This window comes from Periophthalmus magnuspinnatus, chromosome 10 (assembly GCF_009829125.3).
Source record: "Periophthalmus magnuspinnatus isolate fPerMag1 chromosome 10, fPerMag1.2.pri, whole genome shotgun sequence".
NCBI lineage: Eukaryota > Metazoa > Chordata > Actinopteri > Gobiiformes > Gobiidae > Periophthalmus > Periophthalmus magnuspinnatus.
Genome location: NC_047135.1, coordinates 19132073 through 19204161, shown reverse-complemented (window position 1 = coordinate 19204161; position 72089 = coordinate 19132073). Strand labels below are relative to the sequence as shown.

Genomic DNA, 72089 nt, shown 5'->3' with positions numbered 1-72089 from the left:
AATCAATGACTGAAACACTAAATTAACGTGTTTTGCTACTAAACTGTATATGGTGTTTTAATAACATTAACGACTGTTGCTAGTCCTTTTTGGCAATTTTAGTGCAAACTATGTAAATTTGCAGCTTTGCATTGAAAAAGTTATGAAAATGTGTGTGTCCTGGCTCAAGTGGCCACTGCAATTTCAGGTAGTTGGTGACATCACACACCAGGTGTTTCTGATTCTGTTCGTTATACTTCCAGACCCCGCCCCTCCACCCACCTTACTCACACCCTTCAGGTACAGTTTAGCAGCTCTGTTTAAATGTTCTATTCTATTTTATGTTATTTTGGGTGATTTAGGTGTTCAGTCCCACTTTAATCTAAAGTGAGAGAAATATAATTTAGTTCAAGAGTTCCTTCGTTTCACATGTGTCACTCAGATAAACAAATCTGATTGCATGATTATGTTTGGTTCTAGTTTGAGACACGATGGAGGGAGTGGTGACCAGCCTGATATCCCTCTGTAATTTCTTAGAGCACTGTCGGGCTTCTCCAGGTTAGAATTGACAGTGCCACCATTCTGAGGTCAGGCCAGTAGGTGAACTGCAAGTGTAATAAGTCCTTTATAATTAGCTGTGTAGTGCTTTATGTTATGCATGACATGGTAAGTGTTGGTCAATGCCATTGATCTGAGAGCCTTACACAACTCAAGCCTCTCCATAATAAATGGTGTTGAATGAGTGCAAAGGCAGCTGTGACAGAGCAGACTATAGATTTGTTTGGTCGATGTGCTTCTGAGGCTAACGGCGGGCACGTGGAGCACACTGCGAGGATTGATGTGAGCGCCGTGGGGAAGGCTGCTATCCAATGCATCTGACACCGGACACACCAGAGCTGACAATACAGGACAAAATGGAATGGTCTGATTGTAGATTTGTAGTGAGTAGACCGATATTTGCATTGAGTAATGAGTATTTAGAGTACCTGCCTTCAGTCTTCAGCACAGACCAATATTATATATATATATATATAATAATATTTATTATTATTATTTTTTTTTTTTTTTTTTTGGCTGACCTGCTGTGTAAAGATTACACATACAGCTTTATTTTATCACTTGGGATGTGATGAGATAATTGTACAAAATGTGAATAAACAGCTCTCTTAAAGGTTTGTGGTCAAAAAAGTCTGTGGATGAGTCTGTAGTAAATTTAAATTACATAATGTGAGAAAAATTATAAAGCTGTCAGTTCCTCTATATTTTAAACAATCAATTTTTATTTAAGACCATCTGAAGTTCCAACAACAACCTTTCTCACCTTCTCACAGCAAAGAAAGTGTTAAAGTTGTGCTTATTAAACAAGACTGTTGTGCTTGTGTCTGCTATGTAGTTATACTCTTTGAAACCCATGGATTATAATGTAATAATTTAGACATTTTAAATCTAAATGCTGATCTAAAATGACTTCATAAAAGAAACAAGTCCACTGACTTCCATTTTAGAAAACTGCAGTGCCCAGTAGCAGCTCACATTGCTATAAACGTGATCACGTGCGAGCCTGATCACAGTAAGGACACATTTTCAGTTGCATCAAAAACAACATTTTATTTATATATATATATATATATATATATATATATATATAACTTTTATTTTAGTTACATACTGTGGTTTTCATTTCAGGTACTTTGAGATACTTACACTTACATGCGTACACATTCATTCTTACTGTGAATGGGTCATGCCTCCCCATCTGACCTGTAACTTTGCCTAGTGGCACTGCCTTCTTTGCTTGTTTATTTCTCTTTGTTGTAATGTCTGGGGAATCAAAGATATAGACTTGGGGTAAAAAGTTGACAGAGTTTAATTACAAACACGGACATGTAAATGTAGATTGATGGAGCAGATAGTAGAGAGCAGGATCGAGGCAGACATCTTCGATCCGGTCGTAGGCAGCAGGGTCAGAGGTTGGGATGTTTGTACTGGTCAAGGAGAGCTGGGTCAGAGGCAGTGGTGTTCGTACCGGTTGTGGGTAGCTGGGTCAGAGGTGGAAGTGCAAGGTACTTCCAAGGAGCAGGATCTGGCAAAAAACAAAAGAAACCAGCTGAGTACTGCGATCGTACTCACAAAAACTACTACTAGCTGCTGATAACGGGCTGGCTTCAGTCCTGGTCCTACTGGACCCCAGTGCAGCGTTTGACACCATTGATCACAACATTCTACTGCAGAGGTTAGAATGTGACATTGGAATCAGAGGGACTGCCCTCAGATGGTTTAAATCCTATCTATCAGATAGGTACCAGTTTGTTAGTATAAACCAGAGCACCTCTCCCTGTTCTAAAGTAGCCTGTGGTGTTCCACAAGGATCTGTGCTTGGTCCAATCCTATTTACTCTGTATATGTTGCCATTGGGTAACATTATCAGAAAACATGGCATTAATTTTCACTGCTATGCTGATGACACTCGGCTGTACTTATCAATGAAACCAAATCAGACTGATCAAATAGATAAACTCAGTGCCTGTGTGAAGGACATCAAAACCTGGATGACCTTGAATTACCTGCTCTTAAATCCTGAAAAAACAGGTCATTGTCGTTGGTCCCAAAGATCAAAGAGATTCTCTGTCGGACCAGATAATCTCACTCGACAATGTGAGTATAGCTTCTAGCCTTACTGTAAAAAATCTTGGAGTCCTATTTGATCAAAATCTCTCATTCACAGCCCATATAAACTTAGTTTGTAAAACCGCATACTTTCACCCGTGAAATATAACTAGAATTAGAAATATTTTACCTAAAAACGATGCTGAAAAACTCATCCATGCATTTGTTACTTCCAGACTTGATTACTATAATTCTCTGCTCGCTGCCTGCCCCAAAAGTACTATGAGGAGCCTCCAGTTGGTCCAAAATGTAGCAGCCAGAGTCCTAACAGGAACTAAAAGACGAGACCACATCAGTCCTATACTAAAATATCTGCACTGGCTTCCTGTCGAGCTTAGAATCAAATTCAAAGTCCTCCTCTTGACATACAAAACCCTAAACGGTATGGCCCCATCCTATCTGCAAGATGCTATTGTCCCATACCAGCCAAACAGAGCACTCAGGACTATTAGTGGTTCCTAGAGTGTCCAAAAGTACAGTGGGAGGGAGAGCATTCAGTTACCAAGCTCCTGTGCTATGGAATCAACTCCCTGCTGATGTTAAACAGGCCCCCACCCTGTATTTAAGACCAGGCTTAAAAACTTTCTCTTCGGTATAGCTTATGACCAGGTTACTAGTTTAATGTCACTCCGAACTAACTATGACCAGATTGGCTGAGAGTGACATTAAAACCCGAGATAAGATAGGCTGCAGTTGGAGATGGCAACATGAGCACTATCCTCTGCTTCCTCCTATTTTCTCATCAGCAATGCTATTCACATGTTGTCCCCTGTGGTGAGTAACTCTTTCAGATGCCCCGATGACAGCTGGAATATCTGCACTGGCTTCCTGTCGAGCTTAGAAACAAATTCAAAGTCCTCCTCCTGACATACAAAACCCTGAACGGTATGGCCCCATCCTATCTGCAAGATGTTATTGTCCCGTACCAGCCAAACAGAGCACTCCGCTCTCAGAATGCAGGACTATTAGTGGTTCCTAGAGTGTCCAAAAGTACAGTGGGAGGGAGAGCATTCAGCTACGGCTCCTGTGCTATGGAACCAACTCCCTGCTGATGTTAAACAGGCCCCCACAGTCTCTGTATTTAAGACCAGGCTTAAAACCTTCCTCTTCAGTATAGCTTATGACCAGGTTACTTAGTGAGGGAGTTGGACATTAAAACCCGGGATAAGATAGGCTTCAGTAGGAGATAACTAGCTGGGGGAAGTATGGCAACCTGAGCACTATCCTCTACTTTGTCCTATTTTCTCATCAGCAATGCTATTCACATGTTGTCCCCTGTCCCACTCCCCCTGTGGAGTGTAACTCTTTCAGATGCCCCGATGACAGCTGGACCCTCTCCTCCTCCCTGCCTGGCCCTCCTCCTCGCCTGGTTCTCATCCTCCTCGCCCGGCTCTCCTCCTCCTCGCCTGGTCTTCCTCCTCCTCGCCTGGCCGATTTTTCTTGTTTTGTCTGATTTTTCCTGTTGTTTTGTGTTTGTGTGTAGGCAGCACGGTGGCTGAGTGGCAACACTCATGCCTCACAGCAAGAGGGTTTGGTTCGATCCCCGGGTTGCCCAGGCCTTTCTGTGTGGAGTTTTGCATGTTTCTCCGCGTGTCTGTTGTTGTGATTTTGGGCGTTACAAAAATAAATTAATTGAAATTGAATTGGACCCTCTCCTCCTCCCTGCCTGGCCCTCTTCCACCCTCCTCCCTCTCCTCCTCGCCTGGCTCTCCTCCTCCTCGCCCGGCTCTCCTTCTCCTCGCCTGGTCTTCCTCCTCCTCGCCTGGCCCTCCTCCGCCCCCTCCCTCCTCCTCGCCTGGCCAATTTTTCTTGTTTTGTCTGACTTTTCCTGTTGTTTGATTTTCCTGTTTTGTTTTTGTGTGTAGGCAGCACGGTGGCTGAGTGGCAACACTCATGCCTCACAGCAAGAAGGTTTGGTTCGATCCCCGGGTCGCCCAGGCCTTTCTGTGTGGAGGGTGGGTTTCCTCCGGGTACTCCGGTTTCCCCCATCAACCAAAACATGAAAGCCCTTCGAGACAACTGTTGTTGTGATTTTGGGCGTTACTAAAATAAAATGAATTGAATTGAATTGAATTGAAAAACTAGACTGAGCCAAGCGGAACTGTACCACGGGGGATACAAGGACGATCTGGTTCTCATGTTCAGCCCTAAGAGACAACTGCTGTTATGATTTTGGGCTTTACAAAAATGAATTGGATTGAACTGAAATTGAATTGAAGAGGATGTTACCTTCAAGAGCCTCGCTCCTAACTGGCTTTTTGGTTGCTATGATACTTGCAGTTAGAATCCCGAATATGGCACTCAGCTCTAAATTGGCCTCTATAACTGCTAGCCTTGATGAGCTTCATTTGACTGGAGCTGAACACTATGACTGATGTCACACTCATTTTTTTGTACAGTGTGTGGTACATAGCCTTTGTTCAAAGTGAAAAGTTGATTTGTGACAGAGATAACACATGTACGTAGGGCCATTCCGGGGGAGTGGTTTGTCCACATGCAGCAGAGGGAGGCTGGCAGCTGTGTGTGGACAGAAACAGCAGGTCGGTTTGTTCTTCAGAGTACTGCTTATCAGTTAAACACAGCTGCAGCCTCCCCCAGTGCCAACAACCTCTGCTCAAAGGAAATGTATTACCCACAATATGAGGGGTTACAATAACTAGAATTATACAGGAGAATGATTTTTACACATATAGACAGCAAGTAGAACCAAGTCAGTCCACAGATGGTGGTTCACTGTAACTAGAATTACACACTGACACAGTGTTCTTGAGCAAAACACTAACCAACCTAGTATGAATATCTAGTGATTGTAATAGGTTAAATAGGTTTTATGGCTTGGTTTGGTGGGATTGTACCTGTCGTAAAAGGTACAAAAACATAAGAGGTAGTGGTTAGTTCTATAATGGAAGGCATTTTCTGATAGTTTAAACTTTCATTTAACAAAAATGTGTTGTCATTTATCTGGGTTAATCTAATCATAACTATTGTGTTTAGACACGTTTTGGTCCTTCTTAACATTATGATTGCTAGGTAACAGTTATGGAGTTACCTCTACATATGTCACATCTGCTGTGTCCAACCAGTAGGTAAATATGATGTTTCAGTGTAGTGAGTAGTCTAAGCTGTCATATGCACTTTAAGCTCTTGTGCACCTGGCAAGTGTGGTTAGTGATGTGATGTTTGTGAACGAGTCTTTCTTTCTAATGTGTAAGCATTTTTATACTGATTAACCCTCAAGCAACACAAGAATCAGCACAGACGGAGGGCAGGTAGCACAAGTGAGAGCACAGTGCAAAATTTAAAAAAAAAAAAAAAAAACTGAAAAAAGCATACTTGGCATTTTAATAAGTAGTGCAACATTTTATTAAGATTAGGCATAATTCCAAAGGTTAAACACACTCCCACTCTCAGTTTGAACCATTTTAAACACATTTGAGCCTCTGTTATTAGTTTTTAGATAAAATGAATTCTCACATTGGCTTGTGTCATGTCTATAAATAGTACAAGAAACTCTTTTGAACAACTCTTTGAAATGAATGGATCTAAAAGATTCAGATCCCATAAAAGAGCCTAAAGTCCCATCACTAGATACAATAGCTTGAATTATACAGCAGAATGCTTTTACTAACACATAGGCTATAGACAGCTTAGCTTGTGGATATCCAAAATGGGCATACAATAGATCTAAGAGAGCTAAAAAACAGGACAACATGGAATCTGAACCTAGAAGGATAGGCGTAACTATTCCTTACACAGCGGATGTGTCTGAAAAACTTCAGAGAATTTTCAGACAGTTTGAAATTCCGGTCTATTTCAAACCTACAAACACTTTAAGACAGTAACTGGTTCACCCAAAGGACAAAACCCTGAGCCATAAACAAAGTAATATAGTCTACTCCATTCAATGTAGTGATGACTGCAGTGAGCGTTATATTGGAGGAACTAAACAGCCACTCCATAAGAGAATGTATCAATACCGTCACAAGAGTTCCTCTGGACCCCAGTCCACCGTACATCTCCATCTCAAAGCCACTAACCACTTCTTTGAAGATAGTGATGTACAGATCTTAGCCAGAGAAAATAAATAGTTTGAGAGGGGAAGCTATTTTTGTTAGGAAAGGGAATCCTTCCGTAAACAGGAATGGGGGCCTGAGACATAATCTGTCCCTCATATATAATTCCATCCTCAGACCCAAAGCAAACAATATGGTGAGCCAATAGGACCATTAAAGAGTGAATGGAGGCCATTAAGACTGAAACTGCAGACAACAGCTGTTTACAGTTTCAGTGTAGGTAACCCCTGTCTTCAGATAGAAGGCAGTGTCCACAGCAATATGACCAGAACTGAAGAAGCGGCTTAGATGAGCAGTAAAATGTCTTCATTCCTACAACATTTTATCCAGTTGACAGATTTAATTTCAGCGTTTACTATAGACAGCGAAAAGAACCAACTCAGTCAGCAGAGGTATTTACTTAAGGATGGTTGTTCCTTGCAACTGGAATTACATACTAACATTGTGTTCTTGAGCTAAACACTTTTTTTGTTTTGTTTTCTAATTCTGACTTGTTTTGGTGAGATAGTACCTATGGTAAATGTTTATCATTGTTTTACATCAGTGATAGTTTGTGGGAAAATAAATAAATAAAAGTTGAGAAGAAAATCACAAAAATACAATAAGGAAAATTCTATCTGCGCAATGAAGGCATTTTTTTCTTTTTTTTTTTGGCAGTTTGTACCTTCATTCAACAAATTAAAAGTGTTGCCATTTTTTTGTATTCATCTAATCATAACATATTTAGACATATTTTGGTCCTTGTTAACAGTATGGTTGCTAGGTAACAGTTGAAATTATGTATGTCACCCATGTCCAGCCAGAAACTAACTATGTTTTAGAGAAATGGGTAGTCTAACCTCATGGTGGATGTTTCTTGCACAAATGAGGCTGAGACTATTCTGAAAGTAAAAAGCTTCAACCTGCAGCTTTTTCACTCACAGACACACATATACAACACATAAAAGGTACACTGTGTAACTTCTCTGCTGGACTGTAGTTGCTTGTTTCCATGATAATGCAGGGAATGTTACACAGTATGGCATTGCACTTGTATATATCTTGCATTTATTTAATTTTAAGGGTTTTCATTGTTTAAAAATACAGTGAAAAACCTGCATTTTTAAGCAGGGTCGCTTACAAGGGTCTTAACGGACCTGATCTGTAACCTGGTGGATAGGTAATAGAGATAAGTAGAGACAGATAAGTACATGGCCATACTACAGAACATTCTAGAGAAAGCAACAACATGTCCATGGAGAAATGCAGGTGGCGCACACTCCATCAAAAGCATAGTCCTAAGAGTTTGTGTAAATACTAGGGGTGGGACCAGAAACAATTTCCACAAGATGAGATGAGTCATGAGATTGGGTCTGTGAAAATGAGACAAACTGAGATTTTGACACAATGTCATCATTGTAGAGCAAATTTTTGGAACTAAAGCATCTCAAGACCTGTAACTCACCAGCACTTAACCTTTTTGGGCCTATCAAAATGCAAACACATTTTTTCAGATGTGTGCAATCCTAATTTTATCTCACTACAAGATTTTGTGGTGTGAAATCTTATCCCAGTCCTAGTTTTTAAATATAGGGATATTTTACGTGTAAGGACAGCATTTTTTGACAAATTAAACTAAATAGTGGTCATTTTTTGTATTAGTTTAATCGTAACCATTATCCAATGTACACAATGTTTGGATTTTGTTAAGATTATGGTTGCCAGGTAACAATCATGGAATTACATCTACATATGTCACATTTGTTGCACGTGTCCAACCAGTAAGTAAAATGATAAACTTAAGCAAAATAAAAATAAATAAATAAAAAAGAGAGAGAAAGTAAAATCTCATGATATTAACTATGTTTTAGTGAAATTAGTAGTCTAACCTTTCATATTCACATTAATATTGCCATTAATTGGCACATTCATAAGGATAAGCCATTTCAAAGTACAACAGTGAATATTTAACACAAATGAAAGCCACTTTCTCAGAGGACCATATGCTCTGTCCCTGTCCAATGTGCTGATCCCCATGTCTCCCTACCTGGTGCTGAAGTGTTAGATCTATATGTGGGAATTTCCTGTTTTGTCAAGTCATTTCTTAGTTTAATCATAATTATTGTACAATTTAGACAGGCTTTGGACCTTGTTACCATTGACATTGCTAGGTAACAGTTATGGAATTACATAGGTCACATCTGCTGCCCGTGTCCAACAAGAAATTTTATGAAGTTAACCATGTTTTACAGAAAATGTCACTGTAACTACATGCACTTCAAGCTTTTGTGCACCTGGCTAGTATTTGTGAGTGTTAGAAATCCATATTTTCAGAAGTAAAATCCTAAAATAATATTTCCACAGAGAGAAGGTGATACATCAGTCCTTCAAATTAAAAGAACACAGATGGAATTCAAGTCAGGGATGATAGGCTGAACCTATTCTAAAAGTAGAAAGCTCCAACTGCAGCTCTTTCACTCACAGACATAACTCAAATAGAATATTTTAAGGTATACTGTGTAACTTCTCTGGTGAAGGGTACTTGCTTGTTTCCATGACAATATCGGGAATGTATCACAGTACGATATTAAACTTATCTATCTTGTATTCATTTCATCAGAAGGGTTTTTATTGTTCAAAAATACCTTGGAAAACCTCCCCACGGATTGCATCTGTCTCATGGTAAATAAGTAATGGAGATGGTATTGGTCACATTTTTTATATATGTAGCAGTTTTCCACCTTAAATGCTTTACATGAAGGAACCACTCACCTATTCACACACACATTCATACACTAGTGTACGCAGACACTGGGGGTGAAGTGGGTTAAGTGTCTTGCCCAAGGACACAACAGCAGTAAACATCTGTGGGAAACGCACCGCCAACCTGTGGGCTAGTGGATCTGACCGTTCAACCAATGATATATTTATGTCGAGAGCAGGATTTGGACCGCCAACCTTTGGATGAGTGGACAAACTCTCTCCCAACAGAGTAACTGTTGCAACTAAGCGATAGGTACAGCTAGATAGAAGGCACATACTGAGGAACATTCTAGGGAAAATACCAACATCTCCATGGAGAAATGCAGGTGGCAGACACTCAAATTACTATATATTATATAGTTCACCTTTAAATGTTTGTGCAAATACTAGAGGTGGGACAATTCAATTCAATTTATTTTTTTAAAGCCAAAAATCACAACAACAGTTGCCTCTTAGGGCTGAATAAGACAGAATTTCCACAAGACAAGATGAGATGTGAGATTTGATCCATGAGAATGAGACAAGATTTTGATAAAAATTTTCAATAGATGCAATTGTGTGATACAGTTCACAATTATTATTTATTGGCATTGTCAAGCCGCTTTTTGGAACTGCAACTTTTGACAATGTAACTCACCACCAACTCCATGTTCCTAGTATTGTGCTTTTCTGGACTGAGATGTCTGATATTTTTCCTGGGATCTGCTGTAGCCACTCCTCCAGTTTGGGGTCACTACCCCAAGTGATCTGATGACCATGGGCACCACTGATGTCTTCATCTTCTCCGGCTCTTCTTTGAACCCCTGGCTTTTCTTTAGTTACTCATGTTCCTTTTTCCTGATTTACATCACTTGGTACTGCAGTGTCCACCACAACGGCTTTGCTCTGTTATTTATCCACCACCACAATGTCCGGTTGGTTCGCAATCACTATTCTATCGGTCTGTATCTGGATGAGTGCCTCTGTGCTGTTCTTCAGACCAGCTCTCTGAAGCCATTGGTAGGATCACACTCACTAGTCCTCACTTCCTTACAGTTCAGGGTGCTCAATTTGGGATGGAACCCTCCATGCATGGTCAGGAGCTTTCATGTCTTAACATCCATGGTCTGTATCTCCTCCTTTAGCTAGCTTGTGATTCCTGCTGGGTATCTGATTACTGGCAGGGTGTGACTGTTTATTTCCTGGGTTTTGTTCTTAGTTTGAAAAGTTAAGAAAACTTCCACACACTGTCTCACTCTTGATTCACTTTTATTCTCACAACGTTTCTGTCCCTCTGACCTTCCTCAGGTATATTTTCCTCCAATGCACCTGTCGCCTACTTAGGTGTGCAGAGTCTATGCAGAAACGAGTACTGGGTTTTGTTCTTGCCATTGAGCTGACTCCTTAGGACTTACATTACTCTTTGGAAGTATTTGGCCATGGCTGCTTTTCGTATTTCCTGTTCAAGGTGACCATTTCTTTGTGGGATAACAACAATGTCTGCTATTGTTCCTTCTGGGAGTGTGGACTTCCTTCGCTCTCTTTGTCACCTCTTTCCACGTTTCGTCACCTTTCATCTCTTTGTCACTTCTCAAGCCCGAATGACATTCCAATGTCTGTGCTGTAGATCCTGATGGTGTGGCTCACTAAGTCAATGCCTCGCTCATTCCGCTCATTCTTAGCGTACATGATGTCACCCATGTAGAGGAGGGCACGAACAGTGGCCCCATTCCAGTGTTGTTGATTGCTGAGGGGGTTCAAAGTGGGTGTTGATGTTATACAGCTCCAGGCATTAAGTGATCCACATGTGTGACATTGAGTGTGTATATGTATATGTGTATGTATGTATATATATATATATGTGTGTATGTGTGTGTGTGTGTGTGTGTAGTTGTTTAGTTTAGGATTTTGTTTTTGTTTTTTTCTGACAAATAAGCAAAATAGTGGTCATGACAACATTTTACCCTTGTTCACATTGTCATTCATGGAACCTCTACATATGTCACATCTGCTGCCTTTGTCCAACTAGGAAGCAAAATTATAAACTTCACCAAAATTGCAAAACTGAAATCACTAGAAAAAAAGGGTTTTAATAAAATCTCATAATGTAATCATAAGTATGCTTTAGTGAAATGAGAAGTCTAACCTGTCACATTCACATTAATATCACTTTTAATTAAGAATAAGTTCAAAAATTTAAAAAGTACAAAAATTAATATTTAGCACAAATGAAGGTGACTTTCCAAGATGTCTGTAGGCTGTGCCTGACCAAGGTGCTGATCCCCTCCATGGTGCTGATGTGTAAGATCTTTATATGGGCATTTCTTGTCATTGTAAATCAATCCTGCTTGGGACATTATGTATACCAGGCACCATTATGTTTTCTTCCATACTGTGGAATATTATAGCCAAAGGGACAAGATTTCTTTGCCAAGAAAGTGGTTTTAATATTTAAATTGGAGATGTGTATATGGATGCGAAAGCAAAAATAATCACTATGTAAATTTTATGGGGAGAGGTTCATCACCTACTTGTCTCCATAGTGAATTTATTGCTTTGCTTATTGCTAAACTTTTTACATACCATTTACAAACCAGACTTGTTGACTTTTATAAGAGATTCGATAAGATAAGATATACCTTTATTAGTCCAACAGTGGGGAAATTCCAGTATCGCCCCACACAGTTAAAGAACAGAAGGGAAATGGTACATGCAATAAAACAAGATAATAGATAATGTCGTAATGGCTTGTGCGGGTGCGGACCAAGGAGTGCAGACTCAGGGCAAGTTGACAGTGTTTATTTACAGAATAGTGAATTTTAGTCTTTAACAGTTCATTCAAACACACACGAGGAACCAGGGAGCGGGAGGCAGGCCAAGCGGGCGGAGTGCAGGTCAGGGACGGGAAAGCCAGGACCGGAGTGAAGGCAGGAGCGAGACGAGACCGGGACAGGCAGGGCCGGCGTAGTCCAGAGAGCCGGACCCAAGGCAGGAGGCAAACAGCAAGCCGGAGACCAAGACAGGACAGGTGGCAAGACGGAGGGATGACTGTACCGGAGCACAGAGGCAGGAGCAGGAACGAGCGAGGACAGGAATCTGGAAGGTGGCAAAAAATCCAATAAGAGCATGGTCGCTGGTCCGGACTGGTTTGATCTGGGAGATGTGGAAGGTTGGATGGATCCAGAGAGACGGGGGCAACTGGAGACGCACCTCGGACGGAATTATGACTTTTATAATTTTAAATGGCAGGAAGCGGGGGGACAACTTGCGGGAGTCAGTCTTCAGCGGGATGGTCTTGGAAGAGAGCCAAACCATTTGGCCAGGCTGGTATGTGGGCGCCGGGACGCGGTGGCGATCAGCCGCTGCCTTGGTGGGCGCCCCGTACAGAAGGAGGGCCACCCTGGTCTTGCTCCAGACCCAGCGGCAGCGCTGGAGGTGATGCTGGACTGATGGGACGGCAAGGTCCTTCTCCGTGGGGAAGAGCGGAGGCTGGTATCCCAGGGACGCTTGGAAAGGAGACATCCAGGTGGCCGAGCTCACAAGGGAATTATGAGCGTATTCTATCCAGGGCAGGTGAGACCTCCAGGTTGTGGGATTAGCGGAGACTGTGCATCGTAGTGCTGATTCTAGGTCCTGGTTGGCCCGCTCCGTCTGCCCATTTGACTGCGGGTGAAAGCCAGACGTGAGACTGACCGTGGCTCCCAAACTGTCGCAGAAGGCCCGCCACACCTGGGACGTGAATTGAGTTCCTCTGTCAGAAACGATATCCACCGGGATGCTGTGTAGGCGGAAGACATGGTTAGTGAGCTGGTCGGCGGTCTCCCTGGCAGTTGGGAGCTTGGGCAGGGCTATAAAGTGGGTGGCCTTGGAGAAGCGGTCCACCACTTTGAGGATTACCGTGTTCCCCTCGGAGAGAGGTAGTCCCGTCACAAAGTCCACTACGATATGGGACCAAGGCCGCCGAGGAACTGTGAGGGGATACAAGAGACCAGAAGGGGGTGAATGGGAGGCCTTGGTCCGAGCACATACCTGGCAGGCTGAGACAAAGGCCTGGGTGTCCGTGTCCATAGTGGGCCACCAGAAGAGAGAGCGACTCGCACTGGGATGGCAGGCGAACCTGGAGGCGTGGACCCACTGGAGCACCTGGGATCGAACAGAATCGGGGACAAACAACCAGGTGGGCCATTACCTGGGTCTGGATCGTTGGCCTGGGCCTCTTGGATGGTGTCCTCGATCTCCCAGTGGACCGCAGCGACAACACATGAGGGGGAAATGATCGTCTCTGCGGGGCCCGGGCTGTCCTCCAGTGAACTGATGGGAAAGGGCGTCCGGTTTGATGTTCCGAGATCCGGGACGGTAGGTCAGGAGGAAATTGAAGCGGCTGAAGAACAGGGACCAACGAGCCTGACGGGAGTTGAGTCACTTGGTGGACTGGATATATTCCAAGTTCTTATGGTCTGTCCAAACTACTAACGGCTGCTCCGCTCCCTCCAGCCAACGGCGCCACTCCTCTAGGGCGAGTTTGACGGCCAGGAGTTCCCGGTCCCCCACATCATAGTTGGCTTCAGCCGAGGACAACCAACGGGAGAAGAAGGCGCAGGGGCAGAGGCGATTGTGGGGTTCAAATCTCTGAGACAGCACGGCCCCCACTCCCGAGTCGGAGGCGTCTACTTCCACGACGAATTGGCGCAGGGGGTCGGGCTGGTGCAGGATGGGAGCGGAGGTGAACAACATCTTGAGTTTCTCAAAGGCTGATTGCGCCTCAGGGGACCAGGAAAACTGCAATGAAGGAGAGATAAGTTTAGTAAGGGGTGAGATAACCCTACTAAAATCCCGTATAAACCGTCTATAAAAATTGGCGAAGCTGATGAATTGCTGGAGCTGCTTGCGATTGGTCGGGACGGGCCAATCCATGACGGCCTGGATCTTCTCCGGATCGGTTTTCACTTGGCCCTGCCCCACAATGAAGCCCAAAAAACTGACCTCCTCTGCATGAAATTCGCCTTTCTCAGCTTTGACGAACAGCTTATTTTCTAGGAGGCGCTGAAGAACCTGGCGGACATGATGGCGATGCTCCTGAGGGGACTGAGAGAAAATCAAAATGTCATCCAGGTATACGAAGACAAAGCGGTTCAAAAAAATCACGGAACACATAATTTATTAGGGCTTGGAACACAGCAGGGGCATTGGTAAGGCCAAAGGGCATAACCAAATATTTGAAGTGGCCAAGGGGAGTCTTAAAAGCCGTCTTCCACTCGTCCCCCTCGCTTATGCACACTAGGTGGTATGCGTTTTGCAGATCCAATTTCGAAAAGATGGTGGCTCCGTGGAGGGACGTGAAGGCGGAGTCCAGAAGGGGAAGCGGGTATTTGTTCTTGACAGTGATATTGTTCAAGCCCCGGTAATCGATGCAGGGCCGCAGGGACTTATCCTTTTTGGCCACAAAGAAGAAGCCTGCCCCCACCGGGGAAGTAGAAGGACGGATAATCCCAGCGGCCAGGGAGCCACGGATATACTCCTCCATGGACTCTCGTTCAGGTCTCGACAGGTTATACAGTCGACTAGACGGTAATGGGGCACCCGGTAGGAGGTCTATTGCACAGTCATACGGGCAGTGCGGAGGTAAGGAAACTTTACTTTTGCTAAAAACTTCCCCGAGGTCGTGATACTCCGCCGGATCCGAAGACAGATTGGGAACGTCCTGGGACGGGCCGATGATGGTACCGGACCCCCCGGCCGGAGGTAGGGCAGACTGGAGACACTTGGCGTGGCACTCGGGACTCCACCCCGAAACTCCACCCCGGGCCCAATCAAAGATGGGGTTATGAGTTTGTAACCAGGGGTAGCCTAAAACTAGCGGGGAGGCGGAGGAAGACAGAACATGAAACCGCCGGGTGTCACGGTGGTTGCCGGACAAAACCACGGTGACGGGTTCCGTGACGTGCGTCACGCGGCCCAGAAAAAGTCCATTGAGTCCCTGGGCGTTAAGGGGGCGCTCGAGGGGTTCCAGTCGTACGCCGAGCTGCTCCGTGACTTGGGCGTCGATAAAGTCCTTCTCGGCCCCGGAATCGACAAGAGCTGAAACAGATAAAGTCTCTGAACATACATACAGGTTGGCACTGAGCCACAGTCTATTATTTGTATCCGGGATGTGAGACTCACCCACCAGTACTCCCAGCGCTACTGGTGGGCGCCCCCTTTTGGCCGAGCCGGACAAGTGGCTACAAAATGCCCGCACTCGCCACAGTAGAGGCAGGCTCCGGCCAGGCGCCGGGGCAGCAGCTTGTAGCTCCGGCGGGACCGGTGATCAGCGTCTCTCTCCGACGCGCCCGTAGCCGATCCGGTTAGTGATGGTGATGAGGGACCGTAGGTCGGAGGGTTCGTCACGAGACACCAGTTCATCTTTCAGATGCTCGTTCAAATCCCCTCCATCTTTCAGATGCTCGTTCAGACAGCCGTTTTCGGCCCACAGCGCGCTGTCCATCCAGTCCATCTCAGCCGCGTGCGTCCAGAAATCAATAGTATAATCCGCTACCGTCCTGGAGCCCTGGTTGAGAGTCAGTAGACGGGAAGCCGCATTGTCCTGTTAGTGCGGGTGGTCGAACACCAGCTTGAAGGTGGAGATGAACTCGTTAAAATCCAAATTGTCCGCAGGTGTGTTCATTGGCCGTGCCTCAGCCCACTGGAGAGCTCTTCCCCAAAGTAATCCACACATATAGCGAATCTTAGCAGCCCCAGAGTTAAAGCGAGTGGGACACTGCTGAAACATGAACTCGCACTGGAACAGGAATCCCCACAGAGGTGAGGCTGACCTGAATATGGCTCTGGGTCCGTGCCTCTCGGCTCCGGAGGACGTGGCGGAACCCCAACTGCAGCAGGCGGGGCAATGAGAAGCGCGGCCACTTGGTGGTTGAGCTGCGCCACTTGTTGAGATAACGTCTGGTTAAGATCCAACAGAGTCCGAATAGATTGTTCGTGTTGTCCTAACACCACTTCATGGTGGGAGCGTTTTTGCTGGAGCGCCTGGTCCGGGCCCGAGTCCACTTGGTCCATGCTGGCCAGACCGTTCTGTCGTAACGGCTTGTGTGGGTGCGGACCAAGGAGTGCAGACTCAGGGCAAGTTGACAGTGTTTATTTACAGAATAGTGAATTTTAGTCTTTAACAGTTCATTCAAACACACACGAGTAACCAGGGAGCGGGAGGCAGGCCAGGCGGGCGGAGTGCAGGTCGGGGACGGGAAAGCCAGGACCGGAGTGAAGACAGGAGCGAGACGAAACTGGGACAGGCAGGGCGGGCATAGTCCAGAGAGCGGGACCCAAGGCAGGAGGCAAGCAGCAAGCCGGAGACCAAGACAGGACAGGTGGCAAGACGGAGGGATGACTGTACCGGAGCCAGAGCGCAGAGGCAGGTGCAGGAACGAGCGAGGACAGGAATCTGGAAGGTGGCAAAAAATCCAATAAGAGCATGCAGACGGGCAACAAAGGTGCAAAACTGAGCTGGAGCATTCACGTTTCCGAGTGTATTCTGCCGAGCCCTCATATATTCGGCAGCAGATGACGGTAATTGCACTGATGCGCTCCAGGTGCGTGCGGGAGGAGTCAGGAACTCCGACCAGCTCTGGGCAGACAGGTAAGGGAGGGGGAGAGAGCACAGGAGGACAGGAAAAAACAGGCATCATGACAGATAAATAGTTTAAAATAATTTAAAAAATAGACTTAAAAATAAACTAAAAATAGACTCTAATATAACATCTTCGTAAAGTGACTTTAGTATTGCACATTGGTATGGATGAATGACACATGTTCAGTGTTAACAGTGTTCATTGTACAGTCTGACAGCAGCAGGAAGGAAAGACTTGCGAAACCTCTCCTTCACACAGCAAGGGTGAATCAGTCTGTCACTGAAGCTGCTCACCAGGGCAGACAGAGCGTCCTGCAGGGGGTGAGACTCATGGCCCAGCATAGAAATGACCTTAGCCAGGACCCTCCTGTTCCCCACCTCCTGCACTGAGTCCAGAGGACAGCCCAGGACGGAGCTGGACTTCTTGATGACCTTGTCCAGCTTCTTCCTCTCCCTCTCTGTGATGCAGCTGTTCCAGCAGACCACACCATACAGGATGGCTGATGTCACCACAGAGTCATAGAAGGTCTTCAGGAGTGGCCCTCTCACTCCAAAAGACCTGACTCTCCTCAGGAGATAGAGCCTGCTCTGGCCCTTCCTGTACAGTGCATCTGTGTTGTGAGTCCAGTCCAGTTTGTTGTTCAGATGAACACCCAGGTACTTGTATGAGTCCACTCTCTCAATGTCCCTTCCCTGAATGTTCACTGAGGGGACAGTAGAGTGGCGTCTGCGGAAGTCCACCACCATCTCCTTGGTCTTCTCTGCATTGATGATGAGGTGGTTCTGCTGACACCAGTCCACAAAGTCCTGTGTTAGTCCTCTGTACTCCACATCGTCATCATCCTTGATGAGGCCAATGATGGCAGAGTCATCAGAGAACTTCAGCAGGACGCAGCTGTCCGTGTTTTGTCTGAAGTCTGCAGTGTAAAGGGTGAAAAGAAAGAGCGCGAGGACAGTGCCCTGGGGCGCCCCCATACTACAGGTCATGAGATCAGACATGCAGTTCTTGGCTCTCACAAACTGGGGCCGGTTTGTGAGATAGTCCAGGATCCAGTCTGCCAGATTGATCAAATCTCAGGAAATGAGAATTGAGGTTGTTCACCCACAGCAGGTCCCCCTCCGTCTGGGCAGGAAGTGCTTTGAAGCCTGAGATAGTCTTTAGACTTCACACCCCCTGGATTTTCTTCTCCTGTAGCTGTCACTCTATCCTTCTCTTATGGCTGGCTTGGCTTAACACTCTTTATTTAGACAATAGAATGTGATTTTCAACATTAAATTGCAGTACATTCTTTTATATTCCCATGTGGCCTTATATTTGTGTAATCCCTCAGTCATCCAGGTAGGTTTCATACAGGTCCATGGGTGTATATTAGTCTATTTGGTCTCACAGCTCAAGATCATTCTAAAGCTGTTTTGATTCAGAATAGATTAGCTTGGTTCATTTTTGAATGTAACATTTTTAGTATAGACATTGGCTCAAATGAGTATCTTGTTTCAGTACTAGTTATAGTATTGTTTAGTATCTGATTTTCAACACTTTTGACACCCCTAGTGTACACTGAGTCAGGGGAGGCACGCGTTCAGACCCACATAATCAGGAAGCACCACGTCTGGCTCTGCGTGTGGTCTTCACTACAACGACTCCCCCCTTTGGTTCGCTTTTGCCCCGTTGTTTTCCGGGCTCGAGGAACATTCCGTGATTTCCGTGTGGTCCCCCCCTTGCATACGCACATCAGACACCCTGGACAGACTGCGGCTTAGAGGCGGGCTCATATCGCTCTCTCTCCTTTCTCCTTCTCTCTTCCACCACACGCACCTCCGCTCCTCCTCCTCCTCCTCCATATCCGTCGTCAGCGAGCACAAAACGCACCACAAGAAAACACCAAACACCCAATGAAGCGCACAAGCCGGAGATGCTAGGAGCGAGCAGTTAGAAGCACACTCTCTCCTCCCTCCAGAAGACGCCTAAAGAAAGCACCTTGGACTCCTGCTGCGGAGGTGAGTGCATCCACTGTACAGCGCATCCTCCCAGTGTTTCCACTACCGCATGCCTCGAGTATTAGCTCATGCACTGAATACGGTTTCTCCGCAGCTTTGACCAGCTTTGATCTCGCTGCGTCCGGTCGGTTCAAAGTTTTGCGGTATCGGTTAAGGGGCAACGCGCTCACACACGTACGAGCGTTCACATTGACGCGAGGTGAGCTGCCTGCTTGTGTCCTCACTTAGAGGTTATTACACGGTCACACTAAGCACACCGTGGAGCCTGGGGGTCCGACATGCAGAGGCGGGTCGTCGGAGGACTACCTGCGTGGCTCGTGTCTCGCTCTTACGTCCGTGACCTGAGTGTCCTTCATTTGGCGCATTGGAGAAACGTGCCTCAGCGACGATAAGGCGCCAGAGAGGAATTTCTTTTTGTCATGTCTGCTCACCGAAAACATGATTTAAAACATAAAAAATATATTTGTAGTTTTTTTTTCTCTTTTTGCATTTTACACATTTTGAAATTAGACTTTGGGAACAGATACGAGATTTTTACATGACAGAATGCGCAATGGATTTTGAGGAGGAAAAAACAAACAAACAAAAATTCCAGTCACGAATATTTGGGTCACAGTTGAAATCCCAGTGTTGCTGTCTAAAGTTAGCCTGTGCAGAAAGTAGAGCCTACGCTTATTATCATAGCATTACTGTAGAATCATTTTGTATTGACGTTGTAAAACCAATCTAGATTACTGGAGTGGTTTTGCGCCTGGTTGTAAGAGGCGGGAGCGCACATATCTTTCAGAATCGCAAATGACCTAATTTGCATGTTTATGGTTAATTTTATGGTCCATTCATGCTTTGTCCAAGACTTGAACGTTAATCAAGATCCAAGAACCAAGAACACCCCCAATGTATTAAAATATTGATTGAATTTTACTATGACTAAATACTTAATCCCTAAATACAGGACATATTTTTGTAAGGGATTGGGCAATAATTGTAATCTGAATGAGGTTAAAGGTTTTTGGATATCTAATTGTTTCTGACAAACACTGCAATTTTGATTAGATTTGCAGTTTATGTTTTAATAACTAAATTTTGTTCAGAATTCACATTTAAACATGTCCAGAAGAATTAGCATCAGACAGGATACTTTGTTGTTTGGAAAGGACTTAAATAATTGCACTCTTTTTATTCAAATTGCAATTTCAATTGGGTTGCGATTCAAATTCGATTAACCGCTCGGCACTATGCATGCCACATAGTTTCCTTTATTTCAGTACAGTGCAGATTCTGTGTGGTTTTGTTAACCTGACACCTCTCTTGCACCTTTCTTTTCAGCAGATCTGGATTTGAACCCTTTCCGGTACTAGTGAATGTAAGGATCGCTCGGATACAGAAGGCAGGGAATCAAAAGCCATCACCATGAATTTTGTTATGAAGCAAGCGCTGGGAGGTAAGTGTGCCTGGTAACGGCTCTAGAGACGCTACAAAGACCCACACAGAGAGGTACGGCAGGCAGACAGAGCTGGAGTCTACATGGAATTTTTTTTTTTTTAAATCAGTCAGGACTATTTTAAACTGTTATTTAAATTTCCTGGTGTAGGGTCAGCCACCTGAACTTACTGTTCACTGAAAAACATGCATTCTCTAATCAGGGTCACCTGTGTGAGCTGGTAGTGTCCAACCAAAATGTAACTTTGTGGATAATTCAAGGCATAACAGTAGCATCTCGCTGGAGACAAACAGGTAGCGTTCTCTCCACTAAAAAATTACATTGTGCATTTTTAACTTGCACAGTAAGAATAGACTCTTTAGTGATGTTTTAAAACCACTACAGTTAACACAAGAGGCTTTGCTCCAGACAGAGGGATAGAACAGGCTTATATCAGACAGTTTTCTGAAATGTGTTTTTGATTACATCACTTCTGTAACTGATTGGAGCAATAATTATACTCACAATTAAAACCTGCTGAATTACACGGCCCTACTGGAGATATAAAATCTTGAGCTGTGAATCTTGTTTTTTTTTTTTTTTTTTTACATTTCTTAGTTTTTCTGTAAGGATTGTGTACTCTGTGGGTACTCTATGGTTACTATTAATTTACATTTGATTGAAATAGTGATTCCTTACATTACATATTTACATCCCACATCTGGAGGTGGTAAGATACTACTGTAACCAAAGCTGCACTATCATGAGTCCCTCTGCAAGGTGTCTTGCCTTAAGACACAACAGCACTTTGCATTGTTCTGAGCGAGAATTGATCTTTGGGTTGGGGGAAGGTTCAGTACATTATAGGTGCTGTGTGGATGTTGTGTAGGTGCTATGTAGGTATTATGTGGGTGCTGTTAGGGTACTCTATGGATGCTGTATGGATACTCTGGGTGTTATGTGGGTACTCTGGTTGCTGTCTGGGTATTCTGTGGGTGAATGTGGGTTCTCTGGATACTGTGTGGGTACTCTGTGGGTGTCTGTGGGTACTCTGGGTGCTATATGAGTGCGTTGGGTGCTGTGTAGGTACTTTATGGGTGCTTTGTGGGTGCTTTTTGCGTGCTTCATGCAGGACCCAGTGTCGCAATCAACTGGCTGCCTGCAGGAGGAGGAGCTGTGTTGAAGATGATTTGGTGATGAAAATGCGTTTGATTGGATGGTGCATATGCAGATGTGGCAGTGGCCTCAGAGATTGGCACTGCTCCGGTGACTCTGAAGCCTTTGCTGTTGACTCCTGTCCCTGCTCTGAATGTCAACTAGCCCATACTAGTTTCACACACAATTTTACACCCTGATGGACCTAGATATATTTTTTTGCTAAATTAACCTATTGAAAACCACTTTATACCACTGGCAGTTTCCCCTTAAAGCACGATAATCCCAGTAAACTCTTATATCTTAAATAAAACTCTCATATCTTAAATAAAACATGAGCTGTGATACATAAATAGCTCTGTGTCCTTCAGCAACAGAAGTGTGGTAGTGTAATCAATGAGATGACTCAACCGTATAACGCTCATATGTAACTATAGGATACTACAAAAAGCCTCATTCCGTATTTAGTATGTTTTATACAGAGGGATATCAGTGTGTTCATTATAGCTTCCTCCATTGTGTCTCGAGCCAGAACCAGACGGAGCCATCTGATTAGATTTGTTTATTTCAGTGACGCATGTGAAACGAAGGAGCTCATTGGTCTCCTATCATTTACAATATAATGAGATTTCTCTCATCTCAGATTAACAGAGATTAGTGTTTTGCTCATTGATTCTGTAGAAATCCACTATATTTTTAGTCCACTGTCATTTTTTTTTCCTTTCTTTTTTTTCCTCGTAAGCTGTCATATTTGTTTTGATTTGGACATACCACGTGTGTCCCTGATTAGCCAATTCACCTGTCAATCACACACATCTGAACTCGTAAAGATGCATCAGTGACCAGACTCACATATTTGTTAAGTATTGGAGAAGTGTCTGTTCTGGATCCCAGTCAAGAAATCTGACCAATGCTATTTGATTGCACAATAGTGTTGTTATGATGCTAAAATTTCAAACTTGATTTTAATATCAATTCTGATATAATAATGACAATAAAAAAGCAATTTCTTTAGAGAAGAGAATAGAATGTGATTTTCAACATTAAATCGTAGAACTTTCTTTTATATTCCCATGTGGTCTTATATCTGTGTAATCCCTCAGTTGCCCAGGTAGTTTCCATAGTGACCCATGGGTGTATACAAGTCTATGTGATCTTGATATGATACATACCTCGATAAATAAACCATGATACGATATGTACTGTACCTTGATAGAGTGCACTTTCATTTTGACACAGTTCGATATATTTCAAATCAATTTGATACAGTTCTTACTTAATGATCCAGCTCATTTTATCTTTCACTTATTGACGACTAGTGAACATAACAAAATGCATTTCGTTTAACGCATGTTACTAAGTAGAAGATTACATAAAACTGTAGCATTGGTCATTTGCGATACTTTTGACAGTCCTGTTGCACAATAACAATACCACTACTCTGTGAATACTTCTCAGACAAGAATATCAAATAATTTTTTACCATTATAATCAAGGCCTAAAAATGCCTTAACAATGTTTTAAATTGGATATGTGCACCTACTAATATTTGATGTGAAACAGTTTCTTTAATTCATCAGGGGGCTCATTCAAAGTTCCTATTTCTGCTTGAACACTGCTGGACCAATGAAGCCACATCTAGCAGCCCCATTGTGATAACAGTTGAAAGGAACTTTATTTCACCAGAACAGTCTAATAATATTATAGTTGTTTCCTTCTCATTTACCCGCTCGAAGTTGCATTTGGAGTAATTTGTGCATGTGTGAGTAATCTTTGTAATTCTGTATCCAAGACATTATTGCTCCGATCTATCCCCATTTTCACCACCACGAGAACACACCCACTGCTCTATACTTTGTTCTCCAATTTTATTTTCTTAATCAATAATTCACATAGCATTCAGCAGCGATGTGTAGTCATTTTAGCACAAATAAAAAACAAATCAGCTGCTTGCTAGTGTCATCTGCAGCTATCCACAGGACCTGTAAAGGGGCAGGTGGGAATAGGGTTGTCAGAAGTAGCAAAAATCAGATACTAATCGATACTAAAAGTAGTATCAAAACTAGATCCTCATTTGAGCAGGTATCGATACTAGTCACATTCACAGGACAGAAATAAACCTTTTCCTTTAGCTTTTAGCTTTAGAATGATCTTGAGCTGTATCAGAACATGTATAGACCACATAGACTAGTATACACCCACTGACCACTGAGGGATTACAGAGATTATTATTATTATTTTTTTTGTTTTGTTTACTGTCTTTGTGGTATTGGAAATAAGATACGATATAAGATAAGATATGCCTTTATTAGTCCCACAGTGAGGAAATTCTAGTATTGCACCGCACAGTTAAAGAACAGAAGGAAAATGGTACATGCAATAAAACAAGATAATAGATAAATAGCTTAAAATAATTTAAAATATAGACTTAAAAATAAACTAAAAATAGACTCTAATGTAACATCTCCGTATTATTATGGTATTAAGTATCAAGTCTTAGGATCAAAATCAAGTTTGAAATTTTAGTATCACAACAACACTAGGCAGGAATTAGCTCCTAATACTTCCTTGGGCAACTCGATTTTCCAACCCAGAAGTCAGCGGACTTTTCTTTTATTGAGTTGTTTAAGATAAATATTGTGATTCAAGATGTCCAAATTATAACATAATGATCCACGGGTGTCAGAGATTAAAACTATATAGCAGACACAAGCAGAATATGCCTTCTTTAAGAAAGCTTGAAATGTCGTAATTAGCGACCTTTGCGCTGGCGTTCCTGTATCATGGCCGCACGTTTCTGGGGAAATGTTGGGAGAGTGAGAGAGTGAGTGGAGGATTAGCTCATACCATTATTCCGATGTTGTGAGTGTGCGCAGAGGTGAAAGCCGCACCACTCTTCTGTGCCATGGTCTTACAAAGAGCAGCTTTTCAAAAACACTGAAATACAGCTACGAGAGAAATCTCGTAGCTGTAAAATCTCGTCTTGTTAAATCTCGTAACAACACGCTAGCTGAATGAGTGACAGATTTTCCAATTGCGATTATCAAAAGGGTTGTCAAAACCAAAACCAGACACCAGTAAATACTAAAACTTCGGTCGAAACTAGATACTCATTTTTAGCAGGTATCAATATTAAAAAAGTGAAATGAACCTTAACTGAATGGCTTTAGAATGATCTTGAGCTGTATCAGAACAGGTATAAGATCGTGATCAAACTGAAATTGTGATCTGGCTCAAAGAAAACTGTGAAATTATTTTTTTGGCATATCATTTTTTGGCCCCTACTCTTCCGTGCATATCTGTCCCTCTCTGTCCCAATCCCATGCCAGAGACAGCAAATAGCATAGACTCCACAATTTTTTACTGCTGCCCAGTTGCCTTTACCCCAGTTTGCCCTCAGAGTGACCTTTTAAACATCAGCCACTTTATCTATATCCAAGATGCGTCCCACCATCGCAGAGTCATCTGCAAATCTCACAGTAGCGTTTGAACTGAACACGGTTGTGCAGTGCAGTGTGGAATGTGTGTGAGGAGATTAGAGCAGGGGCCTGAGGACTCACCCATGTGGGCATCAATGTCCAGAGTCCTGCTGCTAAGGACGTTCTGGACTAATAAGCACAGGGAGATCAGAACCAGAGCTGTCTGTTTAGGAGGCATAAAAGTGTTTAAAGGTCCTATATTACAAAAAAAATATTGTTGTGTCCTGCAAGCCATGTTATAATGTTGTTATCTCATCAAAAACATACCAGAGTTGTATTTTGTTTCATTCATACATGTTTTTAATGACGGAACAATGTTAAAACATGGTAGAAAGCTAAATATAAATAAATAAATACATACATTCGGAATAATACCCCCTCCTTAAAAACATAATTTCTTCATAGCTGAGGTACAAGTCTGCGAAATGGTTCACTCCCCGCTCAGTGTGTGGCTCGAGCTGTTGACACACTTATGAGGAGCTTTGATCTATCCTCCATATGCTCTGATGAATCTACAGCTGCTCTATTTATATGGTTTTGTAATGTTGCTCTTATTGTGGCTTTCTAAAAACACTGAGCTAATTTTGATGTTCTATAACAGATGGAAGGCGCTTGAAAATGTGTTTTCATATTGCATATATATATATATATATATATATATATATATATATATATATATATATATATACATACTTCAGCAGAATGTTTTTACTTTCTATTTCCATGGAATCATGCAGATGATGTGTCACCTCCAGAAAGATACATACTGTACAAATCTGCACAATGTAACTTCGCTGCTGTGAGGGGCTGGGTGTTCCAGTACCTGTTTTGTCCATTAGGGTAGTAAAACGTATTGAAAATCAGATACTAATCAATACTAAAACTTAGATTGAAACTAGATACTCATTTGAGCTCATCTGATCAATACTAAAAATGGCACATTTACAGGACAGAAATGAACCTTTCTTAAGTAGCTTTAGAATGATCTTGAGGTGTATCAGAACAAGTGTAAGACCACGTAAACTGGAACCTACCTGGACCACTGAGGGATTACACAGATATAAGGCCACATGGGAATATAAAAGAAAGTACTATCATTTAATGTAGAAAATCACATTTAGTTGTTTAAATAAAGAGTAGCGAAATTTGCATTGAGCATTGATCTAGTCAGAGTATCAAGTTTGAAATTTTTGTATCATGACAACATTAGTGTCCAGAGAGATGTTATTGCTTTGCGTGGAATGCAATGGAATACATACTATTGCATTAAGTCAGCTCTTTTGCATGAAGATGTTATGATTGCTGAAAAAATGCTCCATAAAACTACTGCACCCTCACTATGAACTGCTTGACTCCACGGAGATAGATATGTTTAATTCCATTCTGTGTAACATTTCAGGCAGTGCAATAACAAGCAGTAAAGTGCCCTATCCCTTCGCTCCTCTCTTCTGATCTGACATTTTATTCACGAAAAGTCAATCACATATTTCAGTGTTACCACATTGTTGTCAGTAGTATTTTTATAAATGCCTTCTCCTGCCCTTATCCTTCGTTTAAGATGTTTCCTCTACCCTGCTTCAGCTATAACCATAAATCTGCAGGGCCAAGCAAGGTCCCTGATCAGACAGATACGAGATAGGAGAGGAGGGAGAGAGAGGAGGAGAGAGAAAGGGAGAAGTAAGAGGAAGATAGATAGAGTAAGGAAGAAAGATATTGAAAAGAGGAGAGAGAGCGAGAAAGGAGATGGAGAGAGTAAGGGTGAAAGAGAGAGAGGCAGATAGGACAAAGAGGGACCGGAGACAGCAAGGGTCAGTGAGGGAGAGATAAGAGATAAGACAGAAACAGATTGGTTCATAGATGACAGGCTAGAGAAAGGAAAAAACTGGAGACTGTAAGGGGAGAGATAAGAGAAAAAGAGAGTTATATAGGAGAGAATAAGGAAGAGATAGATAGAAGAGGAGAGAGAGAAAAGAGGGAGAGACACAGATGAGAGTATAGGGGGAAAAGAAAGAGGGGGAGTGGGGTAAAGACAGCAGAGAGTAAGGGAGAAAGAGAGCAGAAAAAGGTAGAGAGTAACTGAAAATGAGAGAGAGAAAGAGGGCGAGAAACAAGGAAGAGAATAAGGGCGAAAGAAAGAGGAGAGAGAAGAGAGAGAAATGACAGCAAGCGAGAGAGAAAGGAGAGAGAAAAGAAGGACAGAGTAGAGGAAAAAGAGAGAGACAAAGGAGAGGAAGAAAAAAGAGAGTGATATATATATATATATATATATATATATATATATATATATATAGAGAGAGAGAGAGAAGACAGAGAGTAAGGGAAAAGAGAGAGAGAAAAGAGAGCGAGAGTAAGGGGAAAGGAGAGTGAGAGAGAGAGAGAGAGAAAAGAGACAGAGAGAGTAAGGGAAAAATAGAGAGAGGGAGAGTGGGAGAAAAACAAGGTTGAGACTAATGGCACAAATTATGTTTTTTTAATCATTTCTAGAGGTCGACGGTTTGCTGATATTTTGGGGCCGATATATAGGGCAGATTTTTATCATTTTCCTTTTTTATGGCAACCTTTAAGAGAGCTGTATAGTCAGGTTTTCTTCCGTTATCTCTTTGCACTAGTATGTTCAAATAAAGGTCTAATTTTGTTAAATCAATGCTTGGCAATTGATCACAGTTGAATAGAGGTGGAGACTCAGTCATGTCTAATCGGCAGAGATCAGCTTGGGTCTTTTTAATGGAAAGGTCTACAGCCACTTCTCTATCAGTAAAAGCATGTGGACTGGAGCAGATGCAAGACTTGTGGAAGAAATTTAACTGTTTTGGGGGTTTAAACAGCAATGATTTGAAAAATGTATTTGAGGAAATCAATACTGAAATATATTTTTCTTTTGTTTTTGAAAAGCAAAAATTAAATCAAATCAAAAGTCGCCCAGCCCTATGACAATGTGTAGTCCAGGTTATTCAGAGGCTATGACTTTTAGGCCATGGGAGGCATGGGTGATCTAAATAGCAGTTAGCAGTTAATACATCATAGACGTAAAATATACCCTCTTCAAGGAACCAAGACATCTCTCTCAAATGCGGAAAGCTTCTCTTAAACATATAATGCTTCGCTATATAATAATGCTTGATTCTGTATAAATCTGCCCTGTTTCTCAGTTGTGTTATATTGCTTTACTTGTGAGCCGCCATATTTATTTTGATGCAAACTGACCATCTGCTTCTCAGTAAAAATGTATAACTCCATGAGCATAACTCCTACCACTTTGGTCAAATGTCATGTTTTTTTTTTGAATCAGTATTCACAGTACACATTTCACACATACCCAGGAACATCGAAGGTCCAATATTTTGCAGAACTGACTCTGAGCTTTGAGCCATGTTAGTAAGTTACCTTTTCATACCAGGAGTTGTGCTTGGATTCTTTGTGCAAGTTTGAGTAATGTTGCATTATTAGTCTGTCATCTCCAAAGTTTAAAATGCTCTATTCCACCTTGTGATGTCATGAAGTACCGGTAATAGTTTTCAAGTTAACAGCTCCTTTTACCTTTTACTAGTAGAGATAAGCAATTCCAGGGCTGACAATATTGAAATGACTCTAGTGAAGGTGTATGGAATCTACAAAAATATTAGACCACTTTCTGTATTACCACATGATGTCACAAGGTAGAACACTGTGTTTTCTGTTTGAGAAAAGAAGTCAGCCTAAATATGAAAGATTTGTGTGTTAAACATCTGAATGAAACAAGACAAAATGCCAGGTATGCTTTTGAACAGGAAAAAGCATTATTTAAAAAAATATATATAATAAAATAGCGTAATATGGGCAGTTTAAAGATCCTATATTATGCGAAATTGAGCTTTTAGTCATGTTGGAATGTTGTTTCCTCATCAGAAACATATCTGGAGTTGTTTTGTTTCATTCACTCATGTTGGAGTAACTTTTAATGATTGGGTTCTCTACCTCTCCAAGTGTCGTTTAAGACCTGGCATTCAATACATAATAGGGCTATGCAAATGAAGGTTACAAAATTGGTCCTGAGATGTCCTATAAGTACCAACAACAGTACTGTATACAAAAGCCCTCCACACCAGCCATAAGATGGAAAAGCTTGGATCTAATGATGTTTTTGTTCCCGGGTGGTTTGATTGACAGCTTGCAGTAAACGGTGTCCGCTAATGACAAACAGGTTTGTTAACCTTTGGAGCTTCAGTCCTCCATCTCTGCGCCCATACCCAGGGGAGGGCTCTTCTTCCAGGGCCTGACAGCACCTCTCCTCCCTGAGTCTCGCTCCCTCTCTGTTTGTTTACCTGGAACTCAGCACAGACCCTCACTGAGCACATACTCTCCCAGGACAACGCTGTCTACAAGCAGCCTCACTATGTCCAATTAGGGCTCAGTATGATTGCCATGTTTACAGAAGTAAAGGTGTACTACATAGCCTTTCACCTGCCTGTTTCCTTGGAGATGTAATTTGTTTGTTGGCAATATTTGTCAGTATGGTTTAAACATACTGTATATATCTGGCTGGCATTTAATTACAAATGTTTTACTGTTCAAAAGTGCATTGGAGTTGCAGTTTAAATATGAGGTGGAAGTCCAAGTAAAGTTTGCATGCCTGTATAAATAAAGATAAATAAAAATAAATAGCCTAAGTTGTATTACTTTTATTTACATATGCCAATATGAACTTTTTTATGGCTGATGCTGATACTGTTTGTTTAGAAACCAGAGAAACCAATGGCTGATAAGCTTTGCTGATATTTTTGGGCTTATATGTAAAGACAATTTGAATAGTTTTGCCTAAATTATACAATTTACATTTACTAAAAAGTCATCCACATCCCCTTTTACCACAAACCATTAAGACAGCTGTGTAATCACGTTTTGGGCAGTGTTCTCGTATTATTTTGGCCATCTGATATATCGGTCGATCTCCAGCTTCCTCATCACTTTATGATTATGGTTAAATGTCAGAGCTCTATAGTACAATAATAAAAACTGCATAAATCAACTGTACACATGCGTGTGGTGAATTGTTTCAATACAGCATGTTTGGTTCGGTACACATGTCTACTGTGTACCCTTTTGATATATTATAAAATATACAGCTACAATGTTTAGCACTGCACAACAACACTTTAAAGTGGTGGTGCATTCATTGACATTTTAGCCAACTTTATATATTTTACAATGGATTTAATAGATTTTGCAACAGAGGTCAGCTCTGTGCTCCCACATTTGTTGGATTGTAGGATTATGGTTAAGGTTAGGGCCAGGGTCAGGGTGGGGGTTATGGATTAACTTTTAAAAATATATTTTAGATGTGAGAAAACAGGCCTGTGGGAACATACTGTAGATACATACCCATTCAACTAATTTCTGTATTGAAAATGAACTAGAAATTTGAACTAGAAACAGAACTGATGTTTCTTCAAATTGAATGAAATAAGAGCATACACCCCTAATTTATTATGTCGCGAATGAGTACAGCACATGTATGAGGACAAATATGACCAAACTAGTTATAAAAAAAATGTAGCATATTCAGAGCAACAGTTTAGGGGAAATTAGGGGAAAAAAACAAAACAAAAAAACTTCTCAGTCTGTTTCATTTGACTTGGAAAAATACTCCAACCATATTAAATATGTCCCCCTCCTCAGGCTCTGCAGCCCCAGACAGCACAGTCGTCCATGTAGAGGAGTCATCAGGAACAGCCTTAATCTTCTGCTGCATCTTGTTATCATTTTATAAACTGGGTAAACAAAAGAAAGAAGAAAGACAGCTTTATTCGGAGATGGACAATCTCTCACAAACATGCCAAAGGGTCCATATGCAACTTTAGGTCATTATTAACTGGTTTATATTTAAAAAGCCCACATTACACTATTTAATGATCTTATGCAGTTTCCTCATCACAGACGCACCTGAAGTTGTTTTTGTTTCATTCACACATGTTTAACACACAAACCCTACATATTTAGGCTGAGTTCTCTCAAATGTTCCACCTTGTGATGTCATGTGGTAATGCAAGAAGTGCTCCACTGTGTTTTTAAACTCCATACAGCTTGACTGGAATAATGTGGATAATTTCAGCAGCGGAATTGTGTTTGAGGAAGAAACCACATTATAATATGGCTTAAAGCTCACTTTTAAGGTGAGGACCTTTTAAGATTTAAAGGTCCTATATTACACAAAATGGATTCCCATTTTGTGTAATATAGGACCTTTAAATCTTGATACTATATATGTCAGATACCACAGGGCTTTACCACTGCCTCTGTTGGCCCTGAAAAATAAATGTATTCACTCTTTAATATCTGGTTAAAAAATGTGACATTGTCTTTATACATATAGTCCATCCATATTGGTCTAATGCTCTTCACAAAAGCTGTTTTTTGAAGCCATCCTCCCTCGCACCACCCCTCCATGGCCTTACCCACTCTCCTTGTGCAGTGATTGGATGACACGCCGCTTTCAGATAACGCTGGCTTCCTGCTGCTTTACATAATAAAAAAAAAAAACAGCCCTCCGTGCAAAATTCAAATGAGGTCTTCACACTTTGGTGAGTTCAGCTGACATGGTGCCCAAGAATAATGTTTTATAGGCTATAACAACCTATTTAAAGCCAGCCCTGGGAAATGAGGCAGGAAGCAGAGGTGTAATCCGTCCAAATTGATGCGGCGTAATGATAGCAGGCCAGAGACACTGAGGCGTGCAGAGAAGCAGCCCAGTGAAGCCTAAGCCCCTTGTGAGAGAGCTGTGACGGGCCACTTGAACACACTTGGAGATAGCAGCTAGGGGCTTGGATTTTAGTTGATCAAACGGGGCCAGGTTTTACATTTCTGATACCAATTTCGACACAATGACTCTAAGCATCTGCCAATATCCGGTATCAACCCATACCAGTGTAGATGGAAAATATAAACACGGTTGTTTTAAGCCCAAAAAAAAAACAAACAAAAAAAAACATTTAAAATGAAAGATTTGATGAAATGTTTTAATAACTTAGCAGTTTATAAAGTTTCAGAAACAGATTTGAAATAAAATTATAGGTCTTGTGGTTATTAATTACCATGCAGCTGACTAGCCCTGAGCAAGCTTTCAAACTTTTAATATAAATTATTTTGGGTCTATGGAATAAATGAATGAGAAATTTACTTTCAGAACCAAGGTGTATGTTTTCACTGTTGAGCTCCATGTATGTCCAACCAGGATATTGGCTGAACTGATATTTGGATACCAATATCGGATCTGAACTTTTTTGTATCAGCACCGATGCCTCATTTATTTTTATTGATTTATTTAGTTTCAGCAACATGTCTGTGCAAGGTACATTACAATACACAATCAAGAATGCAGGCTTGAGGTGCTATGTCCACTTTCTGTTTGGTCAAGTGCTCGTTTAAGTATAAATTTTCTCTGTTTGAGCACGGAATTTTTATTTTATTTTTTTTAACAAACCTAACAATCACCACATTAGGCTGATCCTTAGGTAACAGGTGGCAGACTTCAACTTCCCTTTGGATCCATGTTTATTCATTTGGTGCTGGTAAATGTCGTCGTCTGCTGCTGCGCTAACTCCTGGTCTATCTCGCTGGATACCCCTTCTTTCACCATAGCCCATGTGTATGATTTGGCTTCACATCAAAGCCAGTGATGTTTAGAACATTTATTGTAGTGTATTGTTCAAGATCTCCGTGTCATCTGTATACCGCTTGAGGAGTATAGTCAATTACGTTTTGTTTTGTTTTTTTACAGCTGGCAGCTGGAACCAGAAAAAAAATCAATTCTTCAATCCATGCCTGGACGAATGATTGATTCGTCCATGCATGGTTCCGTGCAGAGACGGTTTCAGCTGTGCTCATCTGGACACTGTTTTTGAACTCAAGATGTTTTGGCTCCATCCAGAAGCCATTTTCAATTTGAGGGTACTGGCTTGAAACACTGGAAATTGATTTTACTTTGAGTTAACTAAGTCCTACCCCAAAAGGAGGAGTTTTAGAGTGAAACTGTAACATACAATGGTTCAGTCACTTTAAGGGAGTGCATCTGCCTTTAATACTCTGTTTCCTAGGGTTAGGGTTTTTGTATTCACTGTGGTTATAATAATTTTAGACACAGCAGATCTACTAAGTTCCTATTCATTACTGCAGAACCATAAGATTTTATAAATGGACACAGCTAACCCAATAGCTGCCACATTCCAAATAGAAAGTTAGCATGGGCATGCTCAAGCAATATTTTGTTAATAAATCAAGATATGAACATTAAAAACAGATAAATCTGGTGCCTTCTTTTCCCGAAGCGGCTCACGCTCGCGTTGGCAACAGGTTTGATTGGCAGCGTTGTTAAGTGCTAACTAAGGGGCATTACCTTGAACCACCTCGCTCCGGATTGGCTCGTTTGTTGCTAGGATACTCATGGTTGAAATTTCAAATATGGAACTCTGCTCTAAATTGGCCCCTATAATGCTAGCCTCGATGAGCTTCATTTGGAGCCAAAGGCTATATGTGGCGTTACGCTCCCTTAATCCACTTCTTAATGCAAGCTATGTGCAGAATTGACATATAGACATATAGACATAGACTACTGGCCCCACCTCTTCACAGAATCAACCAGCAAATTTGCAAATTTGTTTTTGAAACATGGAAATTGAACATTGTTGCTCCTTGCATTTTAAATTTAAGACAGGAACCAAATCATTTTATATACACATACATTATTCCGTGCTATATTACAAGAAAATGCCAAGGTTTCAGCAGTTTATAAAGCTTGAATAATACATCTAAGGACACAGCCACATATAGAGACAAGCCCCTGCCTGCATTTTACATGGGCAAGATTTCCTGGGTGCATATAGGGTGACAGAGATGAGCTTGTGCAATGGGGAGATGGGTGCTAGTGACAGATCCACAGCAGTGAGTGGAGTGGTGCAGGGCTGAATGTAGAACAGCTCTGTGACAGCTAAGCCCAGAGCCATGGAGAGGAGAGGAGGTACTAGTGTGGGCAGACTGCTAATGTATCATTGACAAGACTGCTAGTGTTTCCACCAGGTTTATTTTATAGGCAAAAATATGTCTTCATGTCTTCATCAAAAATGAAAAACTAATCAATACTAAAACTAGAGTCGAAACTGGATACTCATTGGAACAGGTATCGATACTAAAAGTCAAATTCACAGGACAGAAATGAACTGTTCCTGAATAGTTTTCGGATGATCTTCAGCTCTTTCAAAACAAGTATATGACCATATAGACTAGTATAGACCCATGGACCACTATGGAACCCATTCTTGAATGACTGAGGGATTACACAGATATAAGGCCAAATGGGAATATAAAATTAAGTACTGGCATTAAACCTCTTTATGTCATTTGGGAACGAGCAGGGGACACCACCGGGCCTAGTTACAGGACAGATCTGTGGAGAGATGGCCATGCTCACAGTAAGAAATTATGTTAAGGTATTTTTGTTGTAATAAAAACTAGAAAATTAAAACAAATGAATGAATAAATAATACAGTAGGCCCATAGATAAGTTCAATGCAGTACAAAAAAGTTACATAGTATATTTTTAAATATACATACTTTTTCAACATTTTTCAAACTGAACCCTCCATTTGACTTGTCACATTTAGCTAAGTGTCCCATAGACCTCTAAAAAGCTGTTCTGAAATACATACTGAGATTCTTGTATTAGCTTAGCAGTTTATATATTAGCCTTCTCTAAATGCCCCTGGACACTTGCATACACACATCTTCATTCATTTAAGTATTTGTCCTGCGTATTGTCAAATTAATCTCAATGGCACGATCCATTTACCCTGTTTTAGCCTCACGTAATATTGGTCTATTCCCATGTCCCCCCCTCCCCTGTCGACTGCTGTTTATTTCTTGCAGCGCCTGACATTTGCTTTGCCTCCTGGGGTGAGACAAGAGCGCCCCTAACGACCCTCCTCCAGAGCGGAGCAGGAAAGACCAATTTAAAAGGCGTCACAGCAGCTGTTATTGATGCTCTGATTACGGGCTCATCATTATGCTCCATAGCGGCCCAAGGTTAACGCCAACTCTGTGCTCTCCTGCCTCTGTCTCTGCTTCTGTCTCTGACCCTGTCTCAACTCCTGCCTCTGTTCCCGTCTCTGCTCCTGTCTCTATTCCTGTGTCTGCTCTTGTTTTCTTCTGTCTATGCTCCTGCCGCTGCCCCCTCTGTGCTCCTGCCTGTGCTCTTCTCTCTGCCCCTGCTCCTGTTACTGCCCCTGTCTCTTCCACTGCCTCTGCTCCTGTCTTTGCCTCTGCTCCTGTCACTGCTCCTGTTTCGGCCCCTGCCCCTTGTTCCAGCTCCTGCCCCTTGTCCCTGCTCCTGTCTTTGCCACCTGCCTCTGCCCATTGTCTCTGCTCCTGTTTTTGCTCCTGCCTCTGCTCCTGCCTCTTCTCCCGCCTCTTCTCCCTGCTCCTCTGGGTGACTCCTGGTTAATGGATGGAGTTATCCATGATATCAGTTGTTGGCCCGTGGCCTGTCTAAGCTTGTACAATGTAAACTAATAGCAGTGACCGCAAAGGAAGGACAGACTGAGGCACCCTACAGACCGGACTGGGGTCCTTAGGGTGAACCAAAAAATTGGTTCACCCTAAGGACAAAACTCCGAGCCATAAACAAAGTAATGTAGTCTACTCCATTCAGTCTAGTGAAGAGTGCAGTGAGCGTTACATTGGAGAAACTACACAGCTGCTCCATAAGAGGATGTACCAACATCGGCGGGAGAGTTCCTCTGGACCCCAGTCTGCCGTACATCTCCATCTCAAAGCCACTAACCATTCCTTTGAAGATAGTGAAGTTCAGATCTTAGCCAGAGAAAAGAAATGGTTTGAGAGAGGAGTTAAGGAAGCAATTTTTGTTAGGAAAGAGAATCCTTCCTTAAACAGAAATGGGGGCCTGAGACATAATCTCTCCCCCATCTACAACTCCATCCTCAGACCCAGAACAATGAGAACAATAGCAGGGTCGTTAAGGGCTGAATAGGGTAGTTTCAGCTGAAACTGGAGACAATAGCTGTTTACAGTTTCAGTGTAGTTAGCCCCTCCCCTCAGTTAGATTTAAAGGCAGTGGCCACCAGCATTCTGACCAGAACTGAAGAAGCGGCTTGGATGAGCAGCGAAACGTCTTCACTCTTACAAGGTTTGTTGACAGATTTAACTTTGTTGTTTGCTATGGATCAGACCTGGACGACTGAGGGTCTACACAGATAAATTTTGTATCCATAGATCTATGTAGGACATTGTAACTTCAAAGGCCATTTTTTTACAAAATGATTTTTCTCTGATAGGGACACATGCAAACTTCACCCGCACCCATATACTGCCAAACTGGGCAGTACCTGGAGGATTAAAGAAGACAGTAAGAGGGCAGTAGGGACAGAGGTATAAGGATTAATAGGTGCTAAACTTCAGACACTACCCCTGCAGCCAGGTATACACCAAACTGTAATCAGGGCAGTCCTACATGTTACCAAGTACCTAGAATTGCAGTGGCCAGTGGAACCAAGACATACACATTTGTATACATTTTTTCAAAACTGCAAATGTATCTAGCTTGCACTAAAATTGCCAGAAAAAAAAACAGGTAGTACTATTAAAATATCATATACACAGTTTTGTAGCTAACTCTTTTCCAATATCTGATATAAAAGCAAATGTATTAGAAGGTACGCTTTGATACTCGTCTAGATGATGATTGATTCCACTGACTGATCAGACCCACCAATGACAGACAGAGAAGCATTGGTTGTGGTTGGAATTGACTATTTTAGCAGAAATACTGACTGTTGGAAAGAAAATAACAGAGGGAAGCTCTTTGTGAACATGAATCTGCTTTTCTCTAAACTAGATTTTGAAAAATTGTGTCTCTGTTCTCCCTGCTGTGGTGGTGTTTCAGCTGGATCTTGTACTGGGGTAAACATTCTTGTTCCTGATCGCCTTCAGCAGAGCCGCCTCAGATTGATCATGTGTAAAACTCCTCTCCTCTGAGCTGCACACATCAGTCAGGTCCTGTCAGGTTCACTTTCTACAGCTATCTGCTATATTGACAGGACCACACCTGTCCCAGTGCACCAGACCATAATCTACAACTGTGATTTGAAAGTGCACATGACAGGTTAGACTACCCATTTCACTAAAATATGGTGAACATTGTTATTCCTGGTTTATTTATTTCCTGGTTGGACATGGGCAACTCTAATGTAAACAAAAGCCAAAATGTGTCCACATTGCACAATTGTTATGATTAGAGTAATAAAAATAAATTAACACCTAAAGTTACAGTATGTAACGTTCTGGAGGGGGTACATCAACAGCATGATTCCATGGAAATATAAAATTCAAACAAGCAGGAGGAGGCCCATAAGGGTCAGGTTTGTGGAGATGCAAGCCTGTTAACAGTAAGGACATAGGTTTTGTAAATTTTCCAGTGAAATACACACAACCAAATTGAAAAAAACAAAAAACAAAACGTGATGTGGCTTTAAATGAAGGCTTAACATGTTTTTAAATGTTAAAGGGGACATGCTACGCAAAATAAATATCTATGTGCTTACTCAAGGTTATTTTGATTGTTTTCTGCATGTTTGTTTAACTGTCCTGTTTCTGGAGCTTGAGTGCTCAGAAAATGTGTTAGTTTTCACCTACCCCCTTTTTATGCCTTCTTCCCAATACTAATTTGTGTATATTAAAAATAAAATTAGACTCACATATGCTTCGTAGCCATGCTTCGTAGCCATAAATGTAACTATGTAAGTCATTGGTCCCATTTCTATTATTAAGATAAATTTTAGATTTTAGATCAATATTAGGGTTTACCATGAACAAAATGTAAAACGTTGAAAGTATGTCTTTTTTTAAAGAGGGACTATTATGCAAAATTAGCTTTCTACCATGTACATCTACATTGTTCCCTCATCAAAAACATGCCTGAAGAGGTTTTAGATGTCATCTAGGCACATTTGCACATTTTATGGATCTCTCCCGGGCCCTATTCGAACTCGCCTCCTTACGGTTAGCTATAAGATTCTGTGCAATGCTCACCCCACAAGCCTACATAGTCATCATACATCATAAATGCCTCAACATGACAGTTCACCATAAATATACAAAACCATGATTCAAAACTGTACAGTGCAGCTAGACAAACCTGATGTGATGTGCTGTAGTTTCATTAGCAGGATGCACACTGTGGTTGCGCTCTGAAGGGGAAGTGACTTAACGCAGAGAGCAAGTGGAGGGTGGGACTCACTTCAAAAAGTGAAACTTATATAATATGTTAATAGGTTGTTTTCAACAAATATAGCATTTTCAAACAATAAAAGGTAGCATGTTGACCACGTGTCATCTGACACTCGGGTGAAGAGAGGGGCAGAGCTGTCAACCGATCACCACCTGGTGGTGAGTTGGATCCGCTGGCCGACGAGGAAGTCGGACAGACATGGCAGGCCCAGTGCATCATGAGGGTCTGCTAGGAACATCTGGCGGAGCCCTCTGTCAGGGTTGTCTTCAACTCGCACCTCCCGGAGAACTTCTCCCAGATCCCGAGGGAGGCTGGGGATATGGACTCCGAGTGGGCCATGTTCTCTGCCTCTATTGCCGGAGCGGCCGCTTGTAGCTGTGGTCGTAAGGTCTGCGGTGCTTGTCATGACGGCAACCCCCAAACCTGGTGGTGGACACTAGAAGTAAGAGATGCCGTCAGGCTGAAGAAAGAGTCCTATTGAGCCTTGTTGGCTTGTGGGACTCCTGAGGCAACCGACGAGTACCGGCGGGTCAAGCATGCTGTGGCTCATGCTGTCACCGTGGTAAAAACTCTGGGTTGGAATGAGGTTGGGGAGGCCATGGAGGAGGATTACTGGACAGCCTCAATCCCATGGAGCTGGAATACATGGTTGGTTATTTGGTCAGCCGTCTCCTTGGCAGTCGGGAGCAATAGTGAGGATGACTGTGCTACCTCCCGGACCAGGTCGTCGATTTCCCAGTGGACAGCCACGACAACACATGTAGGGGGTGTGATGAGCTCCGGAGCGGTGTGAACTGGCGTGAGAGAGCATCCGGTTTGATGTTACGGGATCCCGGGCGATAGTTGAGTATAAAGTTGAACCTGCTAAAGAATAGGCACCAACGGGCTTGACGGGAATTAAGGCGTTTGGCGGATTGAAGATAGGTTTTTGTGGTCTGTCCAAACCAGAAAAGGATGCTTTGCCCCCTCCAACCTGTAACGCCATTCCTCCAGAGCGAGCATGACTGCCAGCAGGATAGGGTGAGGAGGTCAGTCACAAGTCGAGAGAAGTCAGCTGAGGTGGCTCGGGCATCTGCTCAGGATGCCTCCTGGATGCCTCCTTAGGGAGGTGTTCCAGGCATGTCCCACCGGGAGGAGGCTCCGGGGAAGACCCAGGACACGCTGAAGGGACTATGTCTCTCGGCTGGCCTGGGAACGCCTTGGGGTCCTCCCGGAGGAGCTGGAGAACATGTCTGGGGTGAGAGAAGTCTGGGAGTCCCTGCTTACACTGCTGCCCCCGCAACCCGCTTCTGAATAAGCAGAAGAAAATGGATGGATGGATGGATGGATGGTGACCTAAATGTTATCTCCCATAGAACTAAAATATCCCCTCTTTAAAATACTGACACTTTCTAATCTTGAACCTGTGACATAAACCCAACCTATTTCGTTCATCCTTCTTCCCTGAGGACAAATCTGAGAGCCTGCAGTATTCTAACTTGCCTTACAGAATGATGGTCCGCATAATTAGCTCCAAAATGTTTTCTGTGTTTTAAGGGAGTATTCCTGCCTGCACTCAGACTGCAAACAGGCTTTTTCCTCTCATCAAATACTTATGTGACTATGTGATGTGCTGTCTCCCATCTGTAGTAAATAAACTATGTGAATAAGAAATCAGTGAAATATTTATCCACCCGGCGTGCTTCATGTCTGCTTGTGTTGGTGTGCAAATCCTCTTGAGCCATACATAAAGGAACAGTATCTAGTAGGGTTGTCAAAAGTATCAAAAACCAGATACTAATTGATACCAAAAGTAGTATCAAAACTAGATACTTATTTGAGCAGGCTTCGATACTAAAAAAGTCATATTCACAGGACAGAAATGAACCTTTCCTGAATACCTTTAGAATGATCTTGAGCTGTGTGAAAACAAGTATAAGACCACGTAGACTAGTATATGCCCATGGACCACTATGAAACCTACCTGGATGACTGAGGAATTACATAGTATCAAAATCTATTTTGAAATTTTAGTAATGTGACAACACGACCTTGATCATAACTAAACTTGGCTTGTGCCTTAACCTCCGGAGGACACAACAAGTTTTTTTTTTTTTTGTTTTTTTTTCTCAGTATATGGACAGGCAATGCAGATCAGAGAGTCCTTTAAGTTTTATACCAATTGAACTTTAGCACTGGATTTAGCAACCCAAATGAGAGACTCATGTGAGGCTCATTCTGCTTTCTGATTGAATAATTGACTTGAGATCCAAAACACTAAATTATTAGATAAACAGCTTCGCCGTCATGCCCAATGTGTTTGTTACTAAGAATAAATCAGCATTACACTTGTTATCATGTTATCAGTAAAAGTCATATTTGAGTTGAACTTGTATCTCCTACCTGGAGACACATTTAGGTCTTGTTTATGGAATTTTAAATCAAAATCTTACATGCAGTTCCTTAAAAAAGCTGGGAGCAGCGATCATTTAAAAAGCAGATACTGTGCTTGTGTTTATCTTTTGAGCTTGTGTTTATCTTTTGAAACCAACCTGAGTCACCTCAGAAACGGCTGGGTGTATTCAACACACTGCAAATTATGAGCTGTCTTTTTCACAAAGCTCTTTCAATCACTACTCCACTGGCTCTTTTCAGAAACAGGTCAAAGGGCCAGCAGGAGGCAGCAGACTGTAGTTTGGCAGTAATATTTAAATAAAAATACAGCTAGATGTGTATAAAGCTTTTTCATTGTAAAATGCCATATTTAGACTGTTTTTTATAACTTATTGTAAATATTAGGCCTGTGCTTAAAAAAAACAAAAACGACAACTGAACGATAGAGAGAAATATTTCAAACATATTAATATTACATCCAAGATACCGATGAGCTGATATATATATGTTTTGTTTTTTGTTTTTTTTTAGCTAATATTGATATCCGATATTTGTTGCTGTGGTCTATAACTGATATTTGGCCATACAATGTTTAGCTTTTACAGTCCATAGTGAGGCCCACACATTTATCTGCAGTTAATTTGTGATTATTACTTTCATTTTTCACTTTTGTACAAATAATAATAAAATGTATTTATCTGTGCTATAAAGTAAATCGCTCCATGTTTGAAGAAGAAAAGATAGAATAATTGGTATCATCAGTTGTCACCTATACTGGAACTGATGTATCAATAATCAAAGAGCCTAAGAACCCTGTCTGTTCATGTTTAGTATGAAGAATCAAAAAGAGGGGTAGGGCTTTTGGGTTTCAGGCTATGGCAAGGGTCCTCCATAGTTATAGCAGTTACACAATTCAAAGCAAATCTATGCTGTAAAATCTACTTTTCAGAGCGTTAAACCATGTAATAGTGGATTCCCTTTCTCATTTACCCTCTTAAAGTTGCATCAGCATGTTTGAATAAGCTGTAATTTCTTATTTTCAAGATGCCATGTGGCCACTCAACCCATTTTCACTATCCCCGGTAAACACTCACTGCATGGCGATTTGTTGTGATGGCGTTTACGACAACGTCTGCTCCCAATGGGCACTTCAGTTTTCTAAGTGGAAGTCATTTTAGTTCAATATTATGTGGTCCTCACAAAAGTCTTTCACATTAGTTTCAGGTAAGTTCTATCCATTTGCAAAAACAAAGAAATAATATCCTGTCATATAGACAGCCTCATGTATGAATTTTGCACAATAGGTCTGCTTTTATGTGCCTTATAAACAGGAAAAGATAAAAAATCCCAATCAGACATTTTCCTGAATAGCTCAGCCGCAGTGAATCCCTAATGACTCAGCACCTCTCTTATGTAACGCTCTATTATCTGATCAGGGACATTTAGGAAAGCACTTACAAACAGCTCACTCTGTACTAATACTTACAAGAGGACTCATAGACTTCCCTGTCAGCCACTGTATCAGGCAGCCCAGCAGCAGAGGTGGGCATTGATTATCCCAGGATTGTGATAACACATTTTAAAGTGCAACATATTGTTGCATAAAAAATTACCAAAATGAAAGATAAAATTGAAACTGCTCTATACAACTAACACAGTAACATTAAAGAGGGGGTATTACGCTTCTACGGGGTATTAACTACTAATACATAACATATTTAGATCACCTTGTTACCTTTTATTGTTTTGAAAATATTGGCTACATTTGCCAAAAACAGCATATTGACATGTTTAATATGTTTTGCTCGCTTGAGTTTATCTCGCTAATGAAAGTAAGACATCACATCAGGTTTGTGAAGTTGTACTTGTAGAACAAGGGTGATGTAGGCTTGTGAGCTGAGCTTTGGATATGATCATACAGCTAACTGTAAGTAGACTTCGAATGAAAGATGCGTGGATGACATCTAAATCCTCTTCAGGCATGTTTTTCGATGAGGGATGAACGTTGTAACATGGCAGAAAGCTCCAAAAAAGTTATTTTGTAAATGCATAATATTGTTTAAAAAATCATGAACTATAATAAATAAAAATTGAAAGAAAATAGTACTAGTAAGTTATTATATCAACCCTCTACACCTTAGATTTTGAGCTGCAGTTCGGACTTTCCTATATTTAATGAAAAATTGATATTGTAATTATGGTGAAAGGCCTAGTTTTTCATCATCCCAATAATGGTAAATCGGCAATATTTTATCTGTTAGGACTGGATTATGATACAAAGTTTCTGTGGCAATCTGTTGTCTGTACTGAATTAAACGCATATCCACTTCTCCTATTGGTCAGCCTCTGTCATCAGCCGAGTGCATGACAGATGAATTTAACCAACATGAAGTGTGAACTTTCATAAGCATCAGATAGCTTCAGGTCCCTCCTAAATGCATTAACTGTATCTGCATCATCTCTTCTATAGAGCCTTTTAGAGATAGACCGATGTATTGGTTGAGTCATATATCTGGCTAACCGTTCTGGCTATTTCCCATTAATCTCTTGCAGAGACTGACATTTTGCTTGGACCAACCAGCTGCCTAAATATGCATAAAGAAGGTATGCATAAAGCTTTATTTGAGGACTTGTGTCCAAAGGAGCGGATTAGCCAATCAGGGAAAAGCATGGTTCATCCTTATCAAAACAAATATGGCTCAATACAAGGAAAAAGGAAAGCAAGGCTTTTATTTGTGTAGCACAATTCGTAGACAAAGTAATTCAAATTGCAAAGAAAGTAAAAAATAAAATAAAATAAAAATCATGGGGGACAGAAAAACATTGCAGATTCCCATGTAGGTGACCAATGAGCTCCTTCATTTCACATGTGTCACTGAAATAAACAAATCTGATTGGATGGTCATGTTTGAGCCTGGGTTCAGACACTACGGAGGGAGTGGTGACCAGACTGACATCCCTCTGAATGAAAAATACAGATTCTAGGCGAATGTATTATAATTTTTGACATATCAAAATATTGATCTAAGCTCTAAACATCTCTGATATGCATTTTTTGGCTCATCACCCACACCTATCTGCAGGCCATCAGAACTGTGCCTGTAATTATGTCTCCCAATCTTCAAATAATCTCCAGTTCCCCATTGTCCCACAGTGTTCCTGAGCCCCTGCAGCTTAAGCCCAAGATCGATTTTGTGCCTGCAGGCATGACTCTGGGCTGCCTCAGCGGTTATGGAGAATAGCTGGGGGGCCTGTAATGTACACTATAGTTATGAGAACACTTCAGTCCTCAAACATAGAGCATGTTTCAGACTATTCAGAATCCATATGTGCCTCACAGCTCTCAGCCTCAGACCAATGCAAGAGACAAAGCCAATTCAAGGAACTCAACAGTGACCACCAACTCACTGGTTCCGGTAGTACATTTCTTCTTCATTTTTCCTTTTGATTTCACCAAAAAAATAAAAATAAAAAATAAAAACCTTGGAAGACTTGATGAAAATGTGATGTTCCCAAACAGCATGGAGGAGTGATAGCTTGGTACTGATATGAACATTCCATCCATCTACGCTAATTTTAACAGGAGAGCAGAATAGAAACATTAATTTTGAGGTTTGAAGACATTGGGACAAATGATTGCTGTTTATGTTTGTTTACATTTGGAAAAAAAAATTGTATGCCAGATTTGATTAAATAAAAATACAATGTCATTATCGACCTGGTGTATCCCATTATATTTTGGTCCATTATTGTCCAGCATAGCGGTAGATTTAAGAAAGGTTACTAACATGGTTGTATATAATTTAATCTCTAATTGCTAACGTTAATAATATACATAAAACAGCGCTAAGCGCTCTAATGTTTTCTACAGAGGCTCTTTTGTTACATGTGGTTTTCATAGTTTGTGATGTTTGGAGGCTGACGCTCACAGCCTTGAAGCTAACATATGGAAGGATACCACTTTTGTAAAGCAGGAATTCTGTTTACAAATTCTAGTGGGTTTATGCGTATGATTTTAAAGAGAAAGAGTACAATTCCACATTATGTATTGCAGTTTTTGGTGAAGGTTCTTGTCTAACATGCTTGTGGTAGTTTTTTAGTGTTATTTTTTCATCCAGGTGTGATGACACTGGCTTTATTGACCAGATATCTCATAATTTATCATGGTAAAAAGGCAGCTCTAGTTTATGCCAATCGTAAATCTGAACAAACAATTTGGAACAGACTGCAACCAAGTAAGTGATATGCTAATTTCGCCCCCCTAGAGGAACCCACTATCACCTGGAGTGTCATGTAGAAGGTGATGATATCAGTGTGAGTAAATGTAACCCACTGGAGTAATTTAATCCTATGAAGACAAGTGCAAAAAAGCTGTCTGACGTGAGGTGTAAGTCACAGGTATAACAGAAATAGAAACGTGAAATCTTCTCAGTCTAAGCCTATCTAACACAAATGAGTTTTCAGGCACCATACTTTCACACCTTGTTGAGTAATAGAGTGTAAAAGTACTCTTACTTGAGTAATATATTGTACAATGTAAAAGTACTCTTACTTGAGTAATATATTGTACAGTGTAAAAGTACTCTTACTTGAGCAATATATTGTACAGTGTAAAAGTATTTTTACTTGATTAATATATTATATATTGTAACGGTACTCTTGCTTGAGTAATATTTTGTATATTGTACGGTGCAATGGTACTCTTTCTTGAGTAATATATCGTCTAGTGTAACGGTAGTCTTACTTGAGTAATATCTGGTGCAGTGTAATTGAACTCTTACTTGAGTAATATATTGTACAGTTTAACAGTACTCTTGCTTGAGTAATATGTTGTACAGTGTAACTGTACTCTTACTTGAGTAGTATATTATACAATGTAAGAGTACTCTTGCTTGAGTAATATATTGTACAGTGTAACAGTACTCTTACTTGAGTAATATATTGTACAGTGTAACAGTACTCTTACTTGAGTAATATATTGTATAATGTAACAGTACACTTACTTAAGTAATATATTGTATATTGAAAGTGCACCGCTCTTTCAGATGTGATTTAGTTTGTCTCAGTTTTGTGTCTGTCTTTTTAAAAATTCTTGTATCATTCAGAACAAAATATATAACCTCTTTCAGATGAGATAAGAGTTTCGTGCTGCAGAAATCTATGCTTCTGTGTTGTTTTTTCTCTTTTTGAGCAGCATGTTTGTTTTGACACCAACAGACCATGAGTCTCTGATTGGTTAATCCACCTGTCAATTATGCCCTCTGGAATCGGGGAGACAGAATATGGTTCCAGACCCACTTGTCTTTGTACAGTTCTGTCATAAGATGGAATATTTAGTTGTTTTTAGTTCCATCAGTATTTGTAATTAGTTCCCCTCCTGTCACAAACAAGTGTGTATTTTTTCAATGCATGAAATTTAAAGGTTGAAATCGTGAAATAGCAGCGCTGCAGTGTCCAAAAGAGTTGAATAATGCATACGTGACCTTTCAGCAGGCAGACAAATCAGTGAGGTGTTATGAACAGTTTACTGGAGGGAGAAATCTGTGAAATTAGAAACTGGAAGGAGATGCCAGAGAAGAACTGAGAGAATGGAGGAGGGGAGAGAGCGTGTATTTATGTATGTATAATGAGTCCAAAGTTATTACTATGGGTATAACAGTGAATGATTGAGTTGGCTAGCATGATTATAGAAGAGGACCTAATTGGCTTGGCTACTAGAGACTGGGAGACAGTAATAACGCTGCAGACAGGGAACTTAAGTTCATCATTTGTGGATCAAAATAAAAATGAAATAAACTTTCTTTAGAATCTGAAACATGTCATTTAAAATCTGCTAAGTTATTAAAACATTTTGCAGTCTTTGCAACTACATTATGGAAATTATGGTTAGCCTATGTCGTGCCCTTAAACTCTTAATATTTGAATTTTGGAAAAGTCTATGCGAAAAATGAACAACAGACTTTGAAGTGGACAAGACTGTTAAGCTCCATAGGCCCCAGCTCTCCTTGAATTATGACATCTTCAAATTGTAGAATGTGAACGTAAGAGAATCTAGGATGGGCTACTAGGCAGGAACAGTAATGACAGTGCAGATCAGTAGATTTGATTACAATCTAATTCAGTTTTATTTTTCTCATTAAGAAAATGGCTTTCAATTAAAATTTTATGAACATGTACAATTTTCAACACTAAAAATAGTTAACTTTCTTCTTTTGTCTGAACTCCTAACAACATGCTTTCCCTTAGCCTATGGAAGCACTTATCAGTTTTTCTAGAGTCCAAAAAAGGCATTCGGCCCTGCCAAAAAGAAAAAAACAAATCACATATTAAACTCACTGATTATAGTTATGAAACTTTCGGCTTACAATAAGTGCTTGTGCATAGTAAAAAATACAGCGTAACACACACTCACATAGCCTGTGGTTGAGTTCACAGTGGCATTTCCCTGCTCTCAGCTCCTACTCAAAGCAGTGGAAGCACTTGAAAACATTTACGAGCCGCTGGACACAACCACACTCCAGCCCTGTGCTTATGAGCCCACAGACTGTACAAAGAATTAGACTGAGGGAGTGTCACGTCACTCGTAATGTTTGGCCAAATGAAGCCAATCGAGGCAAATAATTATATTGGCTAATCTGGAGCCACGTTTCATATCTGGGAATACTAACGCATCTATCATAGCAACCAAAGAACCAATCGGGAGCGTGGCTGTTGAAGGTCTGTTTAAATCCAAAAGAGTCTGAAATTGGACCATAGAGTGTGACAAACCTCCATCCTAACTTGAGACAGTCCAAGCACAGCCACTAATTTGTCTCACATGTCTCTCAAATGGGAAAGGTATTTCCTCTTGAAAATTCTCAAATCATTAAGAACAAAACCTATAACTTCTATTACCTGAGATAGATACGAGTTTGGTGCTTGCACTTGATTGGTCTGTTATTAATGTTCATATCTTTATTTATGGACAAAATAGTCAAATACAAATACCAGGATCATGTAGAGCAGGTTAGGATGGATGGAAGGAAGGAAGGATGAGCCTGACAGCAGCAGTTAGGGAGAGAGATAGAAAGTGAATTGGAGTCGATGGAAGCGCGCCCATGCTCACTTCCTATTTGGAACATGTTGGCTAGCGGGTTGGCTTCGTTTATCTATATGTAGAGTTTATGACCCACAGACACATGGCTGCTGAGTAGTGCCCGACGAGAATGGCTGAAATTTGGGACGTAGCTTACATGTGAAATGTATGCTGTAACTGTAGGCCTTACGGATATCAGTGGCTAAAGTTTTGTGGAGGAGTTCTTTCAGTATCTAAATAATGCCTGTTAAAGGTGTTTAAGTAAATCTCCAGTTTAGCATTCCTATGGTAGCAAAACTCCAATTTGGTCTCTTTAAGTTGTAAAACATGTTTTTAACTCATTGTGATGCATGCTAGGAATATGTTAAAGAAGTCAGGAATAATTTTGGACCAACACAAACAGTAAAATGCTAAGCCCACAAACGTGTAGAGCAAAGGGATGGGCGATGTAGAGCATCAAAAACGAAAGCGAAACTTATAACGCATGTTTATATGTTGTTTTTGGTGAATATGGCATCAAAACAATGAAAGCTAATATAAATATGATCTAAATATGTTATACATGAGCAATTAATACCCCATAGAAGTAAAATACTCCATCTTTAACCTGTTAAGCACGCAGGCCTTTTTTGTCCTTTGCTTGGAAAGGAAAAATACAAATACACGTCCGACATCAGTGATCTTGGTGTCAAAATGAAGCTAAGACTGTGTGCTTTCTGTGTGGCTCTAAATAATAACATTATATAACATTTGAAATAAGCACATTCAAGTTAAACAATTCCACCTGACAAAAACAAAGGGGAGACATTTTAAAGTATATATAAATACCTTTACCTGCACCTTTTCACTTAGCAGGAGACTAAAAACTATGGTATTTATGGATCCAGATGATTTGAAACTTTATTGATATATAACTTTTGTATATACAGATGCATTAGAGTTTGTTTTGTAAATGCTTTGACAAAAAAGCTAGAATTTGACAAAATGGAGACATATTTGCTCTTTGATTGAGCTGTGGTCATTTAATCTGAAAATAATTTAGCTGGCTATTCTACTGAGTTTCCTCTGATTACAAACTGTAGATATAGGCCATCCTTGTATTATTAGAGACTGGGTGGTTGCTCTATGTTTTCTCTGGCTCTGTTCCTCTCCTCTAGATTGTTTTTAATTATATTTTTAGAAACTGTTAAATAGACCCCTGCCCTCCATCTGAGCTTATGACATCATCAAACTCTAGCACATGAACAAGATCTATCTATCTGAGAAATGTTTGTTTGTTCTTCCCTAGCGGGGTGTGTGGGTGTGTGTGTGTGTGTGTGTGTGTGTGTGTGTGTGTGGGGGTGTGTGTGTGGGTGTGTGTGTGTGTGTGTGTGTGTGTGTGTGTGTGTGTGTGTGTGTGTGTGTGTGTGTGTGTGTGTGTGTGTACCGCAGACCTCCACTGTCTGACCACACAGATATGGGATACCTGCAGGGCCAATATGGGTCAGGCCCCGTATTGGCCCTGCAGGTCTTTGACTGGACAGACTGTGCATGGGGCCTGAGCCAGAGGCCAGTGTTCATTCTACTGCTGTGAGCTGCTGAGGGGGTGAAAGGAGGACACTGCTCAGATGCTATGGCTCTACACCAGACAAGACTGTTTAAGGGAGAGGTATGTGCAGAAGGGAACACAGGCGAAATGGAGCGACAGTAGCTCAGTCAGTAGAGCGTTTGCCCACTGATGATTGGTTGAGCAATCATATCCACTGATCCACAGGTTGGAGGTGCTATTCTAGAATGAATGCTGTTGTTGTGACCTTGGGCAAGACACTTAGCTCACCTTGTCTCCAGTGTCTGTGTACACCGGTGTATGAATGTGTGTGTGAATAGGTGAGTGGTTCCTTGATGTAAAGCACTTTGAGTGCCCTGAAGGTGGAAAAGTACTATATAAAAATGTGACTATTTATCAACCCCAAGTCTAACTTGAAGTGGCTGTATCCGATTGTTTGTTCATGTAGGTGTAGCAATATTTGTTTTGCTCCCGTATAGAAATGTACTGTCTGCATCTAATTCTAAAGTGTTTTATCTTTCAAGAGTGAGTCTCTCAATGTTTCCATGGCTCTTTGTTCCAACATTTGTTTGGTTGCAGGGTAATAGTTAAGGTTAGAGCCTGGTTGCTTATAAAACTCATTGCAGTGAATAATTAGGATGCTAGTAATATGTCAAGAATAACTTTGGACCACAGCAAAGAGCTAGTTCTTTTTTCACATTTTTTTAAGACAGTAAATTCAAGCTCCTAAAGTTTCATTAAGATGTTTTATTCACCATTTTCCAATGGAATATGAGATATCTCATAAATAATAAAATTTCCCATTCACTGATAAAAAATAGCTTTCAATAATGATTTTCTGTTTGCATTCTCGTTATCCATATGTTTGCACCAACTCTCTCTCTCCCTCCCTTAATTTAATAATACATTTAATTAATAATATAGATTTTCTGAACATAACACAGACTTTTTTTTTTTTTTTTTTTTTTTGATTTTGTACAAAGCAAAATTAAATTTCTATCTCCAAAATCTTGTGTCTGCTCCGAACATATTTTTATTGACAAAGGATTGGCTATAGACCTCTCCATTAAAAAGACCCAAACTGATCATTCGTTAATAGAATTTACTGAATCTCCGTATTGATTCAATTTGACTAACTGCATTGCCCTAGTTTACTTTCGGACACTCCAATGGTATTTCACCACTGAAAATATAGGTTGAAAGAAGTAAAAGATCAAACCTCATGTGGTAGTTGGTGGGGTTGGTGAAGGTTTCATCATCTCTTAAGAATCAGGCACCTTGCTGTGCAACGCCATGTGAATAGATACTAACTGACAACATATTAATATTTATGAAATCATTACAGCTGCTAACATATCTCGATTTACAACACTAATGTATGCAGCCAACAGCAAAGCAAAGGCAACAGACTGCCTCCGTAGCCAGGTAACCTCGGATCTGCTCCAAGTTGGATTAAACTCACAATTGTTATGCACTTTTCGGATGCAAATGCCGAAAAGATTTGCATTAGCTGTGCGTGAAAACGGTACTGTTTACAAGAACCAGCAATGACTTTGATCATAGGAGCATTTTGAAAGGAAGGAAGAATTGAATTTTAAAGCATTAGAGGCTTAGCACCTTCAAGACCCACTAACAGGGAGCATTACGCCATCCATTTTTAGCGCCAGACCTGTCACCCTTTCTGACACCTCACCTCCTCTTGCTGCGAGTGTTAATGGTTTATCACATAGATGTTTGGTAACGCATCTCTCCACAGAGAGGTTTAGAGGCTTGGTTAAACAATAGTGAAATAGGGGAAGAGTCCAGTAACACGCATATGACATGGTAGTCCTTGTGGTTTCTGTGACTTCGGCCTTGGTTAAAGAGGGGGTACTTATGCAAAATCAACATTCTGGAGCTTTCTACCATGTTAGAACATTTCCCCCTCATCAAAAACATGCATGTTAATAGAGTAATCTAGTCATCTCTCTGCACCCCATTCAAACCCTCCTTATGCTTAGTATTACGATTCTGTCCAATGTTCAGCCCACAAACCTATGTCACCCATGCTACCGCATGACAATTTTCCATCACTATATATAAGCAGGATAGAAAACAATACACTACAACTTCACAAGCCTGATGCGATGTGCAGTAGTGCCATTAGTGGGATTGTGTGAGATTCATTGCATGCTGATTATGTTGAGATAGCACTCAGAAGGGGGAGTAACTTAGCATGGAGAACAAAGGGAGGGGAGACTCAAGTTGTGAAAAAAAGTGAAACTTATTAAACATGTCTATATGCTGTTTTTGATGAATATAGCATTTACAAAATAATAAACAGTAACATGGCAATCTAAAGATCTAAATATGTAACCACTCTTTAAAAAGACACACACTCGAAACCAGACATTTATATAAACTATATAAAAAGACACACATGTTTTGTTTTGTTTTGTTTTTGTTTTTTTACAATCAGACAAAACTTTTTTTTTTTTTTTTTTCTGTTTTAGGTCTATTAGGATAATTCCCAAAATTATTTGTATTTGCTAAATGGCAGAATAATGAGAGATGACAAATTTTTGACAAATTGTTATTACTTTCTTCAAAGTCCGAAGTTTACATATACATTCCATTAGAATATGGCACCATTGCCTTTAAACTGTATGACTTGGATCAAATGTTTTGAATATTCTTCCTCAAGCTTCTTACAATAAGAATTTTGGTCCATTCCTTCTCAGAACTGGTGTAACTGGGACAAGTTTGTAGGCCGCCTTGCTGGCACGTACCTTTTCAGGTCTGCCCATAATTTTTTCAATAGAATTGAGATCGGGGCCACTCCAAAACATGGACATTGTTACTCTTAAGCCACTTTGTAACCAGTTTGGCAGTGTGCTTCGGGCCATTGTCTATTTGGAAGACTCATTTGCGCCAAGCTTTAACTTCCTGGTTGATGTCTTGAGATGTTGCGTCAGTATTTGCACATAATGTTCTTTTCTCATGATGCCATCTATTTTGTGAAGTGCATCAGTCCCTCCTGCAGCAAAACAACCCTACAACATGATGCTGCCACCGCTGTATTTCACATTTGGGATGGTGTTCTCAGACTTACCCTTTTTTCCTCTAAACTAAACGATGCTCATTATGGCCAAACAGTTCAATTTTAGTTTTGTCAGACCACAGGATATGTCTCCAAAAATGAACATCTTAGTCCTTGTGTGAATTTGCAAGCTGTAATCTGCTCTGGGCAAGAAACAGGCAGGAAAATATTAAACATGTGTTTGGACTCACTCATTTTAGATCAGCAGTTGCACAAATGAAGGTCTTGCCTCCATGGATTAGCTTTTGATGTGTTAAATTGCACTGGAAAGAGCAAATAACTAGGTTGCAACAAATTATTCCTCAAAGAAGATCCTCGAACACCTCTCAAAAAACTGTACACTTGTACAGAAGATTGGCTGTACAGCTCTTAATTACAAAGATTCATGCATATTATTCAAAAGAGGGTATTACACTTCCGTGGAGTATCAATTGCTAACACAATTGGTCTTATACACCAAACCATAATGAGGGTTTCAATAGTGCAAACTTGCAAAATTACTCAAACATGCATGGATGATGTCTAAAATCTGTTCAGGCATGTTTATTTATATATATATATATATATATATATATATATATATATATATATATATATATATATATATATATATATATATATATATATATATATATATATATATATATATATATATATATAATGGCAGGAAGATTAAAAAAAGTTGATTTAGCATAATTTTCCCTTTTTAACAATTAGAAATGACTGAGTTGGGATTCAAATTGTATTAATTTCAAAACAAAAAAGGTAATGGTGATCTAAATATGTAATGTGCCAGCAGTTAATAATATAAGTGAAATACCCCCTTTTTAAATCAGATGTTTCATGCTCTTTGAGCAGTAACAGGACTTCTGCCCTATCACTATGAGGTGTGCTGATTCCATGTTCGTCCTGCTCTCTCTTTGTCTGTCACAGGGGCCACCAAAGACATGGGCAAGATGCTGGGGGGTGAGGAGGAGAAAGACCCTGATGCAGCGAAGAAGGAGGAGGAGCGGCAGGAGGCCCTAAGACAGCAGGAGGAGGAGAGGAAGGCCAAGTATGCACGCATGGAGGCTGAGAGGGAGAGCGTGCGCCAGGGCATCAGAGACAAGGTACATGTCTTGCCATACAAAAACATGATACAAAACTGTAAATCACAACTTCACAAACCTGATGTGATGTGCAGTAGTTTCATTAGCATGATTCCTGCTTAGCGCTATGAAGAGGGAGTGACTTAACCTGGAGAGCAAAGGGAGGGGAGACTCAGTGTCAAAAAAGAAAGTGAAACTTATAAAACATGTTGATAGGTTCTTTCAGCGAATATAGCATTTTCCATCCATCCATCCATCCATCAATTTTCTTCTGCCTATCCGGGGCCGGGTCGCGGGGGCAGCAGTCCAAGCAGGGACTCCCAGACTTCCTTCACCCCAGACACGTCCTCCAGCTCCTCCGGTGGGACCCCAAGGCGTTCCCAGGCCAGCCGAGAGACAGTCCCTCCAGCGTGTCCCATTTCGGCCGCTTGTATCCGCGACCTTGTCCTTTCGGTCATTACCCAGAGCTCATGACCAGAGGTGAGGGTAGGAACGTAGATTGACCGGTAAATTGAGAGCTTTGCCTTTGGGCTCAGCTCCTTCTTCACCACAATGGACCGATACAGCGACCGCATCACTGCAGATGCCTGTCAATCTCACGCTCCATCCTTCCCTCACTCATGAACAAGACCCCGAGATACTTGAAATTCTCCACTTGAGGCAGAGACTCACCACCCACCCGGAGAGGGCAAACCACCTTTTTCCGGTCGAGAACCATGGCCTCGGATTTGGAGGAGATGATTCTCATCCCAGTCGCTTCACACTCGGCTACAAACCACCCCAGTGCCTGCTGCAGGTCCTGGCTCGAAGAAGCCATCAGGACAACATCATCTCCAAACCAGGCCCCCTCCGGCCCCTGGCTGCACCTAGAAATTCTGTCCATAAATATAATGAACAGAACCGGTGACAAAGGGCAGCCCTGGTGGAGTCCAACACGCACCGGGAACAGGTCTGACTTACTGCCGGCAATGTGAACACAGCTCCTGCTCCGGTCATACAGGGACCGGACAGCCCTTAGCAAAGAGCCCCGGACCCCATACTCCCAGAGCACCCCCCAAAGGACACCACGAGGGACATGGTCGAATGCCTTCTCCAGATCCACAAAACACATGTGGACTGGTTGGGCATACTCCCATGAACCCTCAAGGACCCGCTGGAGAATATAGAGCTGGTCCAGTGTTCCGCGACCAGGACAAAAACCACACTGCTCCTCCTGAATCTGAGGTTCGACCCATCCCTTACTTACGGTGTCCACCACTGGGTTCGGGGATTGCCGCCGCGACAAGCACCGCAGACCTTACAACCACAACTAGGAGCAGCCGCATTGACAATAGAGGTGGAGAACATGGCCCACTCGGTGTCCATGTCTCCAACCTCCCCCGGGATCAGGGAGAAGCTCTCCCAGAGGTGGGAGTTGAAGACCCCTCTGACAGAGGGCTCCGCCAGACGTTCCCAGCAGACCCTCACAATGCGCTTGGGCCTGCCAGGTCTGTCCGGCTTCCTCCTCCGCCAGCTGATCCATCTCACCACCAGGTGGTGATCAGTTGACAGCTCAGCCCCTCTCTTCACCCGAGTGTCCAAGACACGCGGTCGAAGATCAGATGACACGACAACAAAGTCGATCATCGACCTCCGACCTAGAGTGTCCTGGTGCCACGTGCACCGATGGACACCCTTGTACTCGAACATGGTCTTTGTTATGGACAAACTGTGACTAGCACAGAAGTCCAATAACAAAACATCACTCGGGTTCAGATCGGGGAGGCCATTCCTCCCAATCACGCCTCTCCAAGTGTCACTGTCACTACCCACATGGGCATTGAAGTCCCCAGGAGAACAACGGAGCATAGCAATATAGCATTTTCAAAACACTAAAAGTTAACATGATGATCTGAATGTGTTTGCAGTTAATACCCCCAGAAGTTAAATAACCCTTCTTTACCCATAGTCATTACTTACTTAACCTATACCCTCACTTTAACGTGTATTAACCATGCTGTTGATCTGTTAGTGAAGGATTCCCCTAATGAGGATTTGATTTTTCCAAATGCAGTGCTTGTAAGTGTTACTTTAATTCAAAATAAGATGTAATCCCTAGTGTGTCTAGGAGTGGTTTATGATAGAAAATGTTTCATGTTTCAATGTTTTAAAACTACAAACATTTCTGAATCTGAAGGTTAGAGCAACATGAATTGTTTCTCCTATAGTCCTATTTAAAAAGAGGAGTTTTAACTGAAACTTTCCCTGCTATTGTTTTTTTTTTTTTTTGTCATTAAAGTTTTTATTGATTTTCATTATAAGAACAAAAGACATTCAAAATACAAAAAATAAATAAATAAATAAAAAAACAAAAACAAAATATATGACAGCTGATCACATCAATCAGTCTATTACTTCTGTACAGCAGAGCTGTTACTCCCCACAAATGACAAAAAGCGACTCCATATCCTGTTCGTTTTGTCCTGGGTGTTGTTCACTTTTGAGATCAGTCTTTCAAATGCAGCAGTCTCTGTCATCAGCCCAAACCAGTCCTCAATCCGTGGCCCGTGGGGGCTTTTCCAGACCCTCAGAATTAGCCTGGCAGCCACAATAAAACCAGCCACTGCCAAGCCGTACATGTCCATTGTGAATCCAGGGGGCAGGAGACACTTATCTCCCAAAAGACACATCTGTGATGATGCTGGGATAGGTAGGCCAATCCACTTTTCCAGATTTTAATAACATCAGTCCAGAATGGAGACACCACCGGACATTCCCAGAAGGCATGAAGATATGTACCACTTTTTGGTTTTACATTTCCAGCAGTTATTGTTCTGCAACAGGCCCATTTTGTGTATCTTTGATGGAGTAAAATAAAATCGATGAATAATTTTATATTGAATAAGCTTACTTCTAGCATCTCTTGTAGCCCAGCCTACATTTGAAACCATCCCATCCCACACATCCTCACTCATCTTAATATTTAGATCTTTCTGCCAACTTAATCTCAAGCCTTCACATATTGCACCCTGGTTATTTAAAAGCATCTTATAATACAATGATGCAGTTTGCATATTCACTGGCAAATTCAGCCTGGCCTGTAGAGCATTCTCATTCTGTAGGTGCTTCAAACTAAAAACGGAATTCACACTGCTTCTGATTTGTAAATATTTCCAGAAATTTGTCTATCAACTTCCCTGCCATTGTTTAGAAGTTTGTGGGTTGTTAATGCCTATAGCGGTCTTGCGTGAAATGTCTTGCAATGTGATGCATTTGTCATTTTTATATAGCAGTACAGACACTTGCATGAGAATGCCAAAGCCTGTTATAAGCAGCTCCTTTATTGTTTTACCATTTCTAACTAGTGATAGGGGACCTTATTACCCAGAATGCTTCCGGGTCTGACAACATATTCTGATTTCTAAAGTATTAGAGTTTCATAAAATGTAAAATACAAGCCATAGAGTGATTCAATTCTGTTTCACAATTGTCACAGTTCCACAAGTTCACAATTCCTGTGAGCCAGCCATTCCTGCTTTGTGTAGAAGACACTGCAAACTAGCCTCAGGCACAGAGTGAGGGGGAGGCAGCACAGGAGGCATGTACACAGATGGATTATGGATTGATCAAGGAAGAGAGTACAGGACTTTTTCTATTCTTTTTGACCTTTAAAACAGTTACATGCCAATCATTCCTGTATTCACTGGGATGCAGGCATAATAATATGAATAATAAAGCCTTACACTGAATTGTGCTTTGGCTTGTCAAACCCTATTAAAGCACTCATTATCCATTCAGTTCACAGCTAATGGCAAAAGCTACTGTAGCCATGGCTGCCCTGGCATAGACTGGGGAAAGAGAAGTTGCCAAACTGTGCTATTGGTCTCTGAAACCACCATCCAATCAACACACCACTTTAATACTGGGTGGGTGAGGTGTCTTTCCCAGTGTCAGGTTGCTCGAACCATATGACCTGTGCCATCCCCAAAAAAGCTCTGTGAACAAAGAGGGTGGTCAAAATGAATGATATAAAACATGAAATATAAAAGAAACAACCAATTAAAATTGACAATAAAGACTATCTAATTGATTGTATATGTAGATTACATCAGTTTTTCCCATTATATTAATATGTATTATGCCTCAGAATTAGCATTAGTATTAGCATTTAAACAAAAAGACTATTGATCCATCCATTTTCTTTTAAGGGACATCCAACCACTACTGTCTGTCCACCACATTATCTTTAAGCATTTATTAATTTTTAGCATGACTTTCCAAAAACCTCATACAGATATAACTGGCCAGGAAGTAATGAAACTAATATTGAGTTAGCCATTTGCCATTGTGCACGGAGCCAATTAAAATGCTAATGCAGCTGAGATGTGTTACCTGCTATGACAAGACTTATGATATAAACAATGTATGGGCTAACATTACACAGGTTTTGTAGCAGTTTAGTGTTACTGTAAAATGGAATGCTCAAGGCATTTAAAAAAACTACTTTGTGTAATCACATTATCTCTTGAATCTTGGAAGAAGCAATCTCTGCAAACTTATTTTTACTCATGTTTTAGTCTACTGAAAATAGTAAATGATCCTCTGAAATCAGATTACACAAAATTACATTTTTGTCGAATAAGAAATCTTGCCCAGGATGCTGTCGGACCTTTACAATAAAACTCGTAGAAGTGGATGTTTCATTTCACTCTCAGTTAAGGCTGCAAGCTGAATCGTAAGACTGCAATTTTGAAGAACCATCATTACCACAAACAAGAACATTACATGTTTTATGCTGCATAAAAACTGCTAACCATGCAGTTTTGGTCTGTACAAACATGTCCTGAAATGTGATTATTGTATTAGTTTGTCAGTTCATATTTCATATTTAGTTTTTTTCTCAATTCTTCTGGACTTTGAACTGAATCCTATGAGGAAAAAAAAAGAAAAAAATCAGCTCTGTGGTAACTTATGACCACAAGACCTATAATTTTATGTAAAATCTATTTTTGAAACTTTATATTCTATTAAGTTATTAAAACACTTCACCAAATCTTGCATTTTAAATGTGCTTTTTGGATATTAATTATAACATAATAATGCATTGGATTTATATAGCACCTTTGAAGACAATCAAAGTGTAAACTACTGTAGACTACTACTAGCCACAGCTGCCCCGTGGCTGGCTGACCGAAACAAGGCTGCCAATTTCAAAATGGGCAGGACTGTTGAGCTCCATTATTAAAACAGAAATTGCAAATCTATTGACAATGCTTGTAAGTGAAATCGCAGTTAGATATTTTTTGCCAAACCGTTCAACCCTACTCTACATGTGTGTTACAGTATGGCATCAAGAAGAAGGAGGAAAAGGAGGCTGAGGCGGCTGCAGCCATGGAGCAGGCCTCCGAAGGCAGCCTGACCCGCCCTAAGAAGGCTGTCCCGACCGGATGCGGGGACGAGGAAGAGGAAGAGAGCATTGTCGACACCGTTATGAAGTTCATCCCCACCCCACTCATGGACATGTTCAGTAAAAAGTAAAAAGTCAACATGGCCGACAGTCATCCATACCCTCTTCTGACCCTCACTGTCTTCTGCTGGGCTGCGGGGGGGCGCACTCGTGCATTCTTAGACTTCCTCCTCTGGAGGAGTTGAAGAGTTCAGACCAATCCCCTTCACTCCAAAAAGCAAATATCTAAGTTAATGTTACTTGAATAGTATTAAGAGAGTATTCATTTTGGATTTTTCCAAATGTATTTCTGCCATTTTTTTAATCATTTTGAGCCAAATTAGTTGGCCATGGAGTGAAATATTTATCAGATATTTACGAATTGTATGCAAAAATTTCTTAATTCATGGATGGCTTGAAAAAAAAAAAAAAAAAAGAAACCAGACAGAAATGCAAAAAAACAAAAAAAACAAATCAGAAACAAAAAAATCTAAACTTGTCAAAACTCTTCAAATATTATTAATTCAAGTAATATTAGCTGTAGATTTTTTGTTTTTGCAGTGTTCAGCTCCTATAAATGAGCACTCACACTTTTAAGTTTGTAAATAAATTAAAGGTTTTCTGTATATGGGTAAAATATTATAAAAATATTAGTAAGATTATAAGCCATATTTTTAACTTGATAAATTTATCCAGATCATATCAGAATTTGATTAATATTGCTGTTCTGTTGTTGCCAGTACTGTTTGGTCCATATCTGTACAAGGCTCTTTCTTCTGTTGGTGTCCGATGTTCCATTGGTGTTTAATGTGATTGGTACAAGTGACTTAATGGCAGAGGTGGGTGGAGTAATCAAAAATTGTAGTAATGTTACTTCAAAATAATATTACTCAAGTAGAAGTACAAAATAGTGGTTCAAGAAATGACTCAAGTAAGAGAGAGGAAAATTACTACTCAAGTAATAGTAACTTCTTTCAGTCTCTAACTGTAAGATCTGATTTACAATTTGAAGTTAATCTAACGCAAAAAAAAAAAGACAAAAACTGCATTATATCTGAATGACCGGTGCAAGAAACACAAATGTTCAAAGAATTTCATATTGTCAACATAAAGACTTACACACAGTGGGAAAAGTAACCAAAACTTATGATCAAGTAGAGTACTACTTCAATAAAAAATTACTCAAGTAGGAGTACAAGTATGCTGTCAAAAAAGTACTCTGAAAAGTACAATTTGTTCAAAAAGTTAAATATATCTGCATACTGCCCACCTCTGCTTAATGGACCCACTCATGTCAACGCATGCAGACAACTTGTGAAGAAGAGTACAGCTGATGTATGTACACTTATTTATGGCCAGAGATCAGTAGCAATAACAGTTTCCTCTTCCCAAACTCCAAGTGGTTCTTTCACAAACATCTGTCCAGAGAACAATAAATGTCATTCCACTTTCATTTGCATCCATCAAGTTGTGTGCAATCCTCATCCAAAGTGTGACGAGACAGTGATGATAGTGCAATATAAAAGTTGAAGTCATGGTGTGACAGTACGTGGATCTATCAGCAATAACAGACAATCTTCATCATGTTAGAAGCTACACTGTGTTGCTGTGAGATGTCTCTGTTTGGAAGGCGTCATGATGGGGCTGGGCGATATGTCAATATGCCATTTTGGTGAAATGAACATTATTAGCTTCTTTGTTTAAAGCAGACTTACGGTCGAACAGAGGCCCCTCCTTCTATTTGTCAGCCTCAGTCATGCTCTGAGTGACAGGTGGATGTAACCAATCACAGACAAGTGTCAACTTTCAGAAGCAGAAGTAGATTGCTTGAAATGTCCTCCTAAAGAACACATATTATGCAGAATTTCCTTTTAAACACACCATAACGTTGTTCCCCCATCAAAAAATCCTGGAGCAATATTTTGCTTTATTACCACTAATTCTAAGCCCCATAAAATCACATGACTTTGTCATTCCCAATTTTGTGACACTACAGGTTTTTAAGTCCATACACCAATTTTTTTTGCTCATTTTAACTGGGGCTTGTCAGGCTGCCGTAGATGGAGACCTTACCACAATTTCCACTATTGGCGCATACCTGTAGAAACCTGTGGTGTCTATTGTCAGAATATAGCCATTATTTTAAATTCTAAAACATGAGATACCAAAGCAAAGGTACTCAAGAGCATGTTTAAGGGCCAATCAGAATACAAATCATATATAATATTTGTTCTTTAAAAGCCAATATAAAGCTTTTTTTTTTTTTTGGCATATTGCCCACCCCTACGCCATGAACACTATGTTTACATTGTACAATTGTCTTAATAACACAATGTGACCTTCCATCAGAGTAGTGCCTGGCCCTTAGCTCTGATGAAGCTAGAAAACAACTCTACAAACAGTAAACTTCCAAATGTGGCCAAACCTATGATGTATGTAACATAGCACAATGCTGCTCCATATGTTTACACCTGTAGTTGTACTGACGTGCACACTAGCGCCCCCCACATATCTAGGCTACAGGCTGACACTGCAATGGCACAAAAGCTTCAGATTCTTTGAATTGAGATTCTGGCTCTTTGTCCTACAATGAGCTCTAGACATTCCACAGACTCTAAACATTCCACTGCTCTGGTGCTGCTATGTCCACTCCAGAGGTCCTAGTATTTCAAATTCTTTTTTAGCTGCCATGATGGATGACTGTGTTGTGCTGTAAAGGGTTGAAAATGACACATGGCTAGTGTATTTCTGCCACTTTGGGCTGAAGACAAGTGGGCCCTGGCAGCTCAGTGCTTCTGTGCTGTCAGCCAAACAGCACACTTCCTGACTTATTTATGAAACGCTGTGTCAGGTTCAACTCCCATTGATATTTTGTGGCTGATGTCATCAACATTCCCTCGGGGTGTGATGCTAAGCATTGCTCTGTTACTCAAGTTAGACTTTTATCTGAGATTTGTTTAAAAATAATCATAATGACCAGAAAGAACTGACTTGGCTGGAACTACAACAGGTGAGCTGTGTTTGTACTGTTAAATAAGTTACTCTTAAATAATATTACAGTCACAATGTAGCGAGTATTAGCTAACTTTTTTTTTTTTTTAGTCACTCTCACTGTTTTTGTTGAAAGTCAATCACCTAAATGAATTCATAAAAAGTAGTATTTATCATAGGCTCCTAAATCTATTTTGTATTTTTTCTTGAGTTTTCAGACTTGCCATGGTAACTACTGAAGATTCTGACATATACATACATGCAGTCCACCCCCCACGTGATGTCACTGCAAAGTATCAATATACTCCAATACATGTTCCATGTGGTCTGCCAATACCACTGCCCAAATCATATTCAGAGAGGAGAACCAAAGAGCTGGTCCACATCCGGCATGAGTTATTTCATACGTAGACCACTGTAGACATTCTCAGGTTTTCTACTTGTAGGACTCATAGGGACTTTGAGGTGGGGAATATTTACTGCCCGAGACTATAACAAAGTTCCCTCCAAAAATACTTCCATACTTCAACCTCCTCCATGCTTGAAGACAGGCAACAGCAAGGCAAAATCTGGGCTGTCAGGAAACGGACCCATGTATAGGAGAATTTCTAAATGTCCATCGTTCACTGCCTTTTAAACCATTAAATTCACTGCAAAAAGTATGGGGTACATTCATGTGGTCCACATGTTTCTGGGTTGAGCATAGTGTTAATGGTGCTGTACCTGATTTTTACTGTCTTAAAAATATGTCCAAAGTTATTCCTCAATAACCTTATGCATTCTGAGCATCCTAATAACTCACCGTGGTCTCCCTCTGATATGCCATGACGGTAATGCTAACAACAACTAGCATGCCAATTCATGTGTCAGTCTGAACTGTGAATTGGCATTGGACAATAAAATGCTTTCTAATTATGGACTAAGCTCTCTGCTGTGTCTAGAGCTGCTTAAACAATATATCTCACGACAAATTTTGTTCCAATATGGGGAAAAAATCCGATACAGGCCATTTAATGTACCATTTAAATAATTGTATTGTTTATTTAATGCAACTTATCCCGGATGTCTTTCATCTCTCTTGTAATTTTGCCATTTTTATGTTAGCAACAGTTTACAATAACTACTAAAATTAGCAATGTTAAGACAAAGACCTTGTAAGTACTTTTTCCAACTTGTTTTGTTTTTAGAAATATAATTTTCCAGAAATAATGAGGACCACATAAATGCACCATAGTTATTAATCACTGCCCAACCACACTGCCTAGGTCATTCGTATTGAAATATGACAATGTCCACTGTTACGACTGAGGCTTCCTCCACTCTGATGTACAACTGCCTAAACATGCCACTCTTTGTGACTTGTTGTGTGTTCTCTCTTTTGTCGCTGTTGTTGCAGAGATTGTCCCTTTGTCTGTACTGGTCCTGTTTCTGTCTTTTGGTGCACTGTATTTTGACCTACACTACAAGTGAAAAGTTTGGACACATTTTTTGATTTATTTTTATGACTATTTATATTGCAGATACTCACCAAAATAATCAAAACTATGAATGGATACATATGGAATGCAGTAAACAGAAAATAATTGAAATTTCTTGCCCCTGACATGGCAGACCTGCGCAGTGAAAACCATTTCATCATGAAGCTCACTGAGAGAAGGCCAAGGGTTTGTAGTGTTTTCTTTTTTTTTTCTCTTTACTACATATTATATCTTGCATCATATATTTAGCATCTTCTGTATGTGTCTAAAATGTAGAAAGTAGTAAACATAAATAAACAAAAACATTGAGAAGGTGTGTCCAAACTTTTGACTGATGGCGTACCAGGTTTTTTTGGTTGTGTACAGTCTGGGCCCTCTCCCCTGCCTCTCTGTATGTGACGTGTGCATGCTCCGCGGTGTGATGTAGACCGGTTGTTGCGTATCCGTGTTTTGTCCCGTGTACTCACCTGTTCTGAAGTCTCACTGCATGCCATGTAGAACCAGGATCCAGTCTGTAATTGTACTGTAAAAATGGAATCACCTCACACTCGGAGAATAAAGTGATTTCATAGAATCTCTTTGTGCTTTGGTCTTGTTTTTTTTTTCTATTTATATTGTTATAAGACTTAAAGTGCATTTTACTTGCAAGTGTATGTATATATATATATACATATACACATACATACCTTCAACACCCTCGCTTCGGATTGGCTCTTTGGTTGCTATGATACTCATGGTCAGAATTACAAATATGGAACTCGGTCCACTTAGTCCACTTCGTTATACAGTCTATGATAACATACCTCTACATATGTCATATCTATTGCTCATGTTCACCAAATTACAAAACTAGAAAAGACAAAGCCACATTTTAAAATCTTAAATCTAATGATGATAACTATATTTTACAGAAATGAATCATCTACCCTGTCATATGCACTTTAAAGGGACACTATGTAAAATTTCTGGTAGAGCATCTGCCATCTGCTTGTCTCCATGGAGATGTTAATGTTTTTCCTAGAAACTAGAATGTTCCACAATATAGCATTCAGCTTGTCTATGTTGTATTCATTCAATTATTGGTGTTTTTATTGCTAAAATATATATATATATAACCTGTAACTCTGTCTGGAATGCAGTAGAAAATCTTCATGGAAAAACTCAGGTACCCGAGCCTCCACCAGAAAAGTTGCATTGTGCACTTTTAATATTTCTTATCCTTTAGTATCCTATTTTATCTCTCTTGACATGTTTTGTGCTGACACTCCTTTGTTACGTCCTACAGTTTAGACATCAGTGCATCAGTCATACAGTCTTGGTTTTAAAGCGAAAAAAAAAAAAAAAAAAAAAGAGAGATCAGTTTTTTGGTTCCAATCTTCTTTTAGAACCAGAAGTCCCTTGCAGTGTGTATGACAGGATTGACTTTCGAACTTTGACTTTATTTGGTGGGATATCAGTTGTAAATTTTAAGAGTAGTTTTACACCAATCAAGTAGGAGTTTGTAAAAAAAAAAAAAAAAAAAAAAAAGAAAGAAAAAAGGAAATATATTTTAAGTTATGTCCTAATGTCATTTCCTTGAAGAAAACATAAAAACATAAAACATGTTATAGATAATTGTTGAGATAAATATATATTTATAATTTTTTGTTAGCAAAATCTTAAATATAATTATATTAACTGTGTTTTAGTACTTTTTTTACTAGCAAAACTGTCACGGGCAGTTTAACATTTTGGTACTATATGAGTAAATTTTGATGGTGTCCAAAATGTGAGGTGTGAGTAAGCAGGTAAGTCTCTTTTTTGTTTATATTGTTCCAAGATCGACTCTGGCATCCAATGTATCGTTCAGACAGTCCCATCTTACATTGTTCAATTCCTGTTTATTTTTTCCACTATATTTCTTGCCACTTATGTGACCTTTCTGCAAATGACAGCCTGAAGTGTAGTCAAATAAAGTCTTACACAGTATATGTTTATTTCACAAGAAACAACTCAGTGCAATCCACTTTTCATTCAAAAGAAACCTTTAAATGTCAAGATCAGTGGAAGCCCAGATGGTAGTTTACTTTACACACACCATTCTGAGAGCAGCAGCTACATTTCACCTGAATAGTCTCACCACTCATAACGTATGTGTCAACATGGCAGCTGCATATTTCTCTTCTCTAGAGGCATCATCATTGTCAGAATCTAATAGAAATCAAAAGTCACTCATGTGTGACAAATAATGTCCCAAGCTCCCTATGCTCAAGGTTCAGTTATTTATTTATTTATTTATTGTATTTGTATTTTTTCAAGGCTTTTCTTTTCTTTTTGGAGTAGGTTGCTCTCTGAACATACAAGCCTTCCCCTGGAAGGCATGCACTTGTATCGAGCTCCTCACCCTATCCCTAAGGGTGCACCCAGCCACTCTGCGGAGGAAACCCATTTCGGCAGCTTGTATCCGCGATCTTGTTCTTTCGGTCATTACCCAGAGCTCATGACCATAGGTGAGGGTAGGAATGTAGATTGACCGGTAAACAGGAGGAGCTCGGAGTAGAGCCGCTGCTCCTACACGTTGAGAGGAACCAGTTGAGGTGGCTCGGGCATCTGCTCAGGATGCCTCCTGGACGCCTCCCTAGGGAGGTGTTCTGGGCATGTCCCACCGGGAGGAGGCCCCGGGGAAGACCCAGGACACGCTGGAGGGACTATGTCTCTCGGCTGGCCTGAGAACGCCTTGGGGTCCCACCGGAGGAGCTGGAGGACGTGTCCGGGGTGAGGGAAGTCTGGGAGTCCCTGCTTAGACTGCTGCCCCCGCGACCCGGCCCCGGATAAGTGGAAGAAAATGGATGGATGGATGGCACTTGTATCTATAGGTGTATATTGTAACTTCAGACAGCGTTTTCTCGAAATACATTTTTCTCCTAGGGCTGTAAAGGTCATCACTAAAGTAGCACCTACATGCACCAAACTTTACAGTCTAGTATCTAACAAGATTTTGTTGGATCATGCAGAAGCATTTTTGATATCTAATTGTAAGCATGATTTATTAAAGAACAATTATGATGCATTCTTGTGGATTTAGTTCTCTTTTAAACATGCTTTTGGTCTTCTTGGGATAAGTACTTCACATTTTCTAATGTAAAACAATGTCTACCTTGCAACTTACACCTGTTTCCGATGAGGTATGTAAGCATTGAAGCTCCCTATGTTGTCATCAGCGTGAATGAATAACTATAAAATAAACAAACTGGGTCCTTAGGCCACCTGAATGCTATGCTAATAGAGCCATGTGTTCATTGTGAACACAATTTGACTGTAGAACACGACCAGAAATGGCCTATTGCCTTAAAACTGCTTGGATTTTTACCTGTGAGGCAAGAATTTTTGAGTGTTCAGAGAATATGAGAGAATATTAATGAAGCAAGGTATGTTTTTGATGAGGGGGCAACAATATTACATGGTTAAATGTTCAAAACATTTGCACAATGTGTCCTATAAAGTTTTAAAGTAAAATTTGTGCCAAATCTATGCCAAATTACTCTCTCTATTTTTTTTTATCTAATATGTCAACTATATTTTAAGATTTTTGCATCCCAAGTATGTGCAATTTTAGCCATTTTTACACATAACATAGCTCGATTAAAAACAACATTTTTCTTATATTTATGTAAGTACTCTAAGAAGACGTTTCCTCTTCACCTGCTCACCTGGAGGAAAATAGAAGGTGTAACAACAGTGAGTATCAGTATCAGAAGCGGCAAAACCAATCAGTCTCCCTGACACTCTAACCTGTCTGCTCATGTAACAGCTCCTTCGATCACCAGCACATCAATACTAGCTCACGCCTGGCCTCCTCAGCTGGCCTTTAGCCCACATGCTGGAAGAACTATGGAGCTAAATGCACTGAGGTGAAAGCCCAGTCTGTTGCAGGAAGGAGTTCTGTGCCAAAGTAGAATTAACCATTGTAAAGAACCAAAAAAAAAAAAACAGAACAAAAATTTTAATCAATTCTATGAATCATTTTTGAACAAAACCAACAGATTGTATTATATTTTTGTGCTGACACTCCTTAGCAAGCTTGTATAGTGCATCAGGCAAGAATCTTGGTTTCAACAGACAAAAAAGTTATATTTTTTTTAGTCCCAAGCTTGTTTTGGTGGAGCACTTCTTCCACTAGTAAACTGTGGATATGGTGTTTTATCTACTTGCAATTTTAGTGCAAAATAGGTACATTTGCAGGTTTCTAAATCCAAGTATGTGCTGCCTTTAGTGGCCACTGCAATTTCAAGTACTATGTGACATCACACCAGATTACCCAGAATAAAACCAGGTGTTTCTAATTACCTGGCTGCAGGGACAGAGTTTGAAGTGTGGATACCTGTTAGACCAGACACCGCCAGACACTGCCCCTCCTTCATCCTGATGCACTCAAACATATTTTATTCAAACATAAACATTCAAACATATTTTAAAGCGCCTGTACCTGATTTCAAACCTTGAGTTAGAAACATATGTTAACGACTAAATTATGATTAGAGCATCAAACACTGCATAATTTTTGATGTAAAGTGCAATACCAAAGATGCAAGACCCCATCCAATAACTCATAACTCCAGTGTAAACATTAGCACAATAATGACATCAGTGCAGTACATATGTAATAAACAGTAACAATCATAGCAACAGCATGAAGGGCATCAGCAGTAAAGTGCATCCCAGGGCCATACAGTTAGATATATGCAGTATTTTATGTCATTATGGAACAATGCTAAGCTCGGTTCAATGTTATTGTATTGGTGAGTGAGGTTATTGTCCATAGCAGGGGGGCTGAGAGGGGAGGGGGGCATTGTTCAGCAGCCACACAGCTTGAGGATACAGGCTTTTGGTCAGTCTGGTTTGTCCTGGCCTGTATAGACCTGTACCTTCTAGTTAACTGCGACAGGTGGAAAAGGTGATGAGCAGGGTGGTGCCAGTCACACAGGATGTTGTGCACTCTCCTCAGACATCGATTGGTGTAGATGGTAGTGACCTCTGGGAGAGTCGTCCCAATGATTTTACCCTGCTGTTTTCACCACTCACTGGAGTACCTGCTGATCGGCCTTAATGCAGCTGGAGAACCACACTAATGATCTATATGTCACTACAACACATGATGGAACAGTTGTAGAAGTTCACCATCAGTGTTCTGGTAATGTTGACACTTCTCTCTCTTTTTCCTCAGGTAGTAGAGATGCTGGGCCCTGCTTGGGTCTTTCCCACACCTGAGGCAGTATGAATGCCCCAGGACAGGTCCTCAACCACGGTCACCTCAGTTCATTCTCTTTACCATTTCAATGCCAACAGAGAGAGGTCAGTGGTTGTTTTGTTCATTTTTGTGGAAGTTCATGATAATGTCCTAATAATGCGTTCACACCGGGGCATCAAAAACGCATTGGACGCATCTAGCTGGACGCCTATAGTTGGACACCTCTAGTTGGATGCCTTTGCATTTGAGGGTAAACGCCTGTAATGTGCATCAAGACTCCAGACTGGACTCCAGAGCTTCCGTTTTGGTCTGCAAGAGCCTTTGGGTATTTTGTTTTCCCTGTGTCTTTCTGAACTTTGCAGACCAATTTGAGAGAGTGTCTTTAGTGTATTTATTAAATAAAACCCATCAACGGAGGGGATAATTAAGTTGTTGCTAGTTTGTGGCTGATGTATTTCTGCTTTTTAAGGATAATAACGTCGCTTTGTCACTAGAGCGTAGTTAATGATTGGTTGACGTTGCGTGTCAAATGCCAAAAAGTTAAACTTTTTCAGCATTTGGATGCGTGAACAAAGAGTCCAACAGCTGAATGCTCAAGATGCACCATGTCAACGCCAGATTTGTGCTGCTTCTGATGCTCCACCATTGACTTTGCATGCAAACTTGATGTCCCTTAGTCTTCTTGATGTTCAGGTTACAGGGCTCAGCACACACCCTTGGGGGACCCCGGTGTTCATAAAAAAGGTGGAGGAGGTGTGCTTGTCCACTCTGACACTTTGTGCGGTTTGTTAGTCCACAATTCAGTTGCACAGTGTGGTGTTTAGTCCAAGATAGTGTAGTTTGGACCGGAGTTGTATGGCCCAGTGGTATTGAAAGCCGAACAGTTTTCCACAAAGAGGTGTTCTTATTCTCCAGATGCTGTAGTAGTGTGTGGAGCACAATGGCAATTGCGTCCTCTGTTGACCTGTTCTCCTGGTATGCAAATTGGTACAGCACCTGACCCACCATTCTGTCTGGTCTGGCTGCTTTCCTGATGTTGGTGCTGTGCAGGGCACATTTTACCTCATGTATGCTCAGGACTGGAGCAGAGTTAGTAGAGGGGAGGGGGGACAGAAGAGGATGAATATTCTCCCTGTCAAAGCTGGCATAAAAGAGGTTCAGCTGAGGTAGGTGTTGATTTCCTCTTATAGTCCACGATGGCCATGATGCCCTCCCGGACCTGCCTTGGGTTTGTTGCAGTGTCAAACCTGGCATCAATACGCCTCTTGTGTTGTTGCTTGGCACCTCTCCTCAGGGCAGTCCTGGCTGTGCTGCACCTTTAGTGTCTCGGGTTTCTTTTAATGTTATCCACATTGTGAAGTGTGAGTGAGCAGCTTGTACCATACAATGCACGATGTAGCATTTATTTTAACAAGAATTACTTCAAATCGGGTACAGGCCCTTTAATCTATCTCTTAGATCGTCTAGTGCAACAACCCTATCTTCTTGGACATTGGTCTATTTCCAGTTCTGATGTGAAATGCCTGCTTGGCTGCAGAATTGCTGGATGGATGGCATTAGCATTCCAAGCTCTGAGCACCACTGTGACTCCTGAGGCAGCCAGCGGTCACTGCCCATTACTTACTGCCCAGTGGGCCCGACTTAACACAGGCGCACTCCTCCTACTCTCCACCCTTTACATTATCGACACATAAAGACTGACTGTGTAGGTTGGCACACCACGCTGTTGTACTGCTGAACACACACACCAGCACATGTTGGGTTTTTATGTGTTAAATAATATTGTGTGATGTGATGTTTGTCCCAGTGTATTGTATGGCTATTAGGTAACAGTTATAGAATTACCTATGTGTGATGTCATCAGTTCCAATCAGAAAGTAAAATTATAAACTGCAATCATTGCTAGAAATCATTGCTAGAAATAAAATACAATTATCCTGTTTTTTTGTTATATAAGTAGTGCAACTTTTCATATACACTTGTCGTTGATTAACCACTTGTCGTACTACCCAAGGCAATAGTCTCCCAACAGTGGGAGACTGGGTGCTGGGTAAGGAGCAAAGGGCTGTCCTCATGAGGCCGACTGAGCTCAGTCTACTGTAGATAGGCCCCGAAGGCTCTGCACAGGAAATCAAAGGCATATTCTGTTTTGTCAAACCACAACTCCTGTTTTAATATAGTTATGTTTGATCTCTTACAAAAGCATGGCCAAATTTTAAGCACAGATATTCCTAGTATTGATACTTGGCAGCAAATGCTGTCAACTTTCCTTGGGGGTGTAATGCTAACTGTAAGCTTTGTTCTGTCAGAAGCTCTAGACTTTAATCTGACCAGAAAGAGCTGGTTTAGCTGGAATTGTATTGGACAATCAAACACCTAAACAGGACCATGAATGCTCATATTGATCACAGGCTTTTGAAAGTATCTTATTTAAATCACATTTGTTTATCTCGAAACTTTTTTGACAGTGTTTACTAATGTGTCCATTCTGTCTCCATGGTTACTGCTGTCCATTCCATCATAGAGATACATGTAGAACACCTCTAGCGTGATGTCACTGCAAAGTGTCAATTGCTAAATTTCTGATGACATCACAAAATTCTATAAACCAATCATATGCAATATACATGGGGGCAGCTAAATATAATATTGTTTATATCCTGAATGTTGTTGTCTAGTTATTAATAGAAATTATTTTGAATTTTTCAACGTTTACAAATGTACCTTTTGGATATTCACAGGAAAACACAATGTTGTCAATAGGGAAATCTGGTTCTTGCCCCTATCTGGGAATATGACATTATCACCTTCTAGAATCTGAAAAACACCAATAGGTTGTTCTCAGATTCTAAAATGTGATGATGTCATAATCCCAGATAGGGGCAGGGGCAGTCTGTTTATAAAGCGCTTTTCTACTTTCAAAGCACCCAGAACTCTTTAAATCGAGGAACCCTTCACCCATTCACACACATATTCATACGCCTGTGTACACAGACACTAGGGGTCTTGTCAACCTCTGGGGATATGTTTAAGAAGACAAACCCTCTACCAACTATGTTACTGTTGCCCATATAGATATCCTAAAGGTGAATTCACAAATGTGTAAAGAGATCATTTCTTTTATTGACTATACCGAAGAACTCACTGTAAACAAAAAAATTCATTTTAACAATAGTCATTTTAGCTGCTCTCATTAAACATGACATCTTGTGCTTGTATCTACTATATAATTATAATCTATGACACCTGTGGATCATTGTTATAATTAGCAATTAGCCATTTTAAATTGTAATATTGATCTAAAACAATTGCTGACTTCTGTGTTAGAAAACTCCAAGTGTTCAGTTGGAGTAGACATCACTGTAAACTGTATTATATATTTTTTTTTTTCATTTGTACTACAATGACTATGCGACACTGCCTC

The 72089-nt window shown here is 40.9% G+C and overlaps 1 protein-coding gene across 1 annotated transcript; it reads left to right on the top strand.

Annotated features, from left to right (window-relative positions):
- Positions 1-18826: 18826 nt before the first annotated feature.
- Positions 18827-64010, top strand: LOC117377776 (complexin-1-like). Its single transcript, XM_055224726.1, has 4 exons — positions 18827-19059; positions 20389-20500; positions 53390-53565; positions 58867-64010. The coding sequence occupies exons 2-4, from the start codon at positions 20470-20472 to the stop codon at positions 59059-59061; spliced, it is 402 nt and encodes a 133-aa protein (XP_055080701.1). The 5' UTR covers positions 18827-19059; positions 20389-20469; the 3' UTR covers positions 59062-64010.
- Positions 64011-72089: the final 8079 nt, after the last annotated feature.

Bases quoted from the DNA above. Each gene is read 5' to 3' on its own strand.
- LOC117377776 (XM_055224726.1), top strand. From the start codon at position 20,470: ATGAATTTTGTTATGAAGCAAGCGCTGGGAG. The intron at 20,501-53,389 runs GTAAGTGTGCCT...TGTCTGTCACAG, and splicing joins TATGAAGCAAGCGCTGGGAG to GGGCCACCAAAGACATGGGC. The intron at 53,566-58,866 runs GTACATGTCTTG...TGTGTGTTACAG, and splicing joins GCCAGGGCATCAGAGACAAG to TATGGCATCAAGAAGAAGGA.